Genomic DNA, 72089 nt, shown 5'->3' with positions numbered 1-72089 from the left:
GCAACCCTCCTTTTTTACGTGCATCTCAGCTGGGTTTTTGTCACTTGCAGCCAAAATAGCTGTGATCCCTGAAAAGGATCAGTGAGATGGCCTGGCCACCTTGTCTTAAGCTGGGGTTTGCTCCTCCCCCAACTCCCAACAGCTCACTGATTTCTGGAGAGTGTCAGAACCAGAGGGTGGAAAGTGGAACTCTCTGCGACCAGATACTTCAATGCCACAAGGTGTCTCTGGCCTCACTTCTAAATAATGAGGCAGCTTTAAATGGAGCTCATGCTTCCTAGATGCTGTCTTAGCATTGTCCTTCTGCCAGGCAAAGCGTAAGAGAGAGGGGCCCCTAGCACTGAGAGGCTTGGCCGAGGAGGTAGCAAGAGGTCCCAGCACAGGAGAGCCCACAGGACTGGGTCTTCAGTAGTGTCTGACTCTCGGCAGCTCTATGGACTGTAGCCCGCCAGGCTCCTCTGTCTACAGGATTCTACAGGCAAGAATACTGGAGTGGGTTGCTGTGTACCTTCTCAAGGGAATCTTCCCAACCCAGGGACTGAACATGAACCTCCTGTGGCTCCTGCATTGCAGCCAGATTCTTTCCTGCTGAACCACAAGTGAAGCCCCATGGAATGAGAGCTACTTCTGCCTACTGTGAGGGTTCTGAACTTTGTACGGTTTGTTGGAATGTTTCCTCCACCTTAAACTATAGAATGGAAAGCTATGTGAGAGTAGGAAAAAGCTGCCTGCTGTCCTGAAACTGCAGAACAGACAAGACTGGAATCCCCTATGAGAGGTCATCTCTTAGCCTGACCCCATGTGGACCAGACCAATGGTCTGGTCTCAGAGCCAGCTGGACTGTGCCTCCCAAATGCAGCAGCTCACGTTGCCTGCGTTCCACAAGTCCTCCCTGCAGTCCCTAACATAGCCATCAGTCCCGAGATTTGCATCAGTTCTCAAGTCACCGACTGGAAGAAAACAAAAGCTTCATTTGAAGTCTCTCCTGCCTGTTTGTCTTCGGAAGCTGTCCCCCAACGCCTCCGTGAGGGCTGGCAGTTGAGTTGACTAGCCTCTGCCGGACAACTGTCAGGTTGGTTGAAGGATATTAGAGGGAAGTTGATCATGTGTCAACGCTGCTTGGCGCCCGCTCACATCAGGGAAGTGATACAGCTGTCACTGTGGCCGGCGAGAGGGCTGGCAGGACAGGCCACGTTCACCAGCCCAGACGTCCAATTAGATGCAAGGGCCCGACCCTCAGGTGTGCGTGAGGCAAGGAATCAGGGCCGAGGAGGGCACCGTTGTGACTGCCTCATGGCCTTCTGAGGGGCCGGGACAGCCTCTGAGCCTGCCACGAGTGCCGGATCCATCAGGGAAAGCTAGCTTTTCCGCGTTCGCTCTTCTTTCCTCCTTGCTCCCTCTCTCCTTCCCTACCCTCCCTCCCCTGCTGGATTATGTGAGGAAAACATCTGAAGAGTACCTAGAAATCACTTTGGCAGACAGTAGGAAGTATATGAGGTTTGATTAGACACTGAAATAAAAGCCAAACGACGGTAAAGAATTCTTTAGTGCTTTGTTTTAAACACTTTCAAGAACACTAGTGTGTCTGATTAAGTAACAGCATCAATTTGGAAACAGTGCTGAGTGTAATAATATGGGAGAGTGTTAAAAACACTGCTTTCTGATTGAGATGATGAGGTCTTTCTCTCGAAAAAAAAAAAAAAAACATAAAGGCGTGTACTTTCTTTGAGTCAGAAGCTGAGCTGTGTCTTCAGGGGCCTTGTGGAAATAACAGCATTTCCTCAGGAGGTGAGCCCATGACGGGGATGGGGGTTTCTCTGGAACTTACCTCTGAGGGCTCTTGCAAAGGCCCTGCTTTGTTCTCTAAGACGAAGTGGACTCGTGGATAGAGCATGCTGGGTAAGCTGCGCTGGGGACCTTCCTTTCTCTTTGTTCAGAGGACTCTTGAAATACACAGAAAGATGCATCATGCTTTGAGTTTGCTAAAGACTTTCTGGCCCCATAACTCCTTTTGCTCCTCACCAGCACCTTGTAGGGAGGTTGCTATCCCCACCTTTTCTAGGAAAGAGAATGAAGTCCCAAAGCTATGCTCCCTTTTCCAAGTGTGTGCAGCCAGTGTGTGGTAGAGGCTGGACTTGAACTCAGAGCTCTTGATTCCCAGCTTACTTGGTTTGAGCCCTGAAAAACTTGATTACATTAAGCTATATTAAAGAAGGGCCCTAGCTCCCACCCATTTCTTTGATTTTCTTGTAGCTGTACATCTGGGAGTAGGTAAAGTCCCCCAAAGTAATAGTCCCTACAGAACTCTCCCTGAGAGCCTGCCCTGGGACCTGGGGTAGGGGTGGGGAAGAGGTTTTCCTAATCTAGTCCTTATAGATGCCTATTGTGGGATCTTGCTTCAGGTTTTCCAGTAAGATACGCTGTCCTTTTGTTTGTGTACATGCTAAGTTGCTTCAGTCGTGTCCAACTCTTTTGCAACCCTACGGACTGTAGCTCAGCAGGCTCCTCTGTTTATGGGATTCTCCAGGCAAGAGTACTGGACTGGGTTGCCATTTCCCCCTCCAGGGGATTTTCCTGACCCAGGGATCGAACCCGTGTCACTTATGTGTCCTGCACTGCAGGTGGGTTCTTTACCACTAGTGCCCCCTGGGAAGCCCGTTCTTTTGCTTAGGAAATTCTAAACCTCTACCACAATGCTGGACTGTGCCTGTCCATTCTCAGCTGCACCAGGGGTTATCCTGAGGATTCTGCATTAACTACCCAAACACTGCTCTGTAAGAATGCAGTGCTTAGCATCAGTTTCTGCACGTTGCATGTTGCAAAACTATCATTTAGCTGTATTTACATTTTCATTAGATAATGACCAAGCCTTCAGCTTGTTACTCTCCCGTATACACCCCTCTCCAGCCAAATGGGTCCTTCTTGCTTTTTTTTTTTTTTCCTCTAGGACTTTACTTCCCCAGCCATCCTCCCTGTTGTCCCGTCTATGTCACCTTCCTCCAGGTGGAAGTCACCTTTTTCTTCTGAATTTCCATAACACTTAACTACTGCTTCCCTTCTGGTAATTTCCACTTTTTTCTCTTAAGAGTCCATGGAGGACAAATCCTGTTTTTGACTCTTAAATGTGAATTACATCAACTTTTCAGTACCAAGTGCTACTTACTAGTAACCCATTAGGAAGGTCAATGTAGTTAAGAGTTCACAAATGGGGATTGGGACTGTACTAGTGTCTGTGGAGGCATCACCTACTGAGTCCGTCTGTGGCATCGATGCACCCACCCCCATGCAGAGCCCTGATGTTTCTTTGACTTTCCAGAGGGACACTCCATGACCAGTCTCTTGAATAGGTCATAATATTCAATGGCTGCCAATCTGGCTTCTTTAATTTGTAAATTGCATTAAAGTTTGCTTCGTTATTAGTTTGCCGTTGGCCATTGCTCTACTCTACATCATAATGATGAAAAGTCTAAGTGTTAGTGGTTCAGTTGTATCTGACTCTTTGTGACCCCATGAACTGTAGCCTGCCAGGCTCCTCTGTCCATGGGATTCTCCAGGCAAGAATACTGGAGTGGGTTTCCATGTCCTCTTCAGGGGGATCTTCCCAATCCAGGGATGGGACCCGGATCTCCTGCACTGCAGGCAGATTCTTTACCGTCTGAGCCACCAAAGAAGCACTGTATGGGGGTACGCCTTTCCAGGAACAGCGATATTAACCTCTAAGTTAAACCTTTTTAAGTCAAAGACGCGTTTGCATTGTGGCTTGAATGTGAATCATCCTTACCCCTAATACTAAAACCGATTTATACATTATCCCCAAACCGTTGTGCTTGTATAGTCATACTTCACAAGCGATGGTCTGCCAGTGAATTTGTTCTGTTTAAATGGCTTGCAACATATTATCAAGGTAAATGTAATAAAATTGCTGGGCTGGTGTTCAGTTTATGAGGCATTGTTTTATAAAATAAAACCAAGTGCATATATGCTCATATTCATTGCTCGTAGAGTAAACAGTATGCAATTTATGTGCATTGCTAGCTATACTTGCTTATTTTGTGACTTTCCAATTGTTTGTTATCATCAGGTCTTTTCTTCAGAAAAATGGGAGTGGCTGGGGTGACTGCAAGACTGAGTTTACATGGGGAACCATCAGAAAAATTTGAGAAACCTGAATTTGCACGGCTTCTCCTCCTGCTTGGCAGTGACCTCCTGGCCCCCTTAGCAAAGTGACTGGTGGAGCCATCGCCTCGCTTCAGTGATCACTCCAAAGCTTCATCAGTTCACAAATCTCAGTGTCATGATCAGAAGCTGAGTGAATGGGCCATGTGCTCTAAGACCACCCACAATGTTAACATAAAAAGAGTCATAAATATAACTTGCATTTATCTTGTGCCTTTTCTTCCTGAGAATTTCCACCAATGTTTTCATTTCTTTCTCTCACTTCACCTCACTAAACCTCTATCTGGGAGATCAAATATGGAGTCTTCTGCATTCGCTGTGGCTTGTGCCTTTAAAAACTCCTCCCCCAGCCGCCCTCTGCCACCTTTTTAGAGCCAGGACCCGCTAAGACAGGACAGACTTCCTGCTCTTGGACAGCTGGGCTCCCACCCTCACCAGGACCAGTCCATGCAGTCCCTCTTAACAGAGAAACGCAGGTGAAAATCAAGGGTGTGAATTCAAAAAAGAAAAAAAAAAAAGATATTCTGTCTTGAAAGCAAGAGCTCTTGGAAGAAAGAAAAAAAAAATCCTAAGCATTAAGAATGCTTAATTGGCTTAATTTACTTGCTGTTACTCTAAAATATGCTTGTTCTGGCCTTGACACTGCTTCTTGATGTCCCGCCTGGACCCTGCATCAAACGCAGCTCGCAAACAGGGGGCTGTATTTTAAAGTGATGGCTTGAAAAATTAACTGTTCTCCTTTTGCCCTTTCAACTCCCAGATGGAAAATCCCACCCTGATTAGCCAATTGATTTACTCAAAATAAAAACATGAACTTCCACTCTTCTCGCCCCTGTTCTCAACTTTTGCAGAGGGGAGTGAGCAGGTAGACCCGGAATCCAGGATTCCCTTCTCCCCTTTGGGTGTCTATCTGGGTGAAGGAGGTGCTTTGCTGCCAGAAGGCAGCATCCTTTGGGATTCTCAATGCTAAACCAGGAGAGCACCCTGGGGTTTCTGTAACAACTGGACCTGTGTGTCTGTTTTCCCCTTCTCCCAGGAGTTGTCGTTTAGTCTAGCAGATGCCTCGGTCTGGGGAGCTGTGCTGAGCAGACAGAGGTATGTAGCGGCTGGCAGCAGCTGAGAGATGAGGAGGGTGTCGGGGGGACACCTAAGTTCGCACCAGTGTTTAGAAGGTGAGTCAGGCTGTGAAGGACAAGGTATTCGATGGCTAAGGAAGTCCTTTGGTCTAAATGTTTTAGGCACCTTCCATGTTAGTACCTGGTTTATGAGCTCTGATGTTCTTTGTTCCACTGGGATCTAGAATTAATGCACTGATTTAAGGAGACAAACAAATGAAACCAAACCCTTGGCCTCAGAGGTGGTGGGAAGAGCCCAGAAGGGACTGGAGCCCTGGTTCTTGTCAGTCTCAGCTCTCCGTGGGCTTGCTCTGCGGCCTCTGTGGTGCAGACCTGGCTGGGCTCCAGTGAGCTTGTCCTGTGAGATGGGGTGCTCGTCTGGTCCATCTCCCCTTCCTCCAGGCGCCACCCCCACACACACTTCCTGCCCTCACAGGATTGCTTGTCCCAGAAGCAAAAGAGGACGGACATCCCAAGGAGACAGTGTTAGGGGAGCAAAGACACCAGGAAAACTGTCTTGCAGGGAGCCCTCTGCTCCTCCCTATTTCCCCGACGAAATAGTCATTGTCTTTGTTTTAAAAAGTGTGCAATGGTATCATTTTTGTTTAAAATGTATATGTGTATAATGTTATATTATTTTTGGCTTGTACACAAATACACACAGCAGACAGCCAGCCCAGTGATGCGTGGGTGCATTACCACACGATACACACGTATTTCGGTTTTCTGTGATTTAGGCGTCAGGAGGGCTGATGGATCTGTCAGCTGGGAGATGTGGCCGCCTGAAAAGCGTGGGCTCCAACCCTTTCTGCTTCAGCAAAGGTGAGAGGGGAACGTTCAGGCAGGGCCAGCACAGAGTGAGGCTGGGAGGTGCCAGGGAACAAATTTGAAGAAAGCCTGGCTGAGCCCCATGTTGTGTCCCCCGAGGGTGAGGCTGCCTTAGCTCCCACACTTGTGTGCCCAGTGCCCCTTCTTGTCCTGGCCCTGAGCTGGGGTAGGGGGACATGCATTCCCCAAGTCCACAAAGAGGGCCCTGGGCTCCCCCTGACCCTTAGCACCCTCTGTGGGATTGAAGGTGTGAATCTCTTTGTCCTTATCTGGTGAATGTCTCCGGCATCCCCCTGGCCCATGGGCTCCAGGAAGCCTGAGGTTAGATGCCTTCTGAGCCGTACACACTGTGCATAGCCCCACACAGACTTTCAAGAACAAAACATGAAGGGTGGACAAGACGCTGGAGACGGCAAGGGGTCACCAAGTTGTCGGGGGAGCATGGGTGGTTCATGGGGGCCAAAGGCTGCTTCTAGGAGGCTCTCTGTATAGCCTTATGCAAGAACAGTCAGAATGAGCCATGTCCCAGGCCTGATGTAGCAAAGCCAAGATGATGAGAGGACAGCACTGGCGGGCCTGCTCCCCGTCAAGGGTGGAGGGTGGAGAAGCTGAGTCACCCCAGTAACTGCAAAGGCAGTTCAGGGCATCCAGAGCCCATGCCTGACTCTGAGGGCCCCCTGCCATCAGCACCCTCAACGCACCCTGATTCATCACTGCTCTTCCATGAGCAGACATAATCATACTGGCTTTTTAAAGCTCCAGATCCCCCCACGCCCCATCAACCGCTTGTACATGAAGAGCAAATGGCGTTCCCACAGCTCCCCATGAGCCAGCTGGTGTGTCCACTGCTTGCCTGACCGCCCCGCCAGCCCTACAGCTTAGCCCGCACTGCTCCCCCTAACTCGTCAGCATTATGTTTATTTTCTGGGTGGCAATAAATATTAGAATAAAATAAACCAAAGATGGCTGGCGAGGGCTCTGTTAGCTGTCTTCCTGATTTCCACAGCAGCTGAGTGACAGCTCAGCTCGGGAATCGGCCATCTCTTCCCACCAAGTCAATTCAGCCTTGGGAAAGATGAACATCAGCTGACTCCTGGGCTGTGATGGTCGGTGCCAGTCAGTAAATCAGTCAGATTTTAATTACTAGACGGATGACAGGGTGCAGTGACAGGTTGCCGTCCACGGGAGAGCATTTCTTCAAAGCCGCTTTAAAAACTGAGAGCACTTCAAGAGGAAAAGCCGAGTGAGCACAATGGAGCCGGCTCCCGCCGAGGGAGGGTCCCCCTCGCATCCTTTCACCCACCTCCTGCCTGGACGCAGGGCAGAGCCAGGGAGCTGGCGCTGACCTGTGCGGGGAAGTTTCCTCCCTCCACCCTCTCTCTTTTAAAGCTCCCCCTTCCCCTCCTTGCCTTTTCAGGCCTGTGAGTTTTAATAGGTTCCTACAGCTCTTTGCCTAAGCAGCTGTTCCATGCCAAGAAAGCCACAGCAGATTTGTAAAGTGGCAAACCCTGCTAATTAGTTAGATGAAGTTACCTTTCTGACAGTGGCCCTGGCGTTGAAGAAGGCGACATACCTTAAACTGACTGCACCGGGAGGCCTCTCCCACTGTTCTCGTGGAGCGCTTCCATCCTTATTACTGATTCTGTGATAATCACCCTTCCTGGGAAATCCCACCCCGAAGCTGTTCCTTTCAGGGCTGGCTCCTGGCATAAAGTTTCCCGTCTGTTATGAATGGCCCCATAACATTCATACCATGTTCTTCTCTGGGGATGCGATGGCCCCAGCATCAGGGAGATGGCAGGAGAGGAATTCAGGATGTGTGTGTCCAGGCTGATGGGGAGTTGGGCACTTTGTGGCAACTCCGGGGGCACTGGGACAGGCTGCCTCTGGGTGGCCTTGGGTCCTGCCTGCTTACAAAGCAACCTTTGGCCTCCAGTGGACTGCAAGCTGCAGGAGGGCCTGGGCCGTTTCCTGGTGAACATGAAGGAAATCATCTCTCCTGTAGGCTAGATGATGCTCTTATCTCTTCCTCTGCAGAAGCATACAAGACATCAAGGGACCACCTCCTAAAGCTTCCTCACCTTGTCCATAAGAAAACGGACCTCAGAGTGGGGCAGGCACTCACCCAAGGTTGCCGAATGAGGTGAAGCAGAATGATGGCTTCCCTGCTTCTTGTTTCACTAACTTCTGTCCAGTCCTGTTTTAGTCAGCCTTCAGAGTTATGCTTCGTAACAAAAAACCCTCAAATCCCAATGGTTTACAAGAGCAAACGTGCATTTCTCACTCTGGGACCATAGACTGTATGTGGTGACTTTGCTTCAGACTGCAGGTCAGATTTGGGTCTGCATCACGTGCCCCTCCTACCAGGGCTCAGGTTGAAGGCACAGTGACTTTCTAGGGCAAGTGTTTCTTACAGCTGATGGCAGGAAGGGGAGAGGGCAAGCCTTATCAGGCAAACACATATGAAGCCTGTGGTCACATCATGTGCATTCCGCATTCACAGGCTAAAGCAATCACATGGTCAGGCCCAAAGACAATAAGCTGCCTACTCTACTGGGGAGCATGGCAAAATCACATCACAAAAGTTGTAAATGTACAATCCCATCCCATGGAGGGAAAAAGAACATGAAAGGACAATCCAAGCTATCACATGTTTACCTTCCCTATCTGAAGTGAGTGAGCTTTCTAAAAGGCATATTGGATAAAAAGGCTTCTTTGGAAAAATTATCAGTAGCTCCCAGGATAATCTCTTAAGTGACTTAATTCAAGGCCCCATCAGTTGATCCCTGCTTGTATTTTTCAGCCTTGCCTAGCCATTCCCTGCGTGAGTATGTGCTTAGTCACTTCAGTCATATCTGACTGTTTGTGACCTGATGGACTGCAGCCCTCTATGCTCTTCTGCCCATTGGATTCTCCAGGCAAGAATACTGAAGTGGGCTGCCATGCCCTTCTCCAGGGAATCTTCCTGAACCAGGAATTGAACCCACATTTCCTGCATTGCACCTGGATTCTTTACCCACTGAGCCACCTGGGAGGCCCCAACTATTCCTGAATACCTCTTAAACTGTACCCAGTCTGACTCAGAAAGCCCTTGATCTCTTCACCAACTCAGAGATAGCCAGAGCTGGCATTCCTTCTGGAAGTGGCACTAACAGAGGCCCACAGCATCCTGAGTGCTCAAGCCTGGGGGCCCATGGGCTGAACGAAATGCTTATCAGGACTCAGAAGAGTTTGTTCTCAAACCTACTTGCACCTGGTTTTCTTTCAATTATCTTCACACAGTTTAATAAATTGTACAAATTGATTAAATGAGAATGAGAAAAATAGATTTTTTTTTCCCCTATAAAAATGAAGTTGAATGCTTTGGAGAGATTCAACAGCAATGGATTACTGATAAAAATTCCTGTTAGAGGGGTGACAATATTTGTTTGAGGAAAGAACTCATGAAGATAGAGATTCTATACCCTGGTAGCTGTGTTTGTGCTTCTGCACTTTACAGTCCAGAGAACTGGAAGTTGTGGCTGGAATGTCAGGAGGACAGATGGCCTGGAAGTTATTCCTCCTAGGCTCTGCATCAAAATATTGGAGCCTTCCATGGCTCCATCCTTCTACACCAATGTGGTCCATCTTCTGTTCCAGCTCACAGAGAGAGAATTGCTGGCCTCACTAGCAATGGAGAAGGGGACCCATGGCATTAATGGGGAGGCCCAATAGATTCCATTCATTGCCCTCAAAGTGCTGTGCATGGGAGAGGCCCTACAGGACCCAGAAATGGTTAGCTTCACCTTGGTCACAAGATGTGTTCACCCGGCCCATGAGCTTCCCTTTTCCCCTCCAGCGGTGGTCCTGGCTCACCTGGCCATCCCCAAACCATCCACCACAGATGGGCCCTGCTTCCGAGGATGCCTCTGCTATCCAGAAGGCAGGGCCAGAAATCACACCTCAGCCTTGGGGAGGTTCCTCCATGGCACACTGGGTAGGGTGCCCATAGCCCTGCGTCAGAACTGAGATGTGATAAACACCTTTCCATCTCCTTTTCAGGGATACTACCCCACATCTGCAAAAGAATTCCGCCTCCCGGGGGAACCCAGAAATGCACTTGAACTCTGATTTGTTTTTAGCACTTTATGTTCAGCTTCAAAAATAATCTAAACTTCTGTTGGCAGAACGTTGTAATGGAAATACAGTATTTTCCAAGGATTAAACAAAACAACCTATAGTGAATGGAGGGGTCTCCCTGGTCTCCACACAATTGTAAATATAATTTTTCATGAAATAAGGTATAATACAAATGATTATTTATGCCTGTTTCCCCTATTCCAAGTAGAGAAAAACCTACCCAGTGTTTCTGCTTTTCTCATTTCCTAATTCCTAAAGTAATTTAACACAAACAAACAAGTAAACTGGAGGGAATGGTAAAATAATCGGTAACTCTCGAAAGAGAACAGCAGTTTCTCAGCTTTTAGATGAATTCATTTTGTTCAATGCAGATGTGTTAAATCTATTCATATCCACATATTCGAGATGAGTTATTTTACTACATTGTTGTGCTGTATAAAATGAGTTATTTTGGTGAATTAAATGCTGGGGTGTAATTTTCAAAGGAAACAGATTTGTAAATGCGGCACAATTTATGTCAGTGTTTCAATGTGATTATTAAATATTATAGGAAATACATCTCATAATCTTTACCTTTCTCCTTTTGCCTTTTTTCTACGTGTATTCAAGTGGCGGTACAAATAGAGGTTGCTACTCAAAACGCATCCAAGAAAAGGCAACCGCCGCCATTCACGTTATTGTGCTTCCCCTCAGAGGATGCGTATACCCTCTTTTGCTGGTCATCGTCAGGGTAACTCAAACAACCGAGTCAATTCGAGCGTCTCAGAGCCCTTTACAAACCACAGTGAGAATGGGTGAGGGAGGGAAGTGGTTAAGTCCCATGGAAAGAACAGCTCCCATGGAGTATTCAATTTGCCAACATGGTGACTGGGAGAAAGCTAAATCAGTTGATGAAGGTATTCGATAGGGATTTATTGAGTGTTTCTTGACTTCTGAAAGGCTTTGCCTACGATTTAAAAATGAATTTTGAGATTCTGGGCCCAGGAAGGAAATAGGTGGAGACATTTCTTCTCTGTAGGGTTCATGGCCAATATTATTGTCCCAGCAAAAGCAACCTTTTCTGCTCAGCTCTGCAGGACCACAGCCCCTCCCAACCCAGCAGCCCAGGACACTATGACCAATCCATCTCAGTTGTCATGCATACTGAAATCTTTTTGCCTGCCCTAAGACCAACTCTTGCTCACTCTCCAGTGCAGAGAGCGCTTCTCACCTCCGGTCTTAGAAACCCTTCAGTTCCCACCCTGGCTTAGGACATGTGAGCTTCCTGGTGGGTCCATTGCTGAGTTAAGAAACAGCATCCCATCCTGCTTCTTGACACACGGACCGTGGCTGGTTCCCCTACCATCAAGGAAGAGCAAAACCACAAATACAGACAAATGAGTGAAGGGAGCCCAAGCCCAAACTCTGTACCAGGAAGAAAGCTTTGGGTACCACATGTTGGCTCCTGGGCTGTTTTCCCCTGGGACGGGGGACCTTGTCCATGAGCGAGAGAGTCCAAATACTGATGAGGTTTTTAAACCAAATATGCCTGGTGCTGTACAAATGTCTTCTCAAATTTCAGGTCAGGAAAAATGCTTAAAATATTCCACTAAAAATATATATATATATATATATATATATATATATATATATTTAAAAGCCCTTGATTTTCCTGTTTTCTTCTGCATTCGACTCCAGATTGAATGCAACAAGGAACAGAGGGCTAGAGTGAGAACAGAGGAGGTGAGAGAGGGAAGATGAGGGGAGAAAAGAGAACGTATATTTATTCCCAAGAAAATTGCCCCTGACTCCCCTGCCAAACAGACAAATGAAAATGAAACGTAGGAGGTAAGAGAGCATAAGAGAAATTGGTACCCCAAATATAAAACTCTCCTTGGCAGAAAAGAGCGATCTGAGACCCAAAAGCTCTGAGTGCTGGCGGGAGTTCTCCCCTCTCCCTGGCCTCCGTCTTTATCCCTTATCCTTCTGTGGATTCAACAGGAAGCCGGAATCCAGGCCGCCTCAGAGAGTCCCTGCCCCCCCCCCCCCCCCCCCCCCCCACCATTTAAGTAGGAACTTGAGTGATTTGGCGGCAGGATTTGGGAAGCCGCCTGCCAGATTCCACCTGCTAAAGGGACTTCCTCCAGCTGTTTGCGACAGCTCCTCTCCTGCAAAGGTTTATCGGGGAAAAGAGAGCTAAGAAAAAACACATGATGAATCAGGAGGCTGAGGAAAGCCGAGTAGCCGCTGCAATGGGTCTCCTCTCCCCTCTCCCCACCCCAGGCGAGCCCACCTTGGCTCTGCTCAGAGCTCACCTGGAAGTGAGCTCAGGGAGGGTACAGAAACAGCAGGACGGGACTTGCAAGCCCCCCACTTGGGTCACTCACGTGGGTGGACTTGAGCCTCTGCTGTTTCCTCGGTGCTTCCGGGGAGCCACGGGGGATTCCGTGGGGCAGCGACAGCGACAGGAAGAGTGTGGGCAATGTGGCTGCTTCTGTTGGCCGGGGTTGGCATAAGGTGGGTGGTGTGACTCTGGGAGCAGATCCTCAGTAACTCTCCTTTTCCCCCCAGTGCATGAACCTCTCGCCACCTGCCCCAATTTGGCCGTCCAGACCACTATTCCCAAGAGCGTGATTTTACAAGTGAAAGGCATGTATTTTTTATTTTATTGAAGTGCAGTTGATTTACAATGCTGTGTTAATTTCTTCTGTACAGCAAAGTGACTCGGTTACACATGTAGGTATATTCTTTTTAAATTCTTTTCCATTACGGGATAGCACAGGGAAAGACATGCATTTTTATACCACATGACTCGTCAAGTCAGGTTAGCTGCCTCACCGGGTGCACCTTCCCCAGGCAGCATTGTATTCCAACACTGGAGGGGAAAGTGGTGTGTTAACTGATGGAGAGGCCTCTGTAGCCTCCAACGGGATGCCATTCCAAGGGATTTACAAGGATGATTTTGGTGATTTTAACCTCTCCTGCTACCTTCAGACTGTACTTGGGCTCAGAAGCTTTGGAGGACACTCTCTGGCCCCTTGATCGGTCATAACACAAGACTGGGGCTCCAGGGCTTAGGCCCCAAGCCCACCCACTGATTCATTTGCAAACCTGTACTAGTCATCAACTATGAGTCAGACTTGTGCCAGATATTAAGCACAAGACGATAAAAAGAATAGACCTGCCCTCAAGATACTGGTATTCAGCTGACAGAGAAATAAAAGAAGACGAAGGTAAGAAGTAACTTCCCATTACATTAGTCCCCAAATCCAAGTCTTGCAACACATTCCTTTTAATAACCTCATCATAGACTTGATTAATATGTATACTTTATAACAGACTCCACACTCTGCAAACCTAATTCCTGGGACCAGAGGCATCAGGGACCCAGTTCTGAATAATGATATGTAAGAACTGGAAAGAAAAACCTCTGCTGTCTGCACAGCATATTGCCAAGACTCACTCATTTATTCATTCAACAAATGTTTGTATCTGCTCAGTGGCTCCTTTATGTCATATCTGACTCTTTGTGACTCTGTGGACTGTAGCCCACCAGGCTCCTCTGTCCATGGGATTTTCCAGGCAAGAATATTGGAATGGATTGCCATTTCCTCCTCCAGGGGATCTTCCTGACCCAGGAATGAAACCTGTGTCTCCTGCTTTGGCAGGCAGGTTCTTTACCACTAAACCAACCTACTGAGCACCTGTTTTATCCAGTGCTGTGCTTGATCTGGGGAATGACAAGATGCAGATGGCCTATCCTGTCCTTTAAAAACTCACATTCAGAGGAGTAGATAGACATAAAAATCATCATTAGGAAACAGTGTTTGATGGCTTGCTGAGGGTCACACAGGAAAGAGGGATGGAAATACAGCCTGAGGGGTCGAAGGAGGCTTCCTGGGGGAGGTGAGGCTCTTACATCACACCTGATGATAATTACTTCTTTGTGTACCTGAAGTTCCCTTGCTCTGTGTGAGTTCTGGGAGGGCAAGGTCGACATCAGTGGGTTCCAGCCCTCCATGCCAAACCCATGCAGAATTTGAGGAAGAGAGATGTCTACAGGGGGTGTGATGAAGGACATTTCAGCTAAAAATCATATAGGAAAATATATACAAGTAGAAGCTCACACACAGAAGAAATGAATTTGCTTCAGCTAGAGGTGGGGAGAGCTCTTGGGGATCAGGAGTGGATACTAGTGCCCCAAGCAGACACCCTGGGTTTGTTCCGCGGCAGGATGTTGTCTCAAATGTCTTTGGCTCTGCACACTGGATAGCTTCACTCAGGTCAGCCAACTCTCGGGAGAGTTCCTCCTGGCCCATCCCCATTTCTCCCAGAGACATCTGCGGTGTAAGTCGTATCTGAACAGGAGGCATTGCACCTGTCCTTTCCAAGGACCAAGGATGCTACACGTTTCCGAAGGAGGTGTGTGGCTTCTCCCAAGCTGACTCCCAGGCTTTCATGCTCACCTGCTTGTTTGTTTTGCTCTCTGTCTCCTTCTCTGAGCATGTTTCCCTCGTCTGAAACACACCTCGAGGGGTGATTTTTGGAAAACAAGATGGAGCTTCCCATCACCCCATCCGTCAGTGCCCACCTTCCCTACAAGCCTGGGGCAGACTTTCTGGGCCTGCCCAGCCTTGCCCCCTCCACCTGTCTTGGCAGATTTTGAGATTTTCAAACACCAGTAAAACAGGTATCTCCCAAGACAGCTCCTACATATGTGGCAGGGATCTCTTTTTAATAAGGACTTTCAAAAGCAACCTTCTGCTTCTGTGCTTTGCAAAATGCTGCTCTATAAAAAGTTAGTGAGCCTCCTTGCAGCAAGCCTCGTTACCTCCCTGTGCAATCCGCTTCCTGTTAATTCCATGATTAAACATTTTGCCCCCATCTATATAAGACAGGAGACGAGAATGAAGCAATTCTGCAGGCAACTGTGGATATTCAGAAAGAGGATTTTTTTTTTCTTTTCCTCTTCTTTCTCCTCACAAATAGGAGATTTAAAGTAATTAATGCCATTTAGTTTAATCTATAAATGTTTGAGGAAGCGATGCTATTTGTTTTAAGTACACTCTCAGTGAGAAAATGCAGAGTCCCCTCCAATTTCTGACTTCATGCTCAAGAGCTAATGAACTGAACTCTTCGTAAACATTGGCAAAAGATGCAAATGAACAGATAGAGACTCCAAATGCAGAGGGACACATGAGAAGGAGCTAATTTTACACAATTGACTCGGTAACCTTTTTGGATCAGTGGAATTAGAGACTGATTAATCAGCCATGATTAGCATTTATTGGAGCTTTTGACACTGGTGCATTGTTTGTTGCTGTGTGTGTTTTCTCTTTTTCTTTTCTTTTCTGCTTTTATTTTCCTCCTGTTTTGTCTCCTGGGGTTAACAGTTTCTAATCCATTTAACTGCCAGTCTATCATCCTGGATAGGTCAGAGCTAGTCTTTATGGACTTTTAAAATTAATACTAGACAGTTCTCCTGTGACATGCCCTTGCTTCTTGCCGCCGCACTCGGCTGTTTAATTGTAGAGGTGGCCTCTTGTGGCCGCATGCTCCCAATGTTTAGCAAGGGTTGGAAATATGGATGTTAGGAGAAAAACTGGCAGATGGCTGACAAGGCATTTTTACTCATAACACACCAGTAAAACTTTAACTCAGAAGATTTAGTGCGAGAGCGTTCCAGCCAGCAAGCTGCAGCCATATGCAGATTTTTTTTTCAAACTTCTAAACTGATGGTTTTGCAAAGTGTGCATAAGCAGCCTTTATTGATTATGATGTTAAAAATTGAAAGCGTCAGTATCATTTAGCTCGAGACAGTTTTAAAGGAAAAATGAACATTCGTTTTCATTATGAACTACGAAAAGGCCAGGGGCTGGTGAGGTCCACATTCATTATTTCTTCAATTCCAGAGAGGAATTCTCTCAACTTGGTGTCTCTTCCAAAAAAAAAAAAAAAAATGTGTGCACTTGAAGGATATGAATCAAACCACAGTTCACTTATTCAAAATGAGGTTACAAGCAGCTCACAAGAGTGACTTGTTGGCTAATTTTTGGGGCACAGCCCCTAGGCTGCTTCTTGGCACATTGGGGATCGTATTTATATTGGGCTCAATGAGTATTGATCTTACCCAAAACTATGCTAAATAACTCTAAGGTCTGGCAGGAAACCACAAAAAGAGGGCAGGCCAGCTCACGGCCTCTGGCACCGACCCTAATTCATCCACCGACAAGGTCAGCTCACCTGGAGAAGCCAGTCAGCCTTAACCTCCAAGACATCTTTTCCCTTTTTGTCAAGGAGGAAGCTGTGTTTGGAGCTGGGCATACCAACAACTTGGAGATGCATCTTTCTGAGGACAGTTTCAGCACCAGGCAGTGTAACATTCCAGACTCTCTTGGTCTAATGTTTAAAATGCTCAAAGTTATCTGTTTCTATTATAGCTTAATGGCTTAACTATTTGTTGCTTAAAGCAGGATATACTTTGCTATGTCAGAGAGCAAAATGACAATGATAATAAGAGAATAAGACTCATGGAAGCCAGACTCCTGTGCCCAAGCCATTGAGGGAAGGTCTACCTAAGCATCTACATAAGCACCACCCCCTTTCTACCCACAGATACTGGAGAAATCAGGGCCTGGGAGGAGGACTTGGAAGGAAAAGAAACTCCATGTTGCAGAGAGGATGAAAGAGGCTCAGAAACTTGACTAATGTGGGCAGAACGATGCAGGAACCACCGTTCCCAGCAGAGACACTAACACGCAGCTTGATGAGATGCTCCTGAATTCTAATATTGTTCCTGCTCAGTCTTTGTGTTGGGAGCTGTGATGAGCTGTGTTACTTCATCTTTGCAGCCAGCTCAGTATCTCCATTTTGCAGATGGAACAGTTTGGTTTTATGAGCACTGAGCTATTGGATGGCTTTTGGGCAAGTAACTTGTCCAAAGACTCCCAGTTAGTAATGGGAGAGATGGTCCCGAGTGCTGCCCTCCGTCTGGGAAGACAGTGTGGGAGACAGCCACACGGGGTGGCAGGCATGCCTGTTTCTGTTACCAACCTCCCACACACTCCTTGAAGGCACAAGCGTGCCTGCTTCTTTGTTCTCTCTCCTCAGGCCTGAGGTTAAAGGACTTGTCTTTGCCAGAGACACTGAAGATATAAGGTGTGTGGGTTTAGGTGTCATGTCGTCAGTCTGGAGGTCAGAGTTCTCTAAGTGCCGAGAGATTAAACAGAGGCCCTTTTCAGGATAAGCAGGGTCGCATCTGCTCTGAAGAAAAATGATGCTGGCTTATGAGTTTTCGGGAACCGCTGGATAAGTATTAAATATTTGGGTAATTGAAACAGAAAGAGTCATGGTAACGGCTGGAACAATTTTTCGCCTATCACAGGACAATTCCCTCCTGGGCAGCCATCTCAGGTAAATCCATTACTCCAAAGCTAGGGAGCATCGTAGGGACATTTTACAAGTTTAATTACCAGAGAGCTTAATAGAGAGTCCTCACCCAGTGCCCTGACAAGTGATGAAGTAACTGGGCCAGGATGGGTAGGATTTTCTTTTCTGTAGGATGGTCGGGACTATTTGATGCCTGATGAGTGAGGGCTGCTGAGAAACTGGCTCCATTCCTGGCCGGGGACACTAAGGCAGGACAAACATTTGCACAATCACCAAGGCCGAGCACTGAAATCTCTTGTGGAAAATTATTTTGGAGAGTAGAAAGGCTGATGTGTCCTGGTATGAGCAGCATTTTGTTCTACCTTCCTGGGTCCCTTGCAGCTTCGGTGGGGCCGGGTTTCTTATTGAAACATGATTTTGATGTCAACATCTGCCAGGGCTGAGCTAGTGGTATCAAGAGGCAAAAGTTTGACTTCTCTGGGCTCCAAACATTGAATTGTGACCATTCTCATTTATGTCCAGTTTGGGATCCAGAAAGGTCTCCAGCTTGAGGGCTGGCAGGAGAACCAGGAGGAACCAGAAGGACCATGCGGTATCAACATGTCCCTCAACCCCAAGACAGCTCCAGGCGACTCTAGAATGGGATGGCACAAATTTATTGGTCCAAAGTCTGCATTAACTAATGCTCATTGGATGGTGAATTATAACAGAAACTCTGTTAATGTGTGGGAGAGCCACATGAATATCAAACAAATTCATTATGATCAGTGCTATTACAGTGAATACCAAATGAGTTCATAATGATGGAACAATGAAAGTGTTACCGATAGATTTTATTTCTGTAACAAATCCTCCATGTAAAAGCCCCTCCTATAGTGTTAATTCTAATATAAGTTTGCATTTGAATATTAGCCTCATCAAGTAAATTATGTTTTTCAATAGCCCACACAATAACACTCAGGGTAGCATTTTGTTCTGTTTTGGCTTTCTTGTCACAGGGACAAGCCCCCAACCCACAATTTCCAATCTGCCTACCAAGTTTGATGACTGCTCTAAAGGGGTCACATTTTCCTTGGAGTGTCCAATCATTAGAAATTCATTTAGCATCTCATATAATAGCACTAATGCAATAGGACAGGATGAGTACAAAATTCATCTTGTGTTCATCTGGATGTGATATGTACTTCTGAAAGAGTTCCACTCTGATTCAGCTTGAGTGTAACCCTGGTTAATGGACACTTTTAAAAATAAAGCATTACTAGTAGATGACGGCTCCATTTCTCCTGATGGACATTGGAATTTTGTGGAGTCACAGTCATAATGTCAAAAGGGTTTTTCCTAGCTCAGTCTAAAGATGTTCAGACTGGGGACACCAGGGCTCCTGTGGGCCCAGGCTTGGGAGGGAGATGCAATTGATCTGAAATGTGTTGATAGCATGAAGGGAAGCTGATGCGTATGGAGAGTTTGCTGTGCTCCTGACTCCACACTAAAGGCCCAGGTAGGCTATCACTTTGTCAGGCAGGTAGTCCCATTCATAGCCTGGTTCACAGCTATGAAGTTTCAGTAACTTGTCTGGTGTCTTGCAGGCAGCACATGACAGAGCCAAGAGTCAATCCTGTGGTCCCACCTGCTCTCCAGAGCTGCCTCTTAGAGCTGTAGCTTTCCTCCCGAAGCCCAGCCAAGTTTAGGCTCTCAATAAGTATTTGAATGAATGTACCTTTGAAAGGTTCCCTCTTGGCCAAAGCAATGGGGAAATTCTGTGGAGAGTTAAGTAATATTTCAGGCTCAGGCTTGTGTATTGTATTAGATATTGCCTTGGATTAAATATTGGAGTCCGGAAAACACCATGGTTTGTATTTCCCCGCATCCTCCTGCATCCCAGCCTCCTGGGATGTCACTTGCTCACCCTCACTTACAGGTAAAGAAGAAACTCCAGTGCACCAGAGCAGGGCACCAGGCGATCCTGCCAGACCCTTTGCACCAGGCCTCCCTTTCCACTAAGTGGTCAACACAGAAAACAACCCCAGTCATTTCCTGTTGTTTCTGGGAAAACACACCCAAATGCTTTATGAAGGACTGAGCATCTTCTCAGCAAAATCTTCATTAAAATGCACTTAGATCCCCTTCGATAGAAACACCCAGCATGTTTAGCCGCACCCTCAAAGCCTTCTGAATGGAGCACATATGCACACACACATGCATGCGCACACACATGCATGCGCACACACACACACGCACACACGCACACACACACATGCACACACATCATCTTAAACTGCGACTCAAACTGGCTGATTCCCAGGCTTACAGTTAGTTCCCTATCAAGAATTAATGCAATAGCATGCACACACCATTACGGAAAAATTCTACGCTGTTTTTTGCCAAGTGTTCCTATATAACAGTTTTATCACAAGTCTGACAGCCTCCATAAAAATTCCAGGCATTCTATATCAACAGCCCTCTTTGTACTAAGTTATTAAACATTAAATTTTTATTCGTCATTTGTATTCTGTTATGCAAAATAAGCTCCTTGATAAGATGTGTCTTCTTAATTGGGCCCTTGATGCTTCTTGGATCGGAGTTGTCAGATTAGCTGGAAGAAGAGGCGCTGCGTTGAGCCAGCTCGCTACCAGGAGACCAATAGCTTTGTAACAACGATATTAAGTTAGAGAGGCCAAATGGAGGGCAGCGCCAGGCTCAGGTGAGGCTTTGCATCTGTGCATGTCTTATGCTCAGGCACTTTTCTCCTGGCATCAGCAGGGCTGATGGAAATAGATTTGTTTGCTGTTTACAGCATGCAGCTGTGGGCAATGCTGCATGGGAGTTGTATAAGATTGAAGCAAATTTGTACTGAGACTAAAATATTGAGCTTTGCTCCCGTCAGCAGTCTCTGGAATCTTATTGTCGAAAACTTTATCTAGTTGTAACCTTCCCCAGGGTGATTTTCATTTGCAGCTGCCCTGTTCTGTCTCTCATCTCCTGTCCCCCACCGCCACCACGGCATTAGTGCTTAGCGGGAGCCAGCCAGGCCGGCCGGAGCGTGGCTCCCTCCTGACAGGGCCCCACACGAGGGCCTGGTGACAGGGCGGCCATTTTCTCTGCCCAGCCCCGCCGCTGGCTGCACGGCTCCGCAGGCCGCCGGCCTCTGCTGCCGCTCTGCTTGTGGGCTCTGGGGACCAGGCTCGCAGGCTTCCCTGCCTGCCGTGGACAGCCCAAAACCCAGCAGATCTTTGAACGGGGGCAAAGCACTGGATGGTGAATGGTTTGTTTTGTTTGTGAGTCTATTTATGTACTTTTCCTAAGATACTTCTAATTTTACCACGTGAGGCCTGTTTCAGTTACCATAAGTTTCTGTTTGTGCTTAAACACCACTGAGAGGAAAGAAAAAAATGAAAAGAAAAAAACTTTCTGAGGACCCTGGGATAACATCAATTACTCAGTGGGGATACATGCATGGTTAGGGCCACTTGACCCAGTGGGGTAGCTGAACTGAATAAATCTGTCCTGATGGATCCTTTTGTGTCTTTAAAAAGTAGTGTGTATGTGTGTGTCTGTGTGTTTGTGTCACTGTGCCTGTGTGTTTGTGTCAGTGTGTCTGTGTATCTGTGTGTCTGTATGTATCTCTGTGTCAGTGTGCTTGTGTCTGTGTGTCTTGTGTGTGTATGTGTCTGGTCTGTGTGTGTGTGTGTTTGTCTGTGTATTTCTGTATCTATGTGTCTGTAGGTGTATCTATGTGTATCTGTGTCTATGTGCTTGTGTATATATGTGTACGTGTATCTGTCTATGTGCCAGTGTCTGTGTATATGTGTGTTTGTGTATGTGTGGGTATGTCTGTGTATCTGTGTGTCTGTGTGTATGTATGTGTATCCATGTGTCTGTGTTTGTGTGTGTATCTGTGTCTATGTGTGTTACTGTGTGGGTATTTGTTTATCTATGTGTGTGTCTTTGTATCTGTGCATATGTACTTGGTATCTGTGTGTCTGTGTGCCCCTGTGTGTGTCTCAGTGTGTCTCAGTCTGTGTCTGTATATCTGTGTGTCCGTGTGTGTATGTGTGTTTGTTTCTGTGTATCTACATGTACCTGTGTGTGTGTGTATGTGTGTGCCTGTGTGTGCCCGTGTGTCTGTGTATGTCTATCTGTCTGTCTGTGTCTGGGGCAGGCGTGAGTAAAGACATTGGGTTTTGGAGCACTGAATAAAACTCTCCAATCTTTTTTGACTGCTGACCATTGTATTCAGGATGCACTTGACTATTGGTGTAAGGTTAGGGGAAGGAGCATGGTAAATCCTCTCTGACCTACTCCAAACCTCCTTGGCCTAACAAGAAAGAACCCCTCTGGGCCAAATATGCCTCCTGGTTGCACTCTGCTTCTTCCCAGCAGCCCTCTCTCCTTCCTCCCAGTAGACACAAACCCTCCAGGATGGAATAGGACGTGGGCCCCCAGGCCTTCAACTAGTGGCCAGGGTCCCCTGGAGTGGATCTTCTCCCCAGGGAGGCTCCATCTTCTAGGCCATCCCATGCTGATGTGTCCATGGGGCCTGGAGCACTAGTGGAACTCTGATCTCTTCAATCAAGCAGCCGCACTTAGAGCTCTTGGTCTGGGTTTTCTGCTCTGGCAGTCCTTGATTTTGGTCTCCTGGAGGGCCTTCTCTGGTGAACAGGGGTAGATCAACACTGTGGGGCCTAGGAATATGTCTTTATACTTGTCAGCTGGTGCGTGGGGACTTAGAGAGTGATCACACAAGTGGAGAGATGGTTAGGCTGGAAAGATGTGCAGGTGTAGCCTTCACCTGTTTGAATAGAACTTCATCCCAATATCATTTTATCTGATGGAGTAACCAGTGGGTCACCATCAAAATCTCCAGGATAAGAACAGAATTATTAGTCATGCCAGTGTTTGCCATTATATAACTCATATTTCTCTGAGGCTTCAAGAGACAGAATTTCAATTCAAACTTGTTTGAACTAACAAATAAATAAAAACGTATCCCTGCCAATGTAATATCTAGGAGTGGGGGCTCCAGCTACAAGCATGACTGAAGGCAGGTGCCCAATGATGTCATTAAAGCCCTTTATCCAACTCTTGGATCTTTGCACCCCTGTGCTAATGTCATTCATAGGCAGGCTGTCTACAAGCAGTGCTGATATGACCAACAGCTTCTATTTAATCTGCTTAGAAATCCTAGTGGAAACAGCATACCTCATTCCTGAAAGCATCAACCAAAATCACAAGGCTAATTCCCATTGGCCCAATTAGATTAATGGTCCATCCTGAACCAACCACTGTGACTAGGCGATGGAGCACTCTCCAACGTGGCTGTTAACTAGACTTGCCCTCGTGACATTTTCAATGTAAACAAATATCAAATCATTACGTTGGATGCCTGGAACTAATGCAATATCTCATGTCAATTATATCTCAGAAATGTTTTTAAGTGGCCAACACTGACTTGTGTATCTGTCCTTAGAACTCAGGTGAACTGAGGGTAGGGAAGGACTGGTTCACCAATGTAATGAAAAGGCGGGAGGAGGAGAAGAGTAAGAAGAACTGTCACTACCAACTTTGGGGAAAGCTCTAGCCCTTCTGGCTGTGGTCCAAGCCTCCCTAGCCAAGCTGGCTATTGTGTTCAGACACTATGAGGCAGGCCCAGCACAGCACTTGCTGGCCCCTGAATGTGCTGCGTGCCTCTAGGCCTCTGGGTCCTTGTTTGTGCAGATCCGTCCGTAAGGGATGTTTCTATGTTCATCATGATGTCACTCTCAGCCCAGTGTTTTCCCCTGTGCACTGCAGATCCCCTTGACAATATCCCCTTGACAATATCCTATGTCGCCTGACATGGTGAGTGCACAGACCAACAGTTCAGGGGCAAAGAGCTGAGTTCCAAACACCCAGGGCTGAGAGCTATAAGTTCACAGCACAGGTGGAGGGGAGACAAGAAAACAGACTCGTAAAGTATCAAAATTCCAAGTTTAAGATCAAGTGCCTCCACGTTTAGCCTCTCGGATAACATAATAGGATATAAGTAGTTTCAACTGTATAGCACTGGAAACTCTACGCAATATTCTGTAATGGCATGTATGGGGAAAGAATCTAAAAAAGAGCGGATATATCTACATGTATAACTGATTCGCTTTGCTGAATAGCAGAAACTAACACACCATTGTATCAACTGTACTCCAATAAAAATTAATTTTAAAAAAGATCTAAAAGGGTATATTATCTACAGCATTAAGGCCCCCAATTGCCACTAAGGACAATGAGGTTTGATGGCCTGGGTTAGCCTCCAAACAGATCCAGATTCACTGGGGAAATGCTGAGGCCTCCCGCCCTCTTGTCTCCCTACACACAAGCTATGAGAATGATGAAAGACGGACATTATCTACATTCTAAATACATATAGGTTAATGAAAAGATCACTATTTTCTGGTAATCCATAATTCTCCCGAGATAAAGGACTCCTTCCTGGACAGTCAAGAGCCAATAGCCACTTGGACTAGAGTGGCCTTGGTTTCAGCTCCTGGCTGTGTTTTGACATTTCAAATTTGTAGAGGTCATGTGTGCAGCAGGAATGGCTGGCTAGAACACTGATGATAATATTCCTGGCAGGCTCAGGCGCTGGAAATTCCGGTTTCAAGATATCTCATTATCTGCAGGTGCCATAATGGGAAGCTGAAGGCAGAGCTGTCAATCACAGAGGAACATTTGGAAATGCAGCCGCCCCATAAAAGCTTTCCCTGACTTACCCCCTCTGCTCAACAAAGGAGGGAAGGAAGCTCAAAGACATGGTCTTGCAAGCAGCCCAGCAGCATCAAGCAAAACACTGGTGGGCTTGGCCTTCTGATGTATATGGTGTCTGCGAACCACAGGCCGTGGTAAGAGCCCCACAGAGTGCCTGCCTTTCTCCAGAGCTGAGCTTCAGGAAGGCATCTCTACCTGCAGAGATGGTGCTGGGCCCGCTGCCTCCTGGACTTCGGAGTCTCACAGTAAGGCCACACTATGGAGGTATAGCCATGCACCTGCCAACGCACCTAGAGGCTGCTCAGGGATCTCTGCAGTAGCACAGATGGGTCCTGGCAGAGTTTTGCGTGTGAGGGTTGGAGGCATGGGGAAAACTTAGAAGGTTCCATCTATACACATGGCACTTTCCTTGTTGTAGGAATTTGCTTCACGCTTGGGTCTAGCCTTGAAAAAGTCTCAACAATTCTCAAAACAAAATTGAATTTGTTGTGCTATGCTATATTTAGCAGTAAAACTTGCCTAAAAGAAAACATTCAAGAATGGATCTGATAAGTGAAGTTTAGTTAACAAGGTTTTACTAACTTCCATGTCACTGGCCTCTGCTGCTGGTGACTCCCAGGCACCCTAAGGACAAGACACCGAATGGAAGGGTTTTAGAGCTGGAGCTTCCTATAAGAATCCATGGCCCAAAATGAATGGAGGAGCTTGTCTCACTTTTGCTCAGTGTTAAGAGAATGGCCACAGTGCAGACCCCTCCAGGAACAGATGGGAACTACGGAGTGTAGTTGTGAGGGAGGGCAAGTGGGCCCCCTTCTAAAGCTGTCGCTTCTATTCAGCGCTGGCCAAACTTTGCCAGGAAGAAACGGTTGACCAAGTCTTCTGGCTTTTCCAAAGAATTTGGAAATTCAAATTTTACTTTCTTATTTCCAATTCTGGCAATTGATTCAGATCAGATATTAAGAACAAAAAAAAAAAAAGGAAAATACTTTGGACCTCCCATTACTGCCTCATTAATAAGAACTATAAGGTAATTCCCAACAAATGATAGAAACTAGATAATCTCTATAATTGGTCAATAATTATATCTCCAACCCTTTATATTTTCCCCAAGAGAAAATATAAAGGAGAGACATCACTTCGCTGACAACAGGTCCTATAGTCAAAGCTATGGTTTTTCCAGTAGTCATGTATGGATTTGAGAGTTGGACCACAAAGAAGGCTGAGCACTGAAGAATTGATGCTTTTGAGCTGTAGTGCTGGAGAAGACACTTGAGAGCCCCTTGGATAGCAAGGAAATCAAACTAGTCAATCCTAAAGGAAATCAACTCTGAATATTCATTGGAAACACTGATGCTGAAGCTGAATCTCTAATACTCTGGCCACCTGATGGGAAGAGCTGACTCATTGGAAAAGACCCTGATGCTGGGAAAGATTGAGGGCAGGAGGAGAAAGGGGTGACAAAGAATGAGATGGATGGATGGCATCACTGACTAAATGGACATGAGTTTGAGCAAACTCTGGGAGATAGTGAAGGACAGGGAAACTTGGCATGCTGCAGTTAATGGGGTCGCAAAGAGCTGGACACGACTGAGCGACTGAACAACCACAAAGAGGAAATAATGTCAGTTGTAGGAATGGCACTCCTTTCATATCAGTTACATAATTTTTATCCTAATTGAGTGAATCATTTATTTATTCAACAAAGAATTGTTGAGCTTTAGCTGTGTACCTTAGTCATAGTAGATGTTGCTAGAACAAAGATGGATAAATCCTCCCTTAAGGACCTCAGAGTCCAGCTGTCAAGAGAGCATGGCCATGGGAGGATATTTGATAGATGAACTATCTGTGCTGAAGGCCATGCCACAGGCTGGCGGTGTGTGGTTATCTGAGAACTGCCACTCAGGGAAGGTTCCCCTGCTACTTCTGTAGGTAGTGTGGATAGGAGGTAACCACCAGGCAAAGTGCACAAGCGGTATTTGTTTATACAAACCATGATGTTCATAGAAGGTCACCTACCCTGTGTTTAAGAAACAGTGACTGAGTTTCTGAAATGAGATCTTTAGCTTGGAAAAGATGAGGTTTTGGGAAGGCTAGGCAGGTGATGGAATGGGAGAGCTGGCCACTTCCTCCTATGGGGCTGCCATGGTGTGATGATCAATTTTATGTGCTTCTGGGCTAAGGGTTGCCTAGAAAACTGGTCAAATATTATTTCTGGGTGTGCTTGCGAGGATGACTCTGGAAGAGATTAGCATCTAAAACAGCAGAGAGGGGAAAAGATCACCCTTAACAGTGTGGGTAGGCATCATCCAATTCATTGAGGGTTCAAAAAACACAAAGAAGGCAGAGAAAGGGCCCATCTGCTTCTTTTGCTGGAGCGGAGACATCTTTCTTCTGGTCTAGGACATGGATACCCATCTCTCAGGCTTTTAGTCTCAGACAAAGACTTATACCATTGGTCCCCTAATTCTTTGCCTTCAGACTAGAAATGAATTACATCTGGCTTTCCTGCCTCTCGGGGCTTCCCTGGTGGCTCAGAGGTTAAAGCATCTGCCTGCAATGCGGGAAACCTGGGTTCGATCCCTGAGTCTGATCCCTGGGTCTGATCCCTACGTCAGGAAGATCCCCCTGGAGAAGGAAATGGCAACCCACTCCAGTATTCTTGCCTGCAGAATCCCATGGACGGAGGAGCCTGGTGGGCTACAGTCCACGGGGTTGCAAAGAGTCAGACATGACTGAGCGACTTCTCTTCACTTTCCTGTCTCTCAAGGTTACAGATGGCAGACCAGGGGACTTCTTGGTCTTCATAACCAGCTGAGCCAATTCCTAGGATAAATCTCTTTGTGTATACGTGTGTGGGTGTGTATTGGTCTGTGTGCATCGGTATATGTGTGCTCATGTATGCATGCGTGTGTGTTAAGTCACTTCAGTCATGTCTGACTCCGTGAGACCCTGTAGACTGCAGCCTGCTAGGCTCCTATGTCCAGGGGATTCTCCAGGCAAGAATACTGGAGTGAGTAGACCACTCCCTCCGCCAGCGGATCTTCCTGACTCAGGGATCGAACCTGTGCCTCTTATGTCTCCTGCATCGGCAGGCAGGTTCTTTACCAGTAGAGCCACCTGGGAAGCCCAAGTGTACGTATACGTACGTGTATACGTACGTGTACGTATACGTATGTACACGTTCTATTTCTCTGCAGAATCCTGACTAATACACGTGGAGAGAAGAATTAGCTTTGCTCCATGGGGAGGACAGATAGACGGATACAGGCTCAAGATCAGGGATCAGGAGTAAGAATCTAGGGATCAAGACCTAAGGTCAGATCTCCAAGCCACTTAACGTCTGTGTGATCTTCAGCAAATTGTCTCCGAGCCCCAGTTTCCTCCTCTGTAAAATAACCCTTGCCTCACAGGCCTGTTGCTATAATTGAAAGAGAGAATACCGTGGAGGGCTAAGCTCAGTACCCAGGATGTCCAAAGAATTCAGGAATGTTCTAGGCAAACAGGAAGTTCATCTTCATGTGAAGTCAAAATTTAACTGTCAGCTGTCTAAACAGGAAACGAGCCATCTCTGGAAGTAGTAAGTTCTTCATTACAAGAAGTGATTAAGCAGACACTAGGTGGCTAATTGTCAGGAATCCCTTTCTTTACACGGGGTTTGAAGGATGTTTATATAACTGTAAGGTTCTTTTCAGTTCTAAGCCTCCAGGATGCTTAGCAAAGGACCAGGTACCGTATAAATATAGTCTGTGTGTGTGTGTGTGTGTGTGTGTGTGTGTGTGCGTGCGTGCACATGTGTAGGCTCACATGTGCATTGACACATGAAACAATCAATGAGATTTCTAGCCATTATGAAAATTTTTCAACCAATGAAGTAAGAGAGTGAATGCTTTAAATAATTTTAATTCACTTCAGTTTTAAATTTAAATATTATAGATATTTGGTTGTCCTTGCTCCTCCCCTCAAAAGAAAATAGATGTTGTGCCACATCCCCATGAGATCAAAAGAGAGGCACGAGCGGCCGTGCAGGCTTAGTTAGAATCCCTTGACACCTCAGCAGAGTTGGAGGACAGGTGCCATTCCCAAGGCAAGCAGCCTGATGGGAGAGGAGGACTTGTCCGGGGCTTCCCTGTTACTCTGTATAGAACAATTTTCCTACATGTCAGTCCCTGGAAACAACTTGCCTAGGAGCTAAATTGGATTGTCTCGTGATAAGCTGTGAAGAACATAATTTTATTTTATTTTTTTAATTAAGAAAAGAGAGGAGGATGCAGGTCGGTTTTTGGTTCTCCCAATCCCCACTTCTGGAGCCCATGATGTCACTGTCTTCTCCTTCTTTTTTCTCTCCTCTTGAAGCCTCCTCTCCTACTGTGAGAAACTCACTGACACTTGTAGGTGATTGGTTACTGAGGGTGTCTGCAGAAGAGAAACTCTGAGGCCGAAGTCAATTCCAGTGGTTTGAACTTCAGGTTGGCAGGGGCACTATTTAGGAGAGCCCTGTAGGATAGGGAAACAGAACAGGATACTCTCAAAGGCCCTTGAAATCTCCCCAGGTGGGCAGCTGTCTGGTTAGCCAACGTGTCAGGATTTGAGATCCCACGAGACCAATATAAGAAGAAACCACTTAATATCTTTTCACTTCATTGGTTGGGTTTTATTCTGAAGTTTCAAGAAATTGTCCTTTTACCTCAAACTATAATTTGGTCTTGGGTTTATTAACTTGCACCCAAGAAGGGCTGTTCTAGAGATTTCTTAACCACTGACCTGGGTGAGAAGACCACTAGCCAAATCCATAGCCATCACACCTCATCTACCCTCTCCCAGTCCATCTTCTCCTGTGGTTACACCCTCACCTTCCACCCCTAAACTTGCTTTTAGGACTGATCTGTTCTGCCCGCTTATATCTGAAAGATACCCTGTGCTAATGAGAGTGTTACCACTTTGATTTGAGGATCTTTGTTTCTTCCTTTTTGCCCCTTTAAAAAATGTAATAAAGTAAATCAGAGTGGGTTCTAAGGATGCTTTGAGCCTAGTTGCATGGCGTTAGCAAGTTATATAATATCTCTGAAGAGCAAATATGAAGATAACAGTAACTAGCCTGGAAGCCCATGCTGAAAATCAAGTTTGAAAAGGCCCAGGATGTCATCAAAATGCAAATAATGAAAACCCCTCCTGTCCTTCCTGCTTGCCATTCATTTTTCCTTTCTTCCTTCTTTCAAAGAGGAATCAACAGAAGAAACCCCCATGCCAGCCAGAAATGAGGACCACATGATCACTTTGCACCGTGACCCATGAAGGACCTGAACCACTGTCATTCCTTCCTAGGAATGTGAGGCATGCAGCAGCTGGAGCGACACAGTCCATCCTTATGAAACCTCAGCACCTCCCCCAACCCCCCCTTCTTCCCCCTTCCCCGCCTTCACCCCCTCCTCCCCTACTCCCCAGGAGCAGCTGGGCCTCAGGCACATGACCAGGAGGGAACACCCTGCATTATGAGAGCCCCACCATAGAGACTGGCGCACATTTTACTTTTAAATGTTTAAATTGATTGATTCTTTCTGACAACATTTTCTTAAAGGCTTTTTTACCCTCCTAATGAGTTTGAGCCTTCTCGAAAGACTTGTGATTGACGGAGCCACAGACTGACAGCTTCAAGTTTCTCCAAACACTTGGGGTTTACAGCATCCTGTTTGCACCCAGGTGAGCAAGTGAGAGAAGGCAGGCAAAGATCCAGGACTTGCATTTCAGAATAGAGCCTCGACTGGCAATGTGCTTGAGAAGTAGAACCTTTTCCAGCTTACGTTGCCTGAATAATTGCTTCAGTTTTGTGATAAGTTCACAAACATTTCTTGAGTCTCCAGGATTTGCATGCTGGATAATGACAAGATGCAAATGTACTGGTCCTTACCCTCCAGATGTTCAGTGTCACAAGGGAGCTAAACAAGAGAATACTAGCAGCAGAGAATGGTTCTCCTGCAGGTGATGCCTGGGCTGGAGCAGAACAGTGCAGCGGTGAATGGGAGCTGAGCCCAGAGAGAACAAGATGAGCGGACAGGGAAATGCACTTCCTCTCATCCATGTCTTTGGCTGGGTGGGTCCCTCAAAACTCAAGTAGGTAACTCCTTCATGGTGACTTCTATTACAAAGTGTCAGGTCTGCAGAGGGATGTGATAACATCAGAACTCAAACATTACCAGGCTAGGGGATCAAGTAAGTCCTGGAAGGACATATTAAAATCTGTGGGACTTATCCTACAACCAGCGGAGAGTCAGTAAGCTCTTCCGAGGAAGAGGGTGGTATATGCCAGCCCATATTTAGAACACCATCCCTGTTGTAGTATGGAGGGCCAAATGGGGAGGAGATAAACTAAAGGCAAGACTGCAGAAGGTCCCATGAGCATCCTGGCTGCTCTGTGAACTTGCTGTTTACTGGTATTGGAGATGCATAGTGAATGGGAGGGCTCAGGGAAGATGCTTGGGCTAAGCCCTCCTCTCATCAACAAGGTCAGCAGCCAATGAGTTTGGTCACGACATGTCGACTCAAGTGTTGAAGGAACACCCGAGAGAACACAGCCAAAAGAAATTTGAATATAGCATTTACGATCAGGGCTGAAGATGCTTCAGAGTCTATTAAATAATGAGGTGTGTCTGGATGTTTTGGGTTAAGTCAGTTACTCAAAATGGAAATACACTAATTCACATCAAGCACACCCATTCAGACTGGTGTGTGACAACCCGTGTTTAGTCTCTATACTCATAACACTCCACTCTCACCTCAGTCTTCCATCCAGTTGTTTGATCAAGCTGACCAGTCATTCATATCTGAGAAGGGTGATTCTTTGCTCAGAAGGTGACTGTTTGCAGCATGTGGGTTTCCTATCTGCACTCCCCTGTCCCCAGAACACACAGGTATGGGGGCCAAGGAGTCGTCCCAGCTCCAGTGGTTTGCAGGCAGCCTGTCAGGCACTGGATATGAATACACCCCCTCAGTGAGAAGTCTGTGATATTCACCTATGGAAGGATCTGCTGCTATGCCCATGTTTTGGGGGGACTTGTTTGATCAGATGTAATCAGACAGTCCAGTGTCAGTTTTTAATCAATGACCTTTAATTATGCATTTATTTATAGCAATGAAAATAAGCAGTAACCACACACTGCCTTAGGTTGGCTCAGGTGACTGAATTGGTATTAAAAAAATAAAAAGTAAAATGGGACTGGCCGTCACCTTGTCTGTGAGTCCTCCAGCGAATACCAAAGTGTTTCTGGAGTCAGCTCTGCTCACTCCTGCCACTCCCCAGGCGTCTCTTCCTTCCTGATTGTTGAAGGCTCCTGCCACCTTATCATGGTTTAAAATAGGATGGGGCGAACAGCATCCCCCGCTCCACACTTTGTGCCTTCATGGGATTTCACCCAGAAATACAGGCATTAAAAAAACACAAAACAGGAAGGTGCCAAAGACCCTTTTCACTTCCCCAGCAGAAATCCGAAGCCAGAGGAAATGGGTGGGAAGGTCCCCACCAAAGCACCCTGATGGGAAAGTGGCCTTCAAAGGACCCCAAAGAAAACTCTGCCAAGATCCTGGGTAGGTCATAGCCTGTCTCCCAGGCAATACTTCAGAGAGTGACATGACGGAGCCAGTAAATTACAGATTCTTCCAGGAATGGTGCCAGAGAACTTGACATTTCACATTCAGTCACACATTGGCAGCTGTCACCGTGGGTAACAAAATGCAGGCACCACCTACAGCTCAATAGGTAGCCAGTCCCCCAGAATTTAGAAGCACCCATCTTCATCCCTGACAGCCCAGTGGCCAGGGATGTGACTCCAGATGCAATTCTGATGAAACATTACTGCATGCATGTAACAGGAATAGTGTTCTCTGAATGTGTAAGTTGGGTTTAGCATAGAAACTAGAAACAGACGGCTTTGGACTGCCTAGGTTTGGCTTCAGATATTTTTGCATTCTTCTGTGTGAGTTTTCTTATTGCTAAAATAGGGCATTGTCATTGAGGATAATGTAGAAAATTCAGATGAAAGAGACAAAGAAAAATTTGAAAACATCTATAACTGGCAACCCAAATATAATTGTTATTTTTTGTTTTAAATCCTTTGATCTATATACATATAGATTAAATATACATGCATATTAAGAGATAATATAATTAATAAATATACCTTTGGACTGTAGCCTGCTAGGCTCTTCTGTCCGTGGAATTTTTCAGGCAAGAATACTGGAGTGGGTTGCATTCCCTTCTCCCGGGGATTTTCCTGACCCAGGGATCAAACTCACATCTTCAGCATCTCCTGAATTGCAGGCAAATTCTTTATCCACTGAGCTATCCAGGAAGACCGTAGTGAGAGATAAGAGAGGAAACATACACAATATAGTATAATATTTTATATGCACATGCACACATCTTCTCCCCTAAGTTTAATAACACAGTCAGAAGAAACACCATCAGTTCAGTTCAGTTCAGTCACGCAGTTGTGTCTGACTCTTTGACGTCCCATGGACTGCATCATGCCACGCTTCCCTGTCCATCACCAAATCCCAGAGTTTGCTCAAACTCATGTCCACTGAGTTGGTGATGCCATCCAACCATCTCATCTGCTGTTGTCCCCTTCTCCTCCTGCCGTCAATCTTCCCATCATCAGGGTCTTTTCTAGTGAGTCAGTTCTTCACATCAGGTGGCCAAAGTATTGGAGTTTCAGCTTCAGCATCAGTCCTTCCAATAAATATTCAGGACTGATCTCCTTCAGGATGGACTGGTTTGATCTCCTTGCAGTCCAAGGGCCTCTCTTCTTCTTTGTTTAGATTTATTCCTCTGGTTTTATTTTTGGCTGCTCTGGGTCTCTGTCATGTGCACGGGCTTTCTCTAGTTGCGGTGTGCAGTCGTTGTAGTGGCTTCTCTTGCTGCAGAGTAGCTCGTACACTCTCTAGGTGTACGAGCTTCAGTAGCTGTGCACAGGGCCTTAGCTTCCCTGCAGCATATGGGATCTTCCCTGACCAGGGATCAAACCAGCGTCCCTTGCACTGCAAGGCGAATGCTTAACCACTGGACCACCAAGGAAGCCCATATAGCTTCTTTATTTGGAAAGGGAGGTGCTATGTTAAATGTTTTGACTCAGAAATCAGACTTTCATTTATACATTCCATTTCATTCTGGTTTGTTCTTTTAAATCACAAAATTATCAAAATTTGACTGCTTTCTTTTAAAAAATTTTTCTTGGGGTATGGTTGATTTACAATGTTGTGTTAGCCTCAGGTGTACAGCAAAGTAAATCAGTTATCCATAGACATATATATCTTGAATCTATGCCTTCTTTAGGTTCAATTACTCTTGGCCATAAGTGGTAATGCCCCACTTCACGGAGTGCTGCTTTTTCAAAACCCACATTGGTGATCTTGATTTTGATATCTTCAAACACTTTTATGATTGACAGTCTATCTTTGAAGCACCTCAAAGAGTTAGGGCTTGGTCTGCATTTCCTATTCGATTACACTTTTAAATGAACTTCCCTCCCACCCTTTGCAGATGTGTATTCTTTAAATTCCTCACAGGCAAGTCTGGCTTAGTCTCTTGTGGGGTCACTGCTCCTTTCTCCTGGGTCCTGGTGTGAACAAGGCTTTGTTTGTGCCCTCCAAGAGTCTCTTTCCCCAGTTCTGTAAAAGATCTGTAGTCAAATACCACTGGCCTTCAAAGTTGAATTCCCTGGGGGGTTCTCAGTCCCTTTGGCGGATACCCAGGTTGGGGAACCTATTGTGGGCCCTAGAACTTTTGCAACAATACGAGAACTTCTTTCGTATAATTGTTCTCCAGTCAGTGGGTCGTCTGCTCGGTGGCTCTATGGTGGGGCTAATGGTGACCTCCTCCCAGAGGATTTATGCCACATGCTGTGCTTCCAAGGTCTGCTGCAGCCAGTGCCCCTGTCCCCGCGGCAGACCACTGCTGACCCATGCCCCCGCATGAGACACTCAAACGTTCAAAGGCAGGTCTGGCTCAGTCGCTGTGGGATCTCTGGGTCCTGGTGTGCACAAGGTTTTATTTGAGCCCTTCAAGCATCTCATTCTAAACGTAATTTTGCCCCTCCTACCATCTTGTTGGGGCTTCTCCTTTGCCTTTGGATGTGGGGCATCTTTTTTTGGTGGGATCCAACATTCACCTGTCAATGGTTGTTCAACAGCAAGTTGCAATTTGGAGTTCTCACAGGAGAAGATGAGCACACGTTCTTCTACTCTGCCATCTTGAACTGCCTTTATGAATGAGCTTCCTGAGAAAAGGGAAAGAGGAAAGTGAAAAAGCTGGCTTAAAACTCAACATTCAAAAAACTAAGATCATGGCATCCAGTCCCATCACTTCATGGCAAATAGATGGGGAAACAATGGAAACCATGGCAGACTTTATTTTCTTAGGCTCCAAAATCACTGCAGATGGTGACTGCAGCCATGAAATTAGAAGACACTTGCTCCTTGGAAGGAAAGCCATGACCAACCTAGACAACATATTAAAAAGCAGAGACATTACTTTGCCGACTAAGGTCCATCTAGTCAAGGCTATGGTTTTTCCAGTAGTCATGTATGGATGTGAGAGTTGGACCATAAAGAAGGCTGAGGCCAAAGAATAGATGCTTTTGAACTGTGGTGTTGGAGAAGACTCTTGGAGTCAGATAAGAGTGAGGAGTCCCTTGAACTGCAAGGAGATTAAACCAGTCAATCCTAAAGGAGATCAGTCCTGAATATTCATTGGAAGGACTGATGCTGAAGCTGAAGCTCCAATACTTTGGCCACCTGATGCAAAAAACTGATTCATTGGAAAAGACCCTGATGCTAGGAAAGATTGAAGACAGGAGGAGAAGGGGATGACAGAGGATGAGATGGTTGGATGGCATCACCGACTCGATGGACACGAATTTGAGCAAGCTCTGGGAGTTAGTGATGGTCAGGGAAGCCTGGCGTGCTGCAGTCCATGGGATTGCAAAGAGTCAGACACGACTGAGTGACTGAACTGATCCTTTGAAGACAACGGTGTTCTGTGGAAAGTCAGTTGGAAGCTTTAAGAAGATAAATGTTTGGTCCTAAAAGAAAGTCCTGCCTGAGCTAGACACCCAGATGTCTCCTAACTGAAATTCCTTCCTCTGTCTCTAAGGGCCTGGGGGTTTCCACCACCTGTGAGTGTGTCATCAGGCATGTGACGGTCAGTCTTCTTCGTCCACATTAAAACACTGGTTTCATTCAGATTCATGGCAGCACCTTTCTAAAGACATTTAGAGAGAAAACCAGAGGTCCAATTTTAAGTTACTCTTCTCTCTTCATGATGTTCCAGTGCTAATGAGTCAGCAGAGGTGAGAGTTGGACAAACAGGTACAGTTTTATCCAAGCTGAGTTTGCCTGTGCACACCTAATGACAACCACGTCTCAAGGTACTGACCAGACTTGCTCTCAGCACTGACTGTGAGCATCAGAAGGCCCACGTTTGAATCCTGGCTGACCACTCGCGGGTCTGAGACCTTTAGCTACTTTTGACACCAGTTTATGGAGACTCTGTGAGAAACAGTCATGACAGTTTAGCCTTGAGCCTGGCACATCACAAAGGATCAGCAAGCACTTTCTCCAGCAGCAGCAATGGTTATTTTGTGATGTACCTGCCCTGTGCTGCTCTTTATTCCAAATGCTTTACCTGTATTAACCCATTAAATCCTCACTCCTATCTGACAAGGAAGGGGCTGATACTACCTGCATTCCCAGAGGAGGGGACCAGGGCATGGTAGAGTTAAGTAATTTACCCCATATTACATAGCTAGTAAGCAGTGAAGCCAGGATTTCACCAGCTGGTTTGGCTCTAGAGCCCTAAGTACTATGCATACTCTACCTATGTAGAGTGTGTGCATTTACATAAATCTGCATTATATATGCGTATGTATTACGCATCCTCTTCCATCTCCCCATGTCTCCACAAGTTCCTAAAGCACATTCTTTGTCACGGCAGCAGTGCAGCCTGCTGTATGCAAAGAGAGGATCATTCTTAGCTGCTTCTTTGTTATTGAACATTGAACTCATTTGCAAGGTTTCAATATTATAAATCATGCTCTGGCAAAAGCTTAGTGGCTAAATTTTGACACACATCTGTGGTTGTTTTCCTAGAGCTAATTGTTAGATGGAATTGCTGGGTAGGGTGACCATCTATCCTGGTCTGATTAGGACCAAGGCGTTTTCTGGGAAGTGGGACTTCCATTCCTAAACCAGGACAGTCTTGGACAAGTCAGGATGGCTGGGTCACATGACATTTCTGCACCTGTTATTTGCTAAAATGTTCTGATGATTGTAACCCCTTAAATATAAGGCTGATATAAAATTAAGGGAGGAAAAGAAGAGGGTCTATCCAGATGACCCTTGGTATTACCACGGTGTGTTTGCATGGATTGTATTCTGAAGGCATTGACTGGGGTTTGATGAGGGGATGTAATGAAAGTCACAGAGACTGCTGAATACAAAGGAAGATTTTTACACAAAGGGAACAGTGTCAGAAGAATCAGAACGAGAAGAGGGCAGGTTCTGGTTTCTGCTACTTCATGAAGCCAGAGCCGACGTGGCCAAGAATAGGGAAGCATGTTTGAGTAGATTCCAAGACTTGTGTCAGTTTTTTAAGTAACTAAGTGTACCTACCCATGCTAGTCTCGATTTTTCATCAGTTCATTTCAGCAAATATTTACTGGATGCCTCCTTTATGCCTAGCCCTTTGCTGGTTGCTGGAGGTAGAGAGGAAAATAAGTGTCTCTGAGAAGGTACTTTTCAGAATCTGCAATGCCTTCCTTGCCAGACATCCAGATCCTCATGCAATCTTCACTTATTCATTCCTTAGGCAAATATTTTTCTGGTACCAGGTATATGACAGCCTTCCTGGGATTTATAGCCTTCCTCTTTTTCCTGCTAAAAAACTTCTTAGAAGAAAATCTGCTTTCAGTTTTGGTGAAGAAACCCTTTACAAACCTAAGATCATTTGCAACTATCTCAACTTAAAAGACTCCTTTCCTCGCTAAGAAGTTTTCAAAGTCAAGGAGCAGGTAGGGAAGGCTTGGGGGGATGTGAGCCCTCCTATGCAAGCTGGCAGTCCATGCAAAGCTCAGCCCCTCTGTGGGAATAGCCAAACTGCCTCATGGTAAGAAAACACAGATCTGCTCCTTTCCAGGTCTAAGCAAGGGAGGGAGAATGCCAGATGCAGAGAGATGTCAAGGTTGCCAGGTCTGGGGAGTGGTGAGCAGCTAGTAAAGGGCCAGGCTCTGATTGCTCTCAGGGCTCTGTCCCATCAGCGCCCTCCCTAACAAGTGCAGCCAAAGATCCTACCAATGACATGATTTTCAAAGTGCAAATTTCTGACCCCACAGTTGCAGGAAAGGAGTTTTATTCTGTTAAAGGTAGTATTTACTGAACATCCATCAAGAACCTGGTTGTTTGTTCCAGAAAAGCAATTGGACAGACACACCTGATTTCATTAAGCTCTGCAAAATAAGTGTTAATATGTCAATTTCTAAAAAGTAGGGTTAAAGACCACGTCCCCCCACTAGGAATCCCACCATAAAGCAACTGTGGTTCAGTCTCAAGAGGCTGGTTCCATTCAGCATATGGCCCTCCCACCTTCCCTCTCACCCTGAGACCAGGGGACTCTATCTGCCATCTTTCCTGTGGCCACCAGGAACCAGTCCGATGGTCCATCTCATCCTGGCTTCAAACAAGCAGAGCTCTTTCCTTCTTACAGCTTGTCTACTGCATGAAAGATTGCCTGAGGCTAGGGAGAGACTCAGGGAGACCTAGATTCTCCCATCTTCCTGGCATGGACTCTACCCTATTGAGGATATTGAGGAGTCAGTCAGGTGAATTCTCCATTACCGTCAAGTCATAATCCAGAGTGGCTCACAGGATCTATACGCAGACACTCCCAGGAGAGTTGTGTGCACACTGCATCACACCCGTTGGCATTCTTAACACCCCCACACCTAGACCTCAAGGTTGCTATGAGCCCCACCTGCGCTGGGTGCTGAATGAGCCTCCTGCAGAGGGTTGCCCACATGTGTGTGCCCTCAGGCACATTCTGCAGTCAGGATGCCAAGGGTGGCAGCCTCTTTCAAAGCTGCAGCAGCTGCTGGAGACCTGAATCAAGATGTGGTGCTGAGAGCTCCTGTCCTGCTTGGAGCAGAGAGGTAGCAACCATGACCCTGTGGTCCAGTGTCAGAGTTAGGCTGTCCTGAGAAACCTGGAAATAAGGACGACTCATAATTATGGAAGGGCTCCCCAGGTGGCGCTAGTGGTTAAGAACCCTCCTGCTAACACAGGAGAGGTAAGAGATGCAGGTTCGATCCCTGGTTCGAGAAGATCCCCTGGAAGAGGGCATGGCAACCAACTCCAGAATTCTTGCCTGGAGAATCCCATGGAGAGAGAAGCCTGGCAGGCTACAGTCCATAGGGTCACACAGAGTCAGACACGACTGAAGCGACTTAGCATGCAAAATCATGGGCCTTTGTTGAAAACTTCATCCAGGCCACATTCTGTTTGGGATCGCAGATCCACCCTAAGTGGTAGGAAGCAACAACATTCTATCCTGACAGGCAGGGGGCCGAGGCTTGTGGAGGGGAAGTCACTTGATCAAGGTCTCGGGGCTAATCAGGGACAGATCCGGAATGCCAAACTGGGGGGTGTGAACACTGTGGGATCCTGCCTTTTCTGAACTTCATGGGAGGCCCTCAAAGCCCAGGTAATGGCAGAGATCTCAAATCACTTAATTTTGTGTGTTTTAGAATGAACTATAAATGGCTGGCATTTGAAAATCAAAATCGACATCATCAGAAGTATAAAAATAATGAGGTGGGTGGGAACCGGCACACGGCGTGTATGAGCCATTTGTACAACGAAAGGAGGGGCCATTTAGAGCCAACAAAGAAATGGCTTTTCTCCAGTCGCAGATAAAAAGCCTTCTTCAGTGTTAGGGGCAGGCAGCGTTTAAGTAGTCACACTCACTGTAAGCTTCCTTTTGATTATGGCAAATAAGTTTTCCTTTAACGAGAGATTTTCTTATAAAAGGGAGGAAGGGTGAGTACAGTGAGCTCGGCCTTCTGGAACACAAGATCTTTTCAGGGAGCCCATCCCCAGCCCAGGGCCCATCTTCAGCATCTGTACATCCGCCTGTGTTTCATGGGGCCTTTTATGGAGCGGGGTCTCCCAGGCTGACCATCGAGGCAGCTTATTATCTCCCAGAAGCACATAATGTGTTGCAGCGAGTGACTGCATTACGGCAAGCCCCTAAATTGTATTTGGACAAAGAATAATTGAACACTGGACAGAATAACAAATGCCCCGGTCAAGTTTGCTTCATGGGTTTATCGTGTTGTATTAACATGATAGAAATATGAATACTTAAATCTTATCTCAGGTATAGTTTATAACTGCATTAATCATTTACTGTATTATATATTTTTCATGTCAGTAAGATTGTGAGGAAAAGATTCAATTTTCACAGCACAGTCAGAGAGTGTGTTTTAGATAAGTAGGAGGCCAGGATTAAACCACTGCAACATGGCTTTCAATTGCAGACCCTATAAAGGGAAGGTTAGCATATATCAAGCAATATTAAGCAAGATCCTTCAGGCTTTGGGAAAATAAATCACCAAGCCATTCGATGCCATCACCGTGTTTGCCTGAATCAGATAAACACTTACAGACTTTTTGCTTATATGTGATCTATCCAACTGGGCTGGCAAAGCTGCTGTTTATCCTGGCCTGATGCTCTGTACTTTGCAGAGTGGATGCTGACTGCTGACTTCCTGGGTCTGTCTAGGCAGTGGAGGCAATGACCTTTTTGGCTTGGCACCATCACTTGAGACATGCTCTCCTTTTTTAAAAATTAATTTATTCATGTATTTTACATTTTGGTTCTGCCATGTGGCATGTGGGATCTTAGTTCCCCGACCAGAGATCGAACCTGTGCCCCCTTCCAAGACTCCATTGGAAGCATAGAGTCTTAACCCCTGGACCACCAGGGAAGTCCTGAGATGCACTCTCCTTTTTAAAGGCAGCTCTAGCAAACCCTCTGGGGGCCCAGTGCCCCTAGAACCTGAGAATATGTTTTCTAAAATAGCTGGGAGGAGGGGAGACTGCCCCCTCCCAACTATAGATGATGGATGAGGCATTGCTTCCTACCTGGCTAAGTCCTCAAGAATCATGTCAGCATCATATTAAATCTCACAGACATTCTTACGGGAGGACATACATTTTTTTCAGATCACCAGCTTCAATCCACTCTGGTGAGAGGTTAAGATGGGAGAACTTTGTTTTTTTAATAAAAACTTTTTGAAATTTCAGTTCACCCCAGCTCCCCAGCAATGTCTTTCTAAAAAACATATCAGAGGTTTCTTATGTTGGCTTGTGTCCTTCAAGCCCTCATGTTTGCCCAGCAAAGGGAAGCAGAGGTCGTGACATGGAGTAACTTCTTTCTCAAAGTTTAGGAGAAAATCAAAACAGCAGGCCATAGAATAGAAAGGTGAGATGCAAAGACACAAATCACTTCCCAGTCACAAAAATTGCCAAAAAATAGCAGCTTGCAGCTGTGCACAGCAGGGACAGAAAACATTAAACACATGTTAAATAACAAATAGGAGACTTAAATATAGCTAAAAATGGACCTTATTCTGAATAAATCATGCAAGCTGCATCTTAACCGTCCTGAGAAATGTAATGGATCATGTGAAATCTGCCAAATTTGTATTTAAAAAAAAAAATCAATAGCGTGTGCTTCTGCTTTTAAACGACATGCTGTTGGGTTCAGGGAAGATGTTCTGTGCTTCCATCGTCCCCCCTGCCCCCCACGCTCTCCCGCCGCCCATAAGACTACAGCTGGATTTAAGAAATTTCACTTTAGTTAAAGACAAGCAAGACATGCATTTGAATAAGTCTATTTTTTTTTTTTGGTGGATAAAAACTATTTAACATTCACTTTGCACTGCCTTAGCATTTCACAAAATTGTTCCCTCTTTCTTTTGAACATGTAAAGGAGTTGGCTCATCTATTCTGAACCGTTTTTTGAAAACCACAGAAGTTCATTTCTCTGATACTTCTCATCCATTTTTAGCTTCTACTAAGACATAGCCATTGCCACTCGGGCAAAGAGGTTTTATCCTCTCTCCTTCACTATGTAGGGATGAGGGGGGCATTTGCCTTTTATGACAAGAAGGCCAAATAAATCTCCAGGCAGAGTATTCAAATCAATCCTGCTGGCAAGTCTCCTTCTCTTGCCTCTATATTTCTGTCTTCATATTATTTTCAAGCCCTTTGGCTTGCCTTCAGTGTGGAGGGCCATATTCTGGTTTATCCACGGGTGTCTCTCCTTGGAGATCAGTGTACCTTTAATCACATGAGAGAAGCCTTTGATGAGGGACTTCTTAACTCTGCCTTAATTTTGTCACAACAGCACATTTTCAGCTCCAACTGCCACATACACACACACATTCACGTGCACATGCCTGGGTCTGTGTCTTGAAGGGAAGGTAGCCCATAGTCATGCCCTTCCAGAGGCAGTGGAATTCCACTGCTACATGTATTTTTTGAGTCATCAATGATCAGTGGCCAGGAATGTAGTGTGAGGGCTGGGCTGTGCTGTGGGGGGGAGCATCACGAGAAAGCAGGCACTCATCTGCCTGCCCACCCTGTGAACTAGGGACTGCCCGCACTGACACCAGTCTTTGTGCCTAGCTTTTTCTCCCAGAGTTCTATTTTCATTCAGAATATTCATAATACTCTCTTAGCATGAACAGCAAACCCATGGCTTTGAGGGCAAAAATATATATGTGTGTAAAGAAGAGAAGCAGAGAGAAAAAAAAAAAAATTAAGAGACAGGAAGCAAGCAGAGTGTTGCTGGGGGGCGTGGAGCGACATGATGAGAATACTCCCCGGGCGACTCTGCCCCAAGCCGTCCTTTCTCAGCTCGTACAGGGAGTGTTTCCACCGAGCTGTGCTCAGACGGGGGCTCTCCGAAGTCAGTAATGCTCTGATGTACTGAGAAGTCATAAATATGGAATACGGCACCGCTGCTCTATTTCCTGTATTTCAAGGATATGGGTGGAATTACAGATGGTGGTATAAGTAGTGATGAAAAAAGGGAAAAAGAAATGTAAAATGGAAGGAAGAAAGGAATTCTGGTTAAAAAAAAAAAAAGAAGGAAAAGAAACAAACAAAAGAAGCAAGAGGAAAGGCAGGGAAGGAAGAAATAAAGGAAGGAAGGGAGAGACAGGAGAGGAAGGAAGAATTTGATGTTTAGCTTAGAACTCATGCAGCATCTAGTTGCCCCAGAAATTTTATTTCCAGGAGAGGAGCCAATGGACAAGCACTGTCTTCTCATTGACAATAGGAGGGGGAGGAGATGGGTTTACTTAGGCAGTGATGGCCCCTGCTTAGAGAAAGGTCTGGTCCTCTACAGCTGTGGGAAATCAATCGGGTTTGCTCTTTTGCCCTCCCACCGTCGACCACAAAGAAAATTCCCAAGCTGCCAGTCACCCCTCCGTATTCCCCAAAGACAAATTATTTTTGAATTTTCCAGTGGGGAATTAACACAAAAGGAAGCAGCAGAAAACTATTATTTGCAAGGTTGGTGGCCCACCTCAGTGTGGCCCTATTTTGAGACCATCTTTTAAAAAAAAAAAAAAAAGGAAAAGGAGTGTTTTTGCAGCAGAAAGCCCCAAGCAAATCTTAATAGGTTAATAAAGTAACATCTAAATTGTCCCTTTAAGACTTTATTTCTGACCCCCCCCCTCCCATTTTGAATTCTCACTAACACTTGCTTGTATGCTTTCATTTAGTTTTAATGGTCCAGGAGGTGTGAGGTTCATCTTTGGCTTTGTGTGCCTTTTTTAATTTGTTCCTTTCTCTTATAATATTCCTCCTCTAACTTGCCTGATGTGATTCATTTCTTTAAGATCTTGTTTTATTTTTAAGTCATCAATTACTCAAACTTCGTGGGCCTATCTATCCTCAGCCATCTGGACCTCATACCTTATTTTAAAGCATGTTCAAATAATGACAACCTTCTTTTCTCAATTAATTTATGGGCTGTGGGGACCATTTTTCATTTGTTATCATGCACTTCCATTTGATCTCGCCTATCTTTCTTCTGCATCTGCAACCATGGAGTATAAATCTTCCCCTCCAGCATTGTCATGGTGTCCAAGATATATAGGTATAACTCCCTATTAGTTCCACAAAACTGACCTTAATTTCTAAAAATGGTATCAGATGTGAATAAAGTTTGGTAAGATGATTTGTTTTGATTTACTTTGTACCACTTATCTTTGAGTTTTCTTCCTAGTTTTCTTTTATCTAATTTAGACAGTAGAGTCTTGCAAGCTGGGTTACAGTTTATCCATTACCTTTCTGCCAATGCTGCTCCTAAGAGAGATAGGACTGGGAGATTTTAGGCTGTGGATAATAATAATGTGGCCCGTGGCATGCTTGAGGTTGGTTTGTGTTGTTTTCTATTTTATTCAAGCTGACCTCCAAGCTTCAATCTCTTTGCTGTTTTGGAAATGTGAGTATTTTCCAACGGCATGACTATATCAAGTTATTAGATATTGGATCTGAGACTTGCACAATAAAATTAAGCATGCAGATCCAAATATCTTTTCTCTTCTGATGCTCAGTTGACAAATAGGAGTATTGGAAAGACCCAAATCTCTCAGCAACCATTAGGGATGGCTGCTTTTGGAAGTCTGAGGGGCTGTGACTTATAAAGCAGAATCTGTGTGTGAGTGTGTGTGTGTGTTTTGTTTTACATAAACAGACTTCCGTCCAAACTAAGGAATGCTAATTAAGCAAAAACCATGGCCAGATGTTTATTAACACTTCTCAGGTTCATGGGATTTGGAGAGTGCGCAGTTTTTGTGGACTAATTTAAAAAGGGAAACACCTTTATTGGAATAATGGCCAATTATAATTGCCGACTTTGCCTATTCTTTTTTGTGCCGGTGGAGCTGACGGGGGTGGTGATTACCTCTTGGTGGAGAGATGAAGTGTCTGGTGTGTCTCCTGGCGCAGATGGCCCCAGCAGCACCTTGACTTTGGGTGTGGCTTTTGAGCCACACAACAGGCACAACATGGAGTTGTGAAGTAGCACACAGACACACAAAATGAACCTGGCAGTTTGTTATGCAGAGGGAGTTTTCATTTCTTTCTGCTTTTTTAATCGCATTAAGACCTGGTGATCGCCTGCATGGGCACCTCTTGGTATGGGGACAATCAAAGGGAACCCTTTGCCAAACATTGGAGCATCTCTGGAATGCCAGTGAGCAGTGAGACAGGAAGAAGGGTTGTCAGGCCTCAGCATGGTGACTTCACTCGGGGCCCAGATTCAAACTGTGGAGTAATAAAACTGAATAGCACCATATAAAACTCTGCGTTTCATAAGACAAATATTGCTCTATGCATTCATGTCCCTTGCACTATGTTAACTGTAGGAAGAAATGGAAACAGTTTTAGTGACCCCCTGGGACCTATAAAGGCTATTTCTGAGTCTGAATCTTGCTGTTTAATTTAATCATTTATTATATTAATATTCAAATGGGCTGCATCTTATTAGCTACTGCAAAGATGTTAGTCTGTCTGAAATAAATACCTAATTATGCTTTTGAAGAGAGGGGTTCTAAAGACTTTGGTATGTTTGTGCTAATAGAACAGTTCATTTGCAGATTTTTCTGCAGAAATCAGCAGTTTGAGGCTTTTTTCCCCCTCTCTTTTAAGAAAATAAAAACAAGGATTGCATATACACCAAAAGGTCTCAATAGCAGTTCCTGGTTCCATACAGCCTTGAAATTAGGGTTTTTATTCTCCGTGTTGGGGCTAGGGTCCATCTTGGAATGACCAGCACTCTCAGCTCAGTGATACATTAATACAATTAACTGTTTTAATCAAATGACCATGACATTAAATATGTTCCTGTTCAAAGGAAAAAAATATAGAGATCCTCTAGAAAATATGTATTTCGAGTTCAATATGTTTTTATTTTTTAACATGTTTCATTATTTTCTATCTGTGCTTCAGTCTCTTTCTCAGTTCCCAGTGTAAAATCAAAATCTTATGTAGGTCATTGATTTTTACATCCACAGACAATGGACACCAGCAACTTGCAGAAATCAGACGGTGCCATTTGGAGACACTGCGCAAAACCTGAAGCCACGCGCACCCTGGGGGAGGGGCGGGGAGCGCACACCCGCCGTGTCTCCTCGGGGTGTGTTTCAGGCCAGAGGCTGGCAGGATCCATACGGAGTCCATTTTCCTAATGCCGAGCATTAGCTTCATGAGGATGGATTATGCTGCTGGCGTAATATACACAAACGGTGATGATAAATTCTAAACTAAATGTATACACTGCATTTGGCGCAGTGGAGAAATTAGTGGTAAGTGCAAAAGTTACAGTCTCAGAAACTGGGAATTACACGTTACTATCTTTCTAAAGTAACTGCCTCTGAATTTGCAATCACTCTTTTTTTTTATTTTCTAAGATTACTGAAATGGTATGTCTGCTAATATCCAATTATATGCTTCACATTTTTTTCTCCCCCCAGATGAATATTAGAACCAAAGGTTAAAGGCCTGCGCGAGTGACCAGAGAACCCCTCCCTAGTCGGGGACAGTCTCGGTTCCCTCTCGCTGACCTCCATTTAACCTTTAAATTGACCTAGAACGAGTTGATTTTCCTTCTCCTCACATGGACGGCTGTCCCAGGAGAGGGGACCCCTCTTTTCCTGGGTGGATAATTACATTGTGGCTGAAATTTGCTTTCAACTGCACAGCGCTCAGTGTCATCCCTTGTGTTGACAAGTCTCCTGCAGGTTCCTCTGCACACAGCCTGTGTTGTCACTGCCCCCAAACCACAGTTCCCCTTGTCCCCACCACCCACCCCTTCCATTCTATCTGCGTCCCTGCCGCATATCCGGCCCTGGCCGGCTGGTGGCGCTGCGTATGCAATCCACTGCGAATCTCTGTGGGCCCTAAGGCTGTGCCCACAGGAAGCTTTCTTCTGGATGGTCACAATGGTTGAATTTTGATCTGGTGTGAACTTTATGCTCTGTCTTCCCTGTAAGGAGGCCAGGCTGCGGCCAGGCTGCAGCCAGGTTGGTAGGAGGAGGGGTCAGGGAACAGGGCTTCGAGCTGCCAATCAATGGGCTCCCTGCGCCACACCCCTCCACAAACCCAGAGAAAGCACCTGCCGCAGGTGAAAGAATTCACACTTAGGGACCTCTGGAGGCCACAGTGAAAGCTGAGGGGCCGCAGGGTCTGGGGCTGGAGACCTAAGTAGATGAGCACTGCTCTGAGACTGGTCTTTCTCCAACCCTCAGGCCAGGGCACCATATCACCTACATCAAAAAGCCCCACGGGACATCCCCAGGAGCTGAGATGCCTGGTGGTGGCCAGTCTTCAAAGTTCTCTGTGGGATCCCCTGCATTTCCCATGGAGGCTTGCTAAGGCAAATAAATAATGGGGACCCAAGAACAAGAGGACCCAGGGGGCCCACTCCCCAGGCTGCCAGGGTAGTAGGAGGAGGATGGGGTTGCTCCCTGTGTGCTGATGGCTGGGAGAGGAGGTGACAGGAACTCCCTTCCTGACCTCCCGATTTTCCTTCCTGGGTCAGAGAGGGGCAAAGTCCCAAACCCCAACACATCCTAGACAATGGATGATTGAACAGGTGCCTAGGCATGCCACGGCACTAACTGGCTTATTTCAGTAACGGGGTTAACTGGTGTATCTCTGCCTACAGGTCCTTGGCCTCCCACCACTTATGGTTTCCCTCATCCCAGACTCCCTGGACCCCCCAGTCTGAAGTAGCTCCTCTTCCAGCTCTCCATCTCATCACTTATAACACCTTAAATCCCTGGTTCATTTGTTTACTTGTTTGCTTCTTCTTCCCTGCACAGAATTGCAAACCCTTCAAAGATGGGATCAGAACTGTTATGACTTCACAGAATGAAAATGCAGGGCCTCTTGCTTAAAAATTAAGAGATTCAAGATGGTGGCATTAGAGTGTTAAATCAGTGAGGGACTCTTCTGAGTAGGAGTCCTGTATGACAATATAGGTCACAGGCCCTTGAAACTACCTTCAATGGGATGCTGCCCAGCCCTGACTAGTTCACAGCTGGGCCCAGAACACTGCCTGGTACATGGCAAAAGCTCCATGCATACTGGCATCACCCACCCCACCCAGTGGCACCCTTGCCTTCCTCATTAACTGACAGGACCAGGCAGAGAAGCCTGTATTAAAGGATAAACCCATGAGATAGATGCTTCATGAGAGCAGAATTCAGGTCTCTCCCAACACCACTGGATCTCCCAAGTTGAGGCAGAGTGCATTCTATGATACTAGCTGCATGAATGAATGACTCAGTGAACAGGTGAATATCCACAGTACCCAAAGCACTGTGGGGCTCAGAGAAGGGAGAGCTTACTTCCACTGTGGGAGATGAGGCGGGACTCCTGAGTGGACTGGAGTGGGAGAGAGCGGGCATTCCAGAGCGGTGGGAGTATGGGACCCCAGCTGTGCTCAGGGAGCAGAGGGAGCACCCTGGCCAGGAATGTGGTGGGGATGCCCCTGTGTTCCAAGCCAGCCCCTCCTTTCCTCTCCAGGCAGCGTTGAGGCTCCCTGGGAGGGTTTCCCTCATTAGCAGTGTGAGGAAGATTCAATCCAGGGTTGGAACCAGGTTGCTCTGATAAAGCCAGCAGACCAGATGCTGAGCTCCAGAAGCCTGCTGGGTGTGAATGGGTCCTTGGCCTGCTGGGAACCAGCACCCAGCTGGGCACCGACTATTGGAGGTTAGAGGCCCCGGATGCCCTGGCCTGTCTAGAAAGCTGGGTGTCTGAGGAGGGTGGTTAAGGGGAAGTTGGAGAGAGATGAGCTGGGGGTGAGGGCACCACCAGGGGCAAGTTGCAACATCTCTGACTTTTCCAGAGGTATTTGAAGATAAGAAGGCCCTGTGCACTCTGTATGAAGTCCTGGGTAGTAAAGTGAGACATTTCAAAACTGACCTTGTAGGTCCACTCATTCACAAGATGGACAGAAGCTTCAGAGTTCTAATTAGGTTCTTAGGCATCTGAGGGGTGGGAGCAGGGTGTAGCTTTGATTTATTCTCGGGTTTACATTTGAAATAACATCTCTGAGGATGCGATCCTCTGTGAATGACTCTGAGTCCCCAGGACGTAGGGCCCCTTCAAAAGTCCCTCTCTGCCCACTCCCTGGACATCATCTTCTACTTTTCTGGGGATTCTCAGGTGGCACCAAGAGCTGAAGCCAGAGGGGGCAGAGTCAGAACTCGGCAAGAGGAAGCTGATCATCCGTGGCCCCAGGACTCTGTCTCATTGTCTGTAAGAGCCTGGGGCCTCAGTGTGCCATGCTGCCAGCTGAGCTTGGTAATAAGACCTCATCACTCATTCATTCACTACTCATGAGGGTGGGTGAGTTATGATGAAGCCTGCTTTCTGTACAAGATCCTACGATGGCTTCAAAAAAAAGCAAATATAGTGACCTTACAACTGAGGCTTCCCTGGTGGCTCAGAAGGTAAAAGCATCTGCCTGCAAAGCAGGAGACCTGGGTTCAATCGCTGAATCGGGAAGATGCCCTGGAGAAGGCAATGGCAACCCACTCTAGTATTCTTGCCTGGAAAACCCCATGGACGGAGGAGCCTGGTAGGCTACAATCTATGGGGCTGCAAAGAGTTGGACACGACTGAGCAACTTCACTTTACGACTGAGGAGGCCACAGTGGACCGGGATGGGTGTCTGTTATAAGCACAGCAAGGAACAAGCAGGATAGGAGTGAGATACTGATGGCAGGCTGCAGGGGTGGGGGATGAGGCCTGAAGGGGGCAGTCAGGGAGAGCTTCCAGATGTGTCAGCTGAAAAGGCTTTCTGAGATCCATGGATTCAGGTCCATGACGGGCTCTGTGTCTGAGCCAGAGGCATCTGTGCCTGGTTCCCTTGGCCTCCTGATCCAGTCCGGGGGTCCAGCACACCGTTTCCATAGAAGTCCTTCTCCCCAAGGATGGGTCCCAGCAGCAAAGCACTGCCTTTGGGGGAAATATCAGACACTGACAGAGCAAGTGATGAGAGGGCTCATGGGGCAGGAGGGAGCCTGCCAGAGGTGGGGCATCGAAAAATCTGCCCCCGGACCGAATGAGCCTTTGACCCAACAGAAATTAGTTCTGACTTCTCCTGGCTTCTGTGGCCAGATTCTTTACATTTAGGTTCATTACTGCAGCCTGTCTTTCTACTGACCGCCCCCCTCTTCTCCTGCAGACTAGATTAGATTCTCATCAAAAGTCGGGGGGTGGGGCAGAGCGTTTATGCAGATGAGTCTATGTTAGGGCATCCACGGTTAACCCGGTAATATACACTTCCATCACCCTCCGTGGAACCCTCCGAGGATCAATGGAAGGGTTTAACTACCACACAACGAAAAAACATATATTCCTGCTGCCTTGGAGCAGCCATCGGGAGGCTGTGTATATGTTTCCCTCATTATTTGGATGTGCCGTTTGAATGTTGTGATCAGTGATTCAGTGCACATGATTCATCAGGAAGACATTTGCTCGGCAGACATGTGAGGAGCTGTCTGCCTCTTCAATCTCACTGACAGGGCAAAAATGCTGATTTATAGTAAATCATTAAAATCTGCTTATTATGGCACGGCTTGTTCCTCTTCCCCACTTCAAGCCCGTAACTTGATCTGCATCGTGTCTCTTACGATTTTATACTACAGCAAGCAGTTATTTAAACAAGAGGGGAATGATCCTTAGTCTTTATTAGTGCATATGAAAGGATATTTTGTTTAAAGAAGACTAATTAAGAATTCAGACTATTTTCTCGCTCAGTATAAGGGGGCAAAAAATAAAGATTTAAAACGTCTAAGCGGAACAAAGAATGACTGTACTCAAACAATACTTAAAAATGATGATTTGGTACATATTTTAAATCATCATAAAATATCAGTTCACATGCTGCCAAAATTATTGGGAAAGCAGGGACTGGGGGCTGGTGGCCTCGGAGTTTGAATTGGAGGGAGGCCATGTGGATCTCTCTAAAAATTAATACCAGGAAGAGGATAATGGTATGACTGTGCCCAGCTCAAATATTGTGACAACGGTTCCATTGCTTTAAAAATCATTTGGAAAGTTTCGCTCTATAAAAGGAGAGATTTAAGATTTGGTGGAAACATAACATGGGAATGTGTTGCTTGCTAGGTAAACAAAGAAATAACACAAAGAAGTCTATATTTCGTATGTGTTACTTACAGTAAAAAAAAAAAATTTAATTTGATGCCTGGGGACAAAAATCCTTGCCACTGAATTACAAAGAAGTGAATAAACTGACTCAAAATTAATCCATACAGATCTGTCCCCTTAATAAGACTAATTCCGGAGAACAAAGCAGAGCATAATGCATTTTAAATTAAGTTGGAAAATGCATAATTTATATTTGTTTTATTTCTTCATATTTTAACACAGGTGCGTTCCAGAATGCTAAGAACCAGAGAAGAAGGGCATACTTCTGTCCGTGGTTTTACTTATTTAATTTTTTCACTTTTTAAACTGAACTAATATTTCTCCCCTTGTTCAGGAAGTGAAAGCAGACAGAAGCAGACTGAAAACATGAACACAGTGACAATGGAGAAAGTGAGTATATTCGGCTAAATTTAATTTTAAGAGCTCCTAATTCCTAATACAGCATTCAGAAACAGGAAAAAAGACTGTTGCATTAATCTGAATGAAAATCATTTTTTTTTTTTTTGTCTCCGTGTCAGTTTCAGGAGAACCTGGGGAGGGCAGGGGAGCTCAACTGAGGAAAGGACGAGGGGTCACCAATGGGAGGGGTCCATGGAAGCCCCTCTTTCTGCCCCACCTGCCCAGGAGGCTGTGGGGGGAGGGGAAGCAGTGAAAAGTGCCCAGAGAAATGGACACAGTCCCTTGCGTCATTTTGGCTGCATCGAGGGGCAGCTTTCTCTTCTTTTCCAACCAGTACTCCCTCCCCTTCTGTAAATCTGTGAGTGCTAGTGGTGAAGAATCTACCTGTCAACGCAGAAGACACGAGAGACGTGGGTTTGATCTCTGGGTCGGGAAGATCCCCTGGAGTAGGAAGTGGCAACTCACTCCAGTATTCTTGCCTGGAAAATTCCATGGACAGAGGAACCTGGTGGGATACAGCCCATGGGATTGCAGAAGAATCGGACACCACTGAGCACACACACTCTGTTTAATCTACTCCACCCTCACCCCCACTGATCTCAATTTGGATCCCTCGCATTAGTCTGATGGCATACAAAATTTATCAAGCACGTTGCTGTAACTGTAGTTTAATTCATTTTAGCTCTTTTTTTTCAGTTATGGTTTTTGTTATTTTATTTTTAAATTGCAAACTAGACAGACATGAGTACTAAAATCAGATTTAATGCTTTACTATTATTCTTTAAAATAGATGGTTAAAAGAGACCTTTGCTAATGATTAAATTGTAAGGAAAATGTAGGTGAAAATAGGACGAATGCTGCTTAGTTATTGAGCACCTACCAGGTAGCTAGGTAAAAGCAGAACAGACATTGTCACAGGGTGTGGCCGTTCCCTTTTAGACAGGAAACCACCATGCAGACTTTCTGTGAGTCTGGCTTTAGGGGCTTGACTCTGACTCCCTGGAACAGCTCAGTACTTCTTTGACTTATATCCAGAGAAGGACTGTCAGAGACAGTGACTTCTGCCTTGCTAAAGCTCCACGCCTTGCTTCTGGAAGGTTGAATGGCATACTACTGGAGAAAGAATATTCCAACAGGATAAATTTAAGGTTTGGATATATGAGGAAAAGTGTTCGTCATTCAGTCGTGTCCAACTCTTTGAGACCCCATGTACTGTAACCTGCCAGGCTCCTCTGTCCATGGGATTCTTGAGGCAAGAATACTGGAGTGGGTATCCATTCCTGTCTTAAGGGGATCTTCCCAACCCACAGATCAAAACTGTGTCTCCTGCATTGTAGGGAGTTTCTTTACTATCTGAACCATCAGGGAATGAGTATATGAGAGTGAGTTACAAACTGGATGAGTTTTTATTTATGTCAATTGTTGGTATTTGATAGATTACCAAATAATCTCCACGGACTCCTTGCCCAGAGGGGCCCTGTTCTCACGTGGCTGATGGAAGTGCCTCCCAGTGTCCTTAATATCTTTGACTAACATGCCAAGTGTCCATGTCTGTTGAAACTTTCCTTCTTTCATCCCTGGAAATTTTCAGGAATATTTCAAGGGAGGTGAGGAGAGTCAGGTACAACCCACGAATGGCCATTTTAACCTGAGGATGCCTCATGCATGCCTTCACTGTTTTAATTTTGATGACAGTTCTGAGATAGTTATCACAATTGTCCCCCACCAATATCATCTACTCTGTCTAGTCAAAGCTATGGTTTTTCCAGTAGTCATGTATGGATGTGAGAGTTGGACCATAAAGAAAGCCGAGTGCTGAAGAATTGATGCTTTTGAACTGTAGTGTTGGAGAAGACTCTTGAGAGTCCCTTGGACTATAAGGAGATCAAACCACCCTATCCTAAAGGAAATCAGTCATGAATATTCATCGGAAGGACTGATGCTGAAGCTGAAACTCCAATACTTTGGTCACCTGATGTGAAGAACTTACTCATTGGAAAAGACTCTGATGCTGGGAAAAATTGAAGGCAGGAAAAGAAGGGGATGACAGAGGATGAGATGGTTGGATGACATCACCGACTCGATGGACACAAGTTAGGGCAAGCTCCAGGAGTTGCTAATGGACAGGGAAGCCTGACGTGCTGCAGTCCGCGGAGTCTCAAAGAGCTGGATGCAACTGAGTGACTGAACTGAATATCATCTATAAGACAGGGGCTTTAGGTAGCCACTGTATTAAGAGTTGACCAAAACAGACCCTCAGACAAGGCATTGGGATGTGATCCTAGGAAGGAGACAGAGGGAAGGAGCCATGAAAGGGAGAGAATCGATAGAGGGTGTTAAGGAAAGGTTACCATCAGGACAGTTGGGAACAGTGTCGTGGACCCATCTGAGAGAGGTACAGGAGAGCCTGTTAGAAATGCAAGTCTTATTCCCTTCTCTCCAGCAAACACACTAAATCAGAGTCTCTGGTGGGGGCCCAGGAATCTGAGTTTTAACATGGGCTAACCCCTGACACACTGCACCTACACTCCTTCCATCCCTGTACTTCTGGTCAGCTCTATGCAGGAGCCAGCCAGTGCCCCAGGCCAGAGCATAGCTCAGGCAAAGAGATACAGAAGTCTACATGCCTCAATGGGAGGTACACACAGAACCCAATTTGTGGGTGGGCCTAGAGAATATTGGGGGTGCTGACAAGGCCTGCTTCAGAGCCCCTTGTCTGGGTTATGGCAACTGCCAAGTGGAGGTGTCTCCTCAGTTTCCAGTTCTGGATACTTAGCCCTGGATGTCCCATCCACACAGCCCAAACTACTCTTGTTCTTCCCACTCCATTTTGTTCCTCATCACATCAGTAAGGACCCACCCATCACTCCATTATTATAGCTCAGACCTCATCTTCTCAACCAGACCAGCCATCGGGTGCTGCCCATTTCATCACCTTCTTAATATCTGTTTGATCCTTTAATTTCTCTCCCTTTTCACCACCACCCTTAACTTGGAGCCCTCATCACTTCTGTGTGTTTCTCACTTGGCCTCCTTGCCACCATTCAGATGCACATTGATCCTTTTCCTTGCCTCCAAGATATCCTTTAAGCTCACATCTGATCATGTGGCTCTCCTGCTGGAATCTCTTCCTGGCTCTCCTTGTGCAAGGATGAAGGCATTAACCTTGATCCACTGGCAGCACCTAATGGTACCCACATTGAGCCCGGCAACTCCTGAAGAAGCCAGGCTCCCTGACACCCCAGGCCTTCTTGCTCTGCCAGGCTCGTTCCCCCCTCCCATCTCATGCTCACTTTCTTTCCTAGCATCTCATGTCCTGCTGCAGGGTGCCCTTCCTGTCACCCCCTGCCCCCATTTTGGCAGGACTCAGACTCCTCCTGGGGAGTTCCAGAAAAATCTGTGGGGTATCCTCTCTTAGCACATATTATAATGCGATGTCGCTCCCTGGCTAGCTGTCTGCCTTCTACACTGGACTGTAATCTCCCCTAAGGAACAGGCCAAATCACATTGACTTTTCAATTGGCACCACCAAGAACAGTGCAGGCATGTAGTAGGAACTCAATAATTCATTCAAATGAATGAATTAATGAGTGTATAAAATGTGGTTCAGTAAATATTCAACCAAAGTTAGTTTCCTCCTCCTTAAAGTCTCTGGTCTTGCCACATTGGGCAAATACCTAGTCTATCTTTGGGAAGCCTGGTTAATACTAGGTCATGTTATACTGTGGGATGGCCTCTGGTCACAATACCCCATTTTGCCCTTCAATTTCTATCTCAACAGGCCTTTATGGTACACATTTGCATCTTAAACCTTGTTTCAATTTATTTCAAAGTTCATATTTCTCATACTTATTTCTGAGAAATAACTATTGTTTATCATGATTAAAATTAAATTCTGGCATTTCCCTTTGACTATGTCTATTTATCAAGATGGTCTCCTCCCAGGTTCATGGAACATAGAAGCAAGATGGGCATCTTTGCTCTGTGACTTCAGGGGAGCCATTAGACATCACTAATAGCACCATTTCCTTCTCTGTTAAGGAAGTCATGAAGTCTAGCTTGATGATGTCTTTAAGAGCAGACAAAGGAAGATATGCCCACACATTACACTGTAATATACATGACCAGTGACTGCCAATTGAAAAGTCTGCAATGCTTCCGCCTAGGCCAATATTGGCATATCTTCTCATTCTAAAAAGAAACACCTTTACACAGATGCATCTAAATTGATGCAATGAACCCCAAGCTGCTTATTTCCACATTTCCAGTGAGTGGTTAGAGCCTGCATCTGAATTAAGCAAAATTAATCAAAATAATCTATGAAAGACTCCTTTTTGTGTCTAGGTTAAAAAGTACTGAAGAGTTCTGGTTTCAGCTTCAATACGAAAAGGTCTTGGAAGCTATTATTCCTGTCCTAATAGCAAAAGTTGGAGTAAAAACTAAAAATAAACAACTTTTCTTGGATCAGAGAAATGAAGTCATAAGACAGAGCCACTCTGAAGTCTTGAGAGACGGTGCATCCAGAGAGGTACAGCTACAGAAACCTGCTTAACTGCAGCTGAAGCCGCTGGAGCTAGAAACCAGTAAAAACCCTAAGTGACAGCTTTGCTGGAGACCGAGTGTGGGCTGATACAAGAGTGAGAAATATCTGAGGCTGAAGTCTTAGGGAGGCTGCCACAGCTTTATGAGCTTTATCTCCGGGGACCCCACCAGGTTCTCAGGGTGAGTGGGAATAGAGAAAGATCCCCTCATGGCTCTGGCAGTAGGAAGGGGGATCCTAACCATGTGTAATACTCCCAAAGGAGAAAGTGCTTGGCCAGAGCACAATTCTGAAACTTTTACTGCAGCTGAAGGAAGGGCATTTCTCTCCACTCAAGGCCCCACCAGCCTTGGACAGGCTTCAAGGAAATTGCTTGGGAATGCTACAACCAGAGAAGCAACGAGGCAGCAGAAGAGAAAACCTATGCCACCCAAGAAATACTTGTGAAGGTCGCAACACTGAGAAACACTACAGTCCTGAGATTTTATCAGAAGATTACAGAATGATCCTCTTCCCCATACCTTACCCCTGCACCACCACCATGTACTGACACAGTTGATACAGTAATGGTGGATTACAGCTTTCTAAGTTGTAAGATGCAGACTCTATCTGAGGAGGATTACATAGGGAAGCCTGAAGTTGAGAAGGGAGACACAAACAAGAACACTGGAAGAATGTGAAGCTGCTGGTATTTACATCTAGAACAAACATTAACCACAGCCTAGGTCCTAACTAGAGAAACATAAATTCTCACATTGAAGGCCAAGTTACATCAGCTTCTGCTGCCCATTACATGCCTGACTTTTAACAAAGCATTGCAAGGCTTTGTTAAGGCCTTGCAACTAAAAAGCAAGGTGAAACACAGTCTGGAGAGACGAAACAAGATTTAGAAAGAGGCTCAGTTATGACACAGAGTTTGGAATTATCAGAAAAGGAATTTACAACAAGTATGAAGTCAGATCTAGTTATGTTTTCAAATATTCAGCACCATACTTCAATCATTGTTTCTCCAATTTTAGAGAAAATTGCTACTAGAATTAACGTCTTCATGTACCCATTTAAAATAACAAAAAGGCACTAAAATAATATATAATCCAGAAAGCAGAAAATAGAAGAACTTGTGAGGCAAGAGTGCATCATCAAGCAAGTTGACTGAATGAAGATCCTTTAACTCAGTAACCAAAAATTGACAGTAAAATAAATGAATTCATATTTCCTATTAAAGACAATATTTGTTTTCTTTGCTTAAAATCTCTACTTAAAAACTAAAGCTTAAAATTTGATAAGCGAAGATCACCACTATAAAGATCACTGCTTTATAGAGTGCCCATTCTATGCACTCTACAAGCATGGACCTACCTGTCTTCTGCTTGAGGGAGTAGTTTGACCACTGTGGGGATTACACTTTAGTCAGTCCAAAAGGTAAGAAATCTGTGTTTCCTGTGAAAATACAGAAAACTACTCTTTGTCCTGGAGTCTTTGCTCCCCCCGTCAGACCGGCAGCCTTGCTGTGTCTCTTGCTTCTGGCCTATTTGTCACCCTGTCCAGCATCCACAGGTTTATGAGTAAGTCCTTTCTGTATTTCAAGGAGTATTCCATTTCCACAGTGTCTGAATCATTTCTGACCTCAGAAAACGAGAGCAGGTTGTGAGATGTCTTGGATTATGAGATGTCAGCTTGGCTCTGCTGCTCTTGTTTGAGGTTGGGGCAAGAATCTCCCAGAACAGCCTGGGAAGGAAGAAGAGGTTGAGGTAGGCAAAGTGACGGACTGATGCAGAGCCGCTTAGCAGGTGGGGGGAACCAGGGTGTCTTCCCTCTACTCTCACTCTACACCTAGCTTATCCTCCCACAGCACCCACAAGACCACCGTCTTGGCTACATGCATGAAGAGGCACAGTTCTCCCAGAAAGAGCTCTTTCAAGACCTCTCAGTGAGCTCCCCATGCAGCATCGCATGGGTTCTGCCACACCTGTGGCCACACACTCTACATAAGCTACGGGTTGTTGTTCAGTCGCTAAGTTGTGTCCGACTCTTTTGTGACTGTATGGACTGAAGCCCACCAGCCTACTTTCTCCATGGGATTTCCCAGGCAAGAATACTGGAGTGGATTGCCATTTCCTTCTCTAGGGGATCTTCCCAACCCAAGGATAGAATCCATGTCTCTGCATTGGTAGGCAGATTCTTTACTGTTGAGCCACCAGGGAAGCCCAGTTCAGTTCAGTTCAGTCACTCAGTCCAGTCCGACTCTTTGCGACCCCATGAATCGCAGCACACCAGGCCTCCCTGTCCATCACAGACTCCCGGAGTTTACCCAAACTCATGTCCATCATGTTGGTGATGCCACCCAACCATCTCATCCTCTGTTGTCCCCTTCTCCTCCTGCCCCCAATCCCTCCCAGCATCAGAGTCCTTTCCAATGAGTCAACTCTTCGCATGAGGTGGCCAAAGTACTGGGGTTTCAGCTTTAGCATCATTCCTTCCAAAGAAATCCCAGGGCTGATCTCCTTCAGAATGGACTGGTTGGATCTCCTTGCAGTCCAAGGGACTCTCAAGAGTCTTCTCCAACCCCACAGTTCAAAAGCATCAATTCTTCGGCACTCAGCCTTCTTCACAGTCCAACTCTCACATCCATACATGACCACAGGATAAACCATAGCCTTGACTAGACGGACCTTAGTCGGCAAAGTAATGTCTTTGCCTTTGAATATGCTATCTAGGTTGGTCATAACTTTTCTTCCAAGGAGTAAGCATCTTTTAATTTCATGGCTGAAATCACCATCTGCAGTGATTTTGGAGCCCAAGCTAGGGGTAATCATGGCTTTTCAGATTTTCCCACAAGCCCTAATCTGTACAGCCAGCCAGCCAGGCTGAAGAGGTCAGTAACGGTCTCTCTAATTCTCCAACTTTCCCCACACTTCACCCTTCACTTCCCCTGATCCTCTTCTATCCATATAACTTTTCATTCTTTCTTAATAACTGTGGTAGTCCTGTTTTTCTCATTGAGCCCTGAAAGATACCATAGATTTCTGAATGTGTTTCACAATGTTATCCTCGCTTTTTGTTATCAAACCCAAAAAGGATGGCCAAGAATCTATGGGTCAGTCTCCTATTTGAATATGAGAATAAAAGAACTAATGAAACTACCGCTGAAATGTAATGAGCAGCATTTTAAATGAAATACAAATTATGACCAAACAGGATTTATTCCAGGAAATGCAAAGTGGTATAACAGGTAAAGATTATATTAATATATTAATATAATTAGTCATATTAATTAATTAGCCATATATTAATATGGTTAATTTTATTAATATATTAATATAATCTTTACAAGTTAATCATTAGCAATTTTTAATTAATTAATGAAAATTCTGTTCATTATATTATGTGCAGTATCAGTAAATGAAATATTAATATCAGTGACATAGTAAATAGTCGAACAATGACATTAATAAATAAAAATAACAAATATGTGATCATCATAGGCTGAATTCTAAGGTAGTCCCCAATAAACTTGTATAATTCCTATACCCTGACAATGGGTGGGAATGGTAACTTGCTTTTAATCGGTGGGAAGTGAGGAGCTTCCAGCAAGGAGGTAACTTGCTTCTAGTCAACAGATTATGGCAAAGATAAAGGGGTTTGGCAGATGTAATTGGAATTCCTAATAAGTTGATGTTGAGTTAATAAAAAAAGATTATCCTGGGTGGACCTGACCTAATTAGGTAAGCCATTTATAAGAGAAGAGACTCTTTCTCCCCACTCTCCACCCTTTTTTGCTGACCCTGAAGAATCAAGCTTCCTTTTTGTTAGACATGGCTCCCTGGAAAGGGCCACATAACCAGGAACTGAAGGTGATCCCTAGGAGTTGAGGGTGGTCCCTGACCTGTGTCTAGGCTCCACCTTAAAGTGTAGAGCCAGGTCTGTTCATCTCTCTCTCTTTCTCTTTGTAGTAGAGGATTGCTCTGGAAGATGCTCTTCTTGTGATAATATCAGAAGTACAAGATGGCACATTCACCACACATGTACATCGTGAACTTCTCATGCTTATTCAACTAGCACCCAGTTGGCCAAAGAAAATCACAGGTCTGGGCCCAGTGACAATGGGGCAAGGAAACCTACTCTTCCTCTAGTTGGAGAAATTGCAAAGGTGTGAATACAGACAAGCTGGAGAAATGGGAGTAGTGATGCCTCCCACCCAGATGGTGTTTACTGGAATTAACTCTGATGAGCGTTCTTGCCTGGAAAATTCCACGGACAGGGGAAGCCTGGCAGGCTTCTGTCCATGGAGACGCAAAGAGTCAGATAGGACTGAGTGCACAGACAACAACAATAACAACTGATTTTACGGGGGAGAAATAAAACAGAAATAAAGATAATATCCCAATCAGGCAAAGACGATCTATCTTAAATTAACATTTAACATTCTTCCAAAAGGTAAAACGTTGGAAAAAATAAATCCCTAATCAGGTTTCATGGACTTTGGTGGTTTGTGAAAATCCATGGGGGCTGGGAGAATTTTGAAAGCTTAGACACTTGGGGTCTGGGTGTGAGTGCACATTTCCTTTTATCTGGAGGACAGAATGCACATTTTTCAGCAGATTTTCCAAAGGGCCACGACCTTCCCCACACTCAAGAAAAATTAGGTAATTAAAAACCACTGCACTAGAGGCCTTCTCATTAAAATCAAGAACAATATCACTAATATTAGCCAGTAAAATAGCACATATGAGAGAAATAAGAAGGGAAACTAGGAGAACAGATGATACGATCATTATATGCCAATAATATGATCTGCTTATAAAATCTAAATTCCTTCATTCTCAAATGTAGGACTTTTTAAACATCAAAATGCATTTTTAAATAAACAATGTATTCCTTTAACATGGCAGTGTTTCTTTGATTTTCTTAAAGAATTGATATTTAAAACTTTGATCAATTTAAAAGGTGATGGTTTATAAAAATCATGAAAATATAGTTTGAAAAAAATTAAGAAAGTTCAGAAATGTGTCTGGTTACAAAATCAAAATACAAAAAAATCAGCTTTCTTGTATGCTGAAAATAGCCAAGTAGAAAATTAATGAAAACAAAAATCTATTCTCAGTAGCACTAAAATATATAATAACTAGAAAAATGTTATTAACCAGAACTATGAAAAACTTATATGAATAAAATGTTAATGATATAAAATATGTAAGTCTTTAATAAAATATATTGAGTCTTGATTAGGAAATATATTAGTTTTTAAATATTGTAAAGGTATCAGTTCATCCATAGGGTTAATAAAGAGCCAATAAATATCCCAGAAAAGCTTTTTTTTTACATTTTAGATTATTCACTTATTGATATGGATGATGTGTGATAACTTGAAGCATTAATTCTAACATTAATCTGGAATGAAAAAAATAAGAACATTTTTAGAAAGAATGACTAACAAGGAAGAAATTGTTCTACAATATATTAAAATAAAAAATATTTCAAAGCACCATTATACTGATGCAAAGTAAAACAAACTAGATAATTCAGAAACTGGACCCAAGATTATACTACATGTTATATATGAAATACCGTGTTTCCTGGACTCTAAGATGCATTGTTGATTGTAAGACACATCATTACTTTATGTACCAATAACAGGAAAAATTCCCAGAGATAAATCTAATAGGGGAACTCCTCTGACACCAAGGGCTACATCTTCTGTAAATGCCCACCAGAAAGAAAGAAAGAAACCCATTGTGCAGAATGGAACAAGAAAGAAATGTCTGTGCATCTTGGCACTGGGCAGAGGAGGGAAATATCCCTCCCCTGAGACTAAGAACTGGAGCCATATCCACCTGGCGATGCAGAATGAAGCCTAAGAGAACTCCAGCCTGCAACCTGAAGTGGTCTTGGGCCCATGGTGCCCCCAGGTGATAGCAAGACCAGTGCAAACCTCTGGAAGAACCAGCCTTCGAGCTGAGTCAGCAAAGACCTCAGACGCTAGTAACTGTAAGGTCCTCCAGATATGGGTGATGCCAACATTGGGAAAGTCTGCATTTTAGGAGCAGTAGGGTATGGTGCTGTGCTGTTGTTAGTCAGTCATGTCTGACTCTTTGTGACCCCATGGACTGTAGTGCACCAGGCTCCCCTGTCCATGGGGATTTTAATGGCTATCAAATATCCAGTGATGTCTGACTCTGCGACTCCATGAACTGTAACCCGCCAAGCTCCTCTGTCTGTGGAATTCTTCAAGCAAGAATATTAGTGTGGGTAGCCATGCCCTTCTCCAGGGAATCTTCTCAATCCAGGCAGATTCTCTACTGTCTGAACCATCAGGGAAGCCCTTTTCACTGTCAGGGTATAATAATGGCTATCAGATATCAAATGCACAAATTAAGAATCATGCAGTAGAGGGTGGGAGAAACACTGCTGAGTAATGTGTAATTAATCGGGAAGTTAAACACCAGGTAGACTAAAGATAAAATGGAAAACACAGACTCTCAAAAGAACTAGAAGGAAGCACAAACCTAAGAGTGAGAATTTGCTTTTCCAGTCATGGAAGAAAAGATATGATGGAACAACATTGATCTATTGGACTAAAATAAAATGTAAGATTTCTATCTATCAAAAATGACCCCCCAAAAAGACCTTGAATAAATTAACATCAAACAAAACTGAAAAAATATTTTCAAGTTTTATGGCAAAAAAAAAAAAAGAGATAGTAACCTTATAACGTCCTAACACTTCAATATGTATGAGAATTTTCTCCTTGGCAATTTTTATTCTGGTGAAAAGATTAGAAACAATTAAAAGGGGGCAAGTGAATAAATTATGACTCATCTATACTAGAAAACATGTTTTTGAAGAAAATTTATTGGCATAGGAAAATTCTGTTAAAATGTTAAGTGAAACAACATAGGGTATAAATTATAGCCAACGTAACTAAGGTACTTATATTTCTCTTTCTCTCACTCACTTTTTGGATACATAGAGGAAAAGCTTAAAACAAAATGCCTACCTGTTCATAGTGGGTGTCCCTGAGTGGTATTGTGGGTGATACTTTAGACTCTGCATTTTCTAAATTTTTCTCATGGATTTAGCATATTAGGTTTCTACTGCTGCAGAACAAGCTACCACAGACCTAGGGGCTTAAGTAACACATACTTATTATCTTATAGTTCTACACGTCTGAAGGGGCTATCACCAAGGTCTGGACAGGGCTTGGCTCCTTCCAGAGGCTCTGAGGAAGCAATCTTTTCCTTGCCTCTGTCAGCTCCTAGTGACCCAGCATTCCTTGGTTCTCTTGGCCCCTTCCTTCTTCTTCAGAGTTAGCCATAGAGGGTTGAATCCTTCTTACCCCCAGATCTCTCGGACTAGGCTGGAAAGTTCTCCACTTTTAAGGACTCGTGAGTTGATGGGATCCACGCAGATAACCCAGGGTCGTCTTCCATCTCAAGGTCGTAACCATATTCATATCTCTAATGTCTCCTTTGCCATGTTTTAGGTAACATGGTCACAGGCTCTGCGGATTAGGGCATGGGCATATGGAAGCAGGTGGTATTATTCTGCTGAACACAGTTGAAGTGAATAATTTTAACATTGGAGGAATATGCACATATATCTGATATAAAAGGAAGAAAAGATGTATGTGTTATCTTCATGGCCATTATCATCTGAATTTGTATCACCTTTATCAAAGTCTCTAATTAAGCCTTTCAGAACACAGTTTATTTAAACCAGGAGTCTGCGAACTACGGTCCACAGGACAAATCCAACCCACTATCTTGCTGGTACCTAATGTTTCCTTGGAAAATAGCTAGTCCGATTTATTTGTTCATTGTCTGTGTCTGTTGTGTGTGTTCAGGAGCGAGCCTGAATAATTCCAATAGAGACAATCTGAGCCACAAAATCTAACATTGGCTATTTGATCCTTTACAATAAAAGCTTGCTGTCCTTTGCTTTAGATCATTGCTTCACAATCTCCATTACAACTGAATGTAGGCCCCGAGGATGCATTTTGCCTTGGAGAAATGGAAAGGTCTTCAGGGCTATCTGCCAATCCCTCCTTTCACAGAACAGACTCTGAGATGCAGACAGGTGAAGGGGGTCCCCAGGGCTCTTCGAAGGTCATGAACACCCTCCAGAAAGGCCCTTGATTGAAACTTCCTGAGCCTCATCTACCACCTTCTGCTTTAGCATTTTCTTAGCAGGTACCGAATCCCAGAAATGTACTGAAGTTGTAGCAAATTAAAAATAAATAAGCAAATAAATAAAGGCAAATCAGTTCAGTCACTCAGCTGTGTCCGACTCTTTGTGACCCCATGGACTGCAGCACACCAGGCTTCCCTGTCCAACACCAACTCCCGGAGTTGGCTCAAACCCATGTCCATTGAGTTGGTGATGCCGTTCAACCATCTCATTGTCTGTTGTCCCCTTCTCCTCCTGCCTTCAATCCTTCCCAGCATCAAGGTCTTTTCCAATGAGTCAGTTCTTTGCATCAGGTGGCCAACGTATTGGAGCTTTAGCATCTGTCCTTCCAATGAATATTCAGGACTAATTTCCTTTAGGATCGACTGATTTGATCTCCTTGCTGTCCAAGGGACTCTCAAGAGTCTTCTCCAATACCACAGTTCAAAAGGATCAGTTCTTCAGCACTCAGCTTTCTTTATAGTCCAACTCTCACATCCATACATGACCACAGGAAAAACCATAGGTTTGACTAGATGGACCTTCATCAGCAAAGTAATGTCTCTGGTTTTTAATATGCTGTCTAGGTTGGTCATGGCTTTTCTTCCAAAGAGCAAGCATCTTTTAATTCCATCTGCAGTGATTTTTGGAGACCAAAAAAATAAAGTCTGATACTGTTGCCACTATTTGCCCATATATTTGCCATGAAGTGATGGGATCAGATGCCATGATCTAAGTTTTCTGAGTGTTGAGCTTTAAGCCAACTTTTTCACTCTCCTCTTTCACTTTCATCAAGAGGGTCCTTAGTTCTTCACTTTCTGCCATAAGGATGGTGTCATCTGCATATCTGAGGTTATTGATATTTCTCCCGGCAATCTTGATTCCAGCTTGTGCTTCATCCAGCCCAGCGTTTCTCATGATGTACTCTGCATATAAGTTAAATAAGCAGGGTGACAGTATGCAGCCTTGACATACTCCTTTTCCTATTTGGAACCAGTCTGTTGTTCCATGTCCAGTTCTAACTGTTGCTTCCTGACCTGCATACAGATTTCCTAAGAGGCAGGTCAGGTGGGCTGGTATTCCCATCTCTTTCAGAACTGTCCACAGTTTATTGTGATCCACACAGTCAAAGGCTTTGGAATAGTCAGTAAAGCAAAAATAGGTGTCTTTCTGGAACTTCTTGCTTTTTCGTTGATCCAGCAGATGTTGGCAATTTGATCTCTGGTTCCTCTGTATTTTCTAAACCTAGTTTTAACATCTTGAAGTTCTCGGTTTACATACTGTTGAAGTCTAGTTTAGAGAATTTTGAGCCTTACCTTGCTGGAATGTGAGATGAGTGCAATTGTATGGTGGTTTGAACATTCTTTGGCATTGCTTTCCCTGGTAACTCGGCTGGTAAAGAATCCACCTACAATGCAGGAGACCCCAGTTCAATTCCTGGGTTGGGAAGATCCCCTGGAGAAGGGATAGGCTACCCACTCCAGTATTCTTGGGCTTCTTTTGTGGCTCAGATGGTAAAGAATCTGCCTGCAATGTGGGAGACCTGGGTTCAGTCTCTGGGTTGGGAAGGTCCCCTGGAGGAGGGCATGGCAACCCACTCCAGTATTCAATAAAGACAAACAAAGATTACAGAATTTCTATGCACATGATAGGTATTGTGATGATTATTTTTATGTGTCAGTTTGGCTGGACTCCAGATGCCCAGATATTTGATCAAACATTATTCTGAGTGTTTTGTGAGGATGTTTTGGATGAAAGTAACATTTAAACTGGTAGACTGAACAAAGCAAATTGCTCTCCCCAATGATGGTGAAAGTGAAAGTGTTAGTCACATAGTCGTGTCCAACTCTGTGTGACCCTGTGGACTGTAGCCCACCAGACTCCTCTGTCCATGGAATTTTTCAGGCAAGAATACTGGAGTGGGCTGCCATTTCTTCTCCAGGGGATCTTCCCAACCCAGGGATCAAACCCAGGTCTCCCACATTACAGGCAGATTTTTCAATGGTCTGAACCACTAGGGAAGCCCCCAGTGAGGTTTGGGACTCATTCAATTAGTTGAAGACCCACATATGATAAAAAGACTGATTCTGCCCCTAAGTAAGGGGAAATTCTTCCTATTTGACTACCTTTGAACTTGAACTTGATCGGCTCTTTCTGGGGCTTTGGCTTGCTGGCCTTTCAATGGGAGCTTACACTATTGACTCACCTGATTCTCAGGCCTTTGAACTCAGCCTTAAACTGTCAGCTTCTCTGGGTCTCCAGTTTACCAACTCATTCTGTAGATCTTGGAATTTGCCCACCTCTTCCATAATCAAGTTAACCAGTTCCTTATGATACATGTCTCTCTCCCTGTCTCTCTCCATCTCAGTTCTATTTCTTTGAAGAAATAGAACTCTAGCTAATATACCTGTGACTGCATTATACCTGTGAATGGTCCTGATGCAAGGGTTTAATGTGGACCATGGTCCCTGTGGACCATCAGGGTTTGTATCTGTGACGCCAGATGGCAGTCGTGCAGGGAGAAGAACACAGACAGTCTTAGAGGCACAACTTAGAAGACCCACTTTTCCAGCCAGTCTGTGAGCTCCAACAGATGAGCTTCATGACGTGACATGAGTATCCAGTTCATCAATCACTGAGCAGAATACTGCATAGAGAAGGACCTCAATTATTATTTGCCCTTAGTTTCAGCAATCCTATTACTCCATTGTCCTCTTCTGAGCTGTGGCTCTAGTCAGAGGGGGTTTAATTAAATGCACATTGCAGTTTTATTATAAAAGTTATTAAGAATAATTTTTAAAATACTGATTTTAAAAAATACAAAGAAAACAAGACTTTTTTTTTGAAAGTCTCTCAGTCGTGTCTGACTCTTTGTGACCCCATGGACTGTATCCATGGAATTCACCAGGCCAGAATACTGGAGTAGGTAACCTTTCCCTTCTCATAGTTCCCTTCAGATGGACTTAGGGACACTGCACTCCTTCTGTCCACTTACCCGTGCCTGTGCACTAAGTCACTTCAGTCGTGTCTGACTCTTTGCGATCCCCATGGACTGTAGCCCACTAGGCTCCTCTGTTCATGGGATTCTTCAAACAAGAATACTGGAGTGGGTTACCATACCCTTCTCCATGGTATCTTCCTGACCCAGGGATCAAACCTGTGTCTCCTGTAGCTCCTGCATTGCAGTCAGATTCTTTACCGCTGAGCCACTGGATCTCCCACGTTGCTGGAGGATTTTTTACCAGCTGAGCCACAAGGGAAGCCCAGTCCACTTACCCACCCATCTGCTTATCCATTCATTAACTCACATGCCTAGTCCATCAACTCAACCACTCATCTTTCTACATTCATTTATCTAACCAGCCTGCCACTCATTAAATCACTAACTAAATTACTCCGTTTTTCCATCCATCCACCCCTCCATGCCTCCATTCATCTATCTCTCATCCATCCATCCTCTGTTTATCTATCCACCTTCATGTATCACTTATCTATCTGTCTGTCCATCCATTCCTCCTTTAATTCAACAAGCTTATATTGTTAATTCTTGGCTCCAGGTTGAAATCCAGGGTAACAGAATAAATCAAGCTCAACTCCTGCTATGGAGGGACTCACAATACAATGGGATAGTTGGCCATGTAAAGAGTCAATTACATTAGAGGTGCTCAAAATAGTAGAAGGTGCTCAATAAAGTATTTGTAGACTAAATGATTAAACGATGCTAGCGAGGAAGTAGCAAAGGAATGCCTTGAGTGTTCAGAGGTGGCAGCTGCTCATGTGGCTCAGAAGGACAGGAAGAACTTCACAGAGGAAGGGGCAATTTGAGCTGGTTTTGAATTAATCAGAAATGAATCAGATAAGGAAGTGGAGGAAAGTGTCAGCCCATGGAGAAGGAATAGCTGTATACAAAAGGAAGAGGTATGAAAAATTGTCATCTTTCTAGTAAATGGAAATCTATGGTATTATGCATTATTTCAAATAGGAGGGCTTGTGTGTGTATGTTGTTACACTCACTTAGGTACAGATGGGTTGTTTCCAGAATTTCATTATTAAAAGCATTAATGGATGTCATTGGGCCCATATATTTGCACCCTTTAGCAATTAGCTCCTCAGAATAAATTCCTAAATGTATGGATTGCTGGCTCAAAGATGTGTTTCTTTAACAAACACAAAAAGTTGACTTCAGTCGACAAACTCCAGAAAAGAATACCAATTTGGAACAGAATCTCAATTTTCTCACATTTCCTGCTATTTTGGGGTTTTACCAACTTTTTGCTCCTTTACAATATGATGAGCGAAAAAGCATGAGTCATTTTTACTTTTATTAACACTTTTGATTACTAATGAGAAAAAATACCCAATGATATGTATTGGCAGTTTATACATTTTATTTTGTCATTTGTCTCTTTGTATCTACTACTGAATTTTTGACTGAATATTTTCCTCCTTTTGGTTCATAAGCTTATTTTTTGGCAAATACGGGTTATTAACTTTTTCTCAGTAACGTGTGTGGCAACTTTATCTTTGTCACTTTTATTTGTGTGCCTTTCAGTTCATAAATTAGTTTCACTTTTATGCAGTCAAATCTATCAAATTTTTGTTTACTCTAAAGTTTCTGGCTTTCTTGGAAAGTCTAAATGGGCTTACCCTACCACATTATAGATTAGTCAGCCTTATTTCTTTTATGGTTTCTGTTGAAAGAAGTAAACTCAAGATGCAACTTAATCACCATAGGTCGATCAATTAAGCCACATCCTTGATAATCTCTCCTCCAGTGTTTTGAGACGCCCCTTTTATAATGTACTAAATTCCTCCATGCACTTGGAACTATCTCAGTACTATTTTCTCCATGATTCTAAAGTTTCAGTGTATGTTGTGTACCTTGCTTTCAATACAACCCTCTCCTCAGGGATCTTGAACCTGTGACCTCAAATCCAGAGATACACATTTCTAACAAGCGCCCCAAATGATTCTGTTTAGACCAGTCATTCTCAACCACTAGATGCTCATTAGAACCACCTCAAGAAGCACTTACAAACTGGGAAGCCCAGGTTACACCCCATCTAGAACAATAAAATCAGCATCTCTTGGGCAGGAGGTGAGACCTGGACATCTGTTTCTTTTTCCTTAAACTTCAAAATGGTTCCAGTGAACAGATAAAATCACTATATTTGCTTATGAAATACATCCTCGTATTAGTGTGACCCTATTTTAGTTACTGTAGCTTTATTGTGTGTTTTGTTAGTGAGAGAGCAAGCTTCCCATCACTTTTTTTGTTTGTTCCATCATTATATTATTACATGTTTGACTAATTCTAAAATCATAAGTGCAGATCTTTATTTTTACACATTTGATTGATTTCATAATCAACATTGTAGCCTCTGTGTTTATTCTTGCAAACAGCACTTACAACCATCTTATCGGTTTCCAAAAAATAAAATCTTGTTTGGATTGCACTGAATTTATACATTGAAGTATAGCTTTCTGGCTTAAGCAGCTTTCCTAAACTCCTGCACCTTCAGCTTCAGCATCTATTAATTGGTCGTTTAGTCACTAAGTTGTGTCTGACTCTTGTCGCCCCATGGACTGTAGCCTGCCACAGGGACTGTAGCCCACCAGACTTCTCTGTCCATGGGATTTCCCAGGCAAGAATACTGGAGTGGGTTGCCATTCCCTTCTCCAATCTATTAATTAGGGAATATTAATATTAGGTACTTAGCCCCGATCTTAAATCAGTCATTGCCCCTGGACCACAATGAGCTCCAGGGAGCCACAATGAGCTGCCAGGAAGAGACCCTACTTTTGGGGAGAGATTCTGTACCCTCCTCAGCCCATATGACATTACCTTGGAGAAGGTATGTGCTGAAATTCTCTAGTTTGATAGGAGGGAAATTTGCTCTGGAAACAATGCTCCCTCCATCACAGAGGTAGACACTTGTGGTTGAGGTTGGCTGAGCCTAGAGTGAAAACTGGGAAGTTTTGGAAGCTTCCAAATGAACCGTTATTTGGGAATGTACATTTACATAAAGCACCTTACAACAGAAAGAAGGCAGTAATATACTGCGTAGATAGATGATAGACAGATAAATAGGTAGATAGACAATTTGTATAATATCATGATTGCACACACCAGAGTGGATCTGTGCTGGAGGAAGTTTCAGCCGTGTTTTCAGGCTCTAACTTGCGGCTCATTTGCTCTAGTCTCCCTCTGCTCTGTGTGCTCAGGGGGCAGGTGAGCTGGGCTGGGGATCAGAGCATACTTGGCACTCGCGTCTGCACTTTGAGCAGAGAGGTGTGCTCCTCCCAGGATAGATCCCAACCTCCTCACCAACCTCTCTCACCTGCTTTTCCCCTTGATCCCTCAGTAGAGAAAGCAGACAAAGAATACACCCATTCTGTGACGCCCACTTTGATATTTGCCCCACGACCTTTTTTCCTGAGCCAGGCACTTGCTGGGACCTTCTACTTTTCTGGGTTACCTGAGAGCCTGAAGTTTTTCCTGGATGTAATGTCCTGAGACATCGGTACTGATCTTGAACGTGGATGACAGGTGACCCAGAAATAAAGAATCTGCCTGCCAATGCTAGAGACACAAGAGACATAGGTTTGAACCCTGGGTTGGGAAGATTTCCTGGAGTAGGAAATGGCACCCCACTCCAGTATTCTTGCCTGAGAAATCCCATGGATGGAGGAGCCTGATGGGCTACAGTCCATGGGGTTGCAGAGAGTCAGACACGACTGAGCAACTTAGCACGCACACACATTCATGAGTCACTATCAGCTTCCTTGGCTCTTCACCACTAGCCTAAGAAGCCCAAACCACACCCCAGACTTTGGGGGTCCTTGGGTTTTTTCCAAGAAGGGATATGATCTGGACTGAGCTGAAAGCAGACAGTGGTGGAGGCTGGGACCAAGCTGGGCAAAGCTGGAGGTGGGAAAGAGGATGATGCAGTGGGGAAGCCTGCGAGGACAAGGGCATTGATCCAGGTAAGCGATCATGAGGTCTGGGTGAGGAGGGACAGCAGTGCAGAGATGGAGGCAGAGGCTGACTCTTCCCTCAGCTCAGCCGTGCCCATTCCCCTCTTGCTCTGCACCCGTTCTCACTCTCTACCCCATGTCAGAACAGTGCAAATGGGGGCTTTGATCACCCATCAGACTAGGTCTTACCTCCTGGCCATACTGCGTGCTCTCCTCAGGGCAGCCAGTTCTTTGTTGCTCTTACTATATAAGTTTACAAACCTCAGTGTGTGTCTGTCAGCCTCCAGTCTGTGCATGTATTCCTGGGCAACACCCTTGGATGCTTTCAGGGGCCAGGCAGTGAGTCTTGATGAGCTGGGAAGTAAGTGTTCTGAGTAAGAGGCTCAGCTGCTCATGGTCCAGTCACTAGGAAGCCGAGGCCACGTGACAAGGACTCAGATTCATAAAACAGCAAGAGCAAAACAAAACACCTAGGAAAAGGTGTTATGTGAAATCTTCTGATTTTTAAGTTTTGTCTCATGCTTTTGATTTCTTTTTTTTTTTAAGTGAGTATGTACACGCACACGCGCACGCGCACACACACACACACACACACACACACACACACACACTTTAACAGCAGGGTGCAACTCTGCTCCAGAAGGATCCCTTGAGGACTCTTCAGTTCAGGGCCTGCAGACTCCTGTGCATAAGTACTGAGGCCAGGCCTGTTCTGGCCTGGCCTTTCCCCAGTGTGCCTGAAGAGTGGCCATCGCATTGCTTCAAGGGTCAGGGAAGTAGGCTGGACATCAGTTTCACTCCAATCATCCTTCCTGGCCTGTGTCACTCCTCCTGGCTCAACCCCAGCACTCTCTCTCCAGATCGCTGTCCTTCCTACGCAACCTCCCCCTCCCCACACACCAACCCTGAAGGGACCAACCCTTGCCTTTGCAAATGACTGGGTAGGAACTGCTGTCCCTGTTCTCTTTCTAGAGGCAGTTGTCACACAGAGGGAAGGTGTAATGATTCATCCTCTTGGGAGCACGGCAAGACTCAGCCATCCAGGGGTTTCTCTATCAGACAAGACAGTCTTAAAGTCACTTCCGTCCTCTACTGGGGTGAGCCAGCCCCTGGTCTTGTGTGCACTGCCTGCGAAACCACCATCCCGTCCCATCCCGCCCATGTTCTGTGACCCCCAAGGTTACAACTTGGGGAGTCCTATTAGGAGGCCCACTGTGGCTATGCCTCTAAACCACATTCTCTCCTACAGCTATATCATCAGTGTCCTAATGCTTTGCCCAGAAGCCTTTTAATGGGTTGAGCACTCAGTAGCCAGCCTGCTCATGGCTCCCAAAGGCACCCTTCCCAAGAGAACTGCCCTC

This window comes from Budorcas taxicolor, chromosome 18 (genome assembly GCF_023091745.1).
Source record: "Budorcas taxicolor isolate Tak-1 chromosome 18, Takin1.1, whole genome shotgun sequence".
In the NCBI taxonomy this organism is placed as follows: Eukaryota; Metazoa; Chordata; class Mammalia; order Artiodactyla; family Bovidae; genus Budorcas; species Budorcas taxicolor.
The sequence above is the reverse complement of the archived record's forward strand: the minus strand, read 5'-3'. Positions refer to the sequence as shown.